At 37.1% G+C, this 70,707-nt stretch overlaps 7 protein-coding genes across 11 annotated transcripts in view; 6 read left to right on the forward strand and 1 right to left on the reverse strand.

Moving 5' to 3' along the window:
* Window positions 1-10,098, forward strand: part of LOC101882213 (uncharacterized) — an 11,304-nt gene extending 1,206 nt beyond the window's left edge. The window contains exons 2-11 of the mRNA XM_073907901.1: window positions 276-449; window positions 617-928; window positions 1,681-2,016; window positions 5,347-5,499; window positions 5,578-5,673; window positions 5,859-5,902; window positions 6,018-7,016; window positions 7,232-7,555; window positions 7,752-8,072; window positions 8,624-10,098. Coding sequence (XP_073764002.1) covers window positions 410-449; window positions 617-928; window positions 1,681-2,016; window positions 5,347-5,499; window positions 5,578-5,673; window positions 5,859-5,902; window positions 6,018-6,326 — 1,290 coding nt within the window. The 5' untranslated portion in view covers window positions 276-409 and the 3' untranslated portion in view covers window positions 6,327-7,016; window positions 7,232-7,555; window positions 7,752-8,072; window positions 8,624-10,098. The remainder of the gene's footprint in view (window positions 1-275; window positions 450-616; window positions 929-1,680; window positions 2,017-5,346; window positions 5,500-5,577; window positions 5,674-5,858; window positions 5,903-6,017; window positions 7,017-7,231; window positions 7,556-7,751; window positions 8,073-8,623) is intronic.
* Window positions 10,099-14,975: 4,877 nt separating this feature from the next.
* LOC141375269 (CMRF35-like molecule 5) lies at window positions 14,976-21,354 on the forward strand. 3 transcript variants are annotated; one of them, XM_073907961.1, is made up of 4 exons: window positions 14,976-15,471; window positions 15,640-15,966; window positions 17,789-18,106; window positions 18,655-21,354. In XM_073907961.1, the coding sequence occupies exons 1-4, from the start codon at window positions 15,432-15,434 to the stop codon at window positions 18,762-18,764; spliced, it is 795 nt and encodes a 264-aa protein (XP_073764062.1). In that variant the 5' UTR covers window positions 14,976-15,431; the 3' UTR covers window positions 18,765-21,354. The 3 variants fall into 3 exon arrangements, with proteins under 3 accessions (XP_073764062.1, XP_073764052.1, XP_073764071.1); XM_073907951.1 differs by having other exon boundaries at window positions 15,277-15,471; window positions 17,786-18,106; XM_073907970.1 differs by having other exon boundaries at window positions 15,325-15,471; window positions 17,789-17,986.
* A 1,048-nt stretch (window positions 21,355-22,402) lies between these two features.
* On the forward strand, window positions 22,403-28,933 carry LOC108179133 (uncharacterized). 2 transcript variants are annotated; one of them, XM_073908004.1, is made up of 7 exons: window positions 22,403-22,543; window positions 22,712-23,038; window positions 23,491-23,811; window positions 27,561-27,689; window positions 27,767-27,862; window positions 28,045-28,091; window positions 28,207-28,933. In XM_073908004.1, the coding sequence occupies exons 1-7, from the start codon at window positions 22,504-22,506 to the stop codon at window positions 28,525-28,527; spliced, it is 1,281 nt and encodes a 426-aa protein (XP_073764105.1). In that variant the 5' UTR covers window positions 22,403-22,503; the 3' UTR covers window positions 28,528-28,933. The 2 variants fall into 2 exon arrangements, with proteins under 2 accessions (XP_073764105.1, XP_017211426.3); XM_017355937.3 differs by having other exon boundaries at window positions 23,494-23,811.
* Window positions 28,927-45,013, forward strand: LOC141375272 (polymeric immunoglobulin receptor-like). The gene is made up of 6 exons (XM_073908005.1): window positions 28,927-29,142; window positions 43,094-43,369; window positions 43,459-43,773; window positions 43,862-44,167; window positions 44,245-44,520; window positions 44,703-45,013. Exons 2-6 carry the CDS (start codon window positions 43,120-43,122, stop codon window positions 44,858-44,860), a joined length of 1,305 nt encoding a protein of 434 aa, XP_073764106.1. The 5' UTR covers window positions 28,927-29,142; window positions 43,094-43,119; the 3' UTR covers window positions 44,861-45,013.
* si:dkey-1c7.3 lies at window positions 29,462-38,348 on the reverse strand. 2 transcript variants are annotated; one of them, XM_073908002.1, is made up of 5 exons: window positions 38,178-38,348; window positions 37,887-37,925; window positions 36,407-36,526; window positions 32,989-33,627; window positions 29,462-32,350 (listed from the first exon to the last, which is right to left on the reverse strand). In XM_073908002.1, exons 1-5 carry the CDS (start codon window positions 38,188-38,190, stop codon window positions 31,551-31,553), a joined length of 1,611 nt encoding a protein of 536 aa, XP_073764103.1. In that variant the 5' UTR covers window positions 38,191-38,348; the 3' UTR covers window positions 29,462-31,550. The 2 variants fall into 2 exon arrangements, with proteins under 2 accessions (XP_073764103.1, XP_002664794.6); XM_002664748.8 differs by lacking the exons at window positions 37,887-37,925; window positions 38,178-38,348 and having other exon boundaries at window positions 36,407-36,708.
* A 3,763-nt stretch (window positions 45,014-48,776) lies between the features above and the next one.
* On the forward strand, window positions 48,777-58,367 carry LOC141375282 (polymeric immunoglobulin receptor-like). Its single transcript, XM_073908012.1, has 7 exons — window positions 48,777-48,928; window positions 52,212-52,508; window positions 52,605-52,925; window positions 53,011-53,337; window positions 53,421-53,714; window positions 53,787-54,092; window positions 56,485-58,367. Exons 1-7 carry the CDS (start codon window positions 48,883-48,885, stop codon window positions 56,748-56,750), a joined length of 1,857 nt encoding a protein of 618 aa, XP_073764113.1. The 5' UTR covers window positions 48,777-48,882; the 3' UTR covers window positions 56,751-58,367.
* A 6,599-nt stretch (window positions 58,368-64,966) lies between these two features.
* The window catches only part of LOC141375283 (polymeric immunoglobulin receptor-like), an 8,253-nt gene continuing 2,512 nt past the window's right edge, over window positions 64,967-70,707 (forward strand). The window contains exons 1-3 of the mRNA XM_073908018.1: window positions 64,967-65,234; window positions 66,043-66,348; window positions 66,426-66,701. Coding sequence (XP_073764119.1) covers window positions 65,045-65,234; window positions 66,043-66,348; window positions 66,426-66,701 — 772 coding nt within the window. The 5' untranslated portion in view covers window positions 64,967-65,044. The remainder of the gene's footprint in view (window positions 65,235-66,042; window positions 66,349-66,425; window positions 66,702-70,707) is intronic.

The raw sequence follows: 70,707 nt of genomic DNA on the forward strand, positions 1-70,707 counted from the left end.
GAAAGTGCAATGCTTCTGTGGAAAACCTCTGTAAAATAAGGTATTCATGAGTTTATCTGCATGCATGGCTGTCAGTAGTGGATCTGGACCTCATGAACAGGTTTCTGCTTTGGGTCTCTTTTGATTTAATTGTGTTCACGGCTTTCAGACTTCATCATGGGCTCCTTCAAGGCTCTGGGAACTACAGTATTAACATGTACAGCTTTCATACCTCTGCCTGTATGAAGAAATAGTTACAGTTCCTCTTTTTCGGTCTCTCTTTTTGTCACTCTCAGAGGAAATGAGCATCTCTCTCTCATGTTCATCTCTTCATGTTCAACCCGGAAAGAAAGAATCAAAGCTGATCTGAACAGGAGAGTTTAAGGAGAGCTGAATCTACTAACAGAAGATCAGTGAATAAGAGAGAAAAATGAAGATCATCTGGACTTTCACTCTGCTCATGATTCCTGGTAAGAGTCTGATCAACTCCTGATCCAACAATCACATCACTGAAGAACAAAACACAGATTAAACTATGAACAAATGACTTTATAGTAAACTAATATGGTGAAAACACAATTGAAGATGAGTTTAAATTACTGTATTAGTGTTGTAATGAGACATTGTTTTGTTGTAGGTGTATTGAGCTCCATCAGTGTGACCGGATACTCAGGAGTCACCATCACATGCAAATATGATGAAGAATATGAGACAAATGAGAAATATTTTTGTAAAGGAAAGTGGTCAGAGTGCGAAGACCAAATCAGGACTGAAATGAAACATCACTGGATTAGGTCTGGAAGATTCTCTCTGTTTGATGACACAACAGCAGCAGTTTTCACTGTGACCATCAGAAATCTGAGAAAACAGGATTCTGGCATTTATCACTGTGGAATTAAAAGATTTGCATTTGATCATGGCACTAAAGTGAATCTGAAGGTCATAACAGGTGAGTAACTGAGAGCCTCAAACTGATGAAGATCCACAACATCACCAAACTCAACACAGACTAGAGTTGTTATAAATACCTCATAAAATGACAGCTCTAAATGCATATGAATATTGATATTTTTAATATAAAATAGTAATTTATTAATATGGACACTTGTGTAAAATCTTAAATTTATTAATGATGCCAAGACTAAACTGCAGATATGTGTTCACAAGTTATGAATGTACAAATCCTCTATACATTTAATGCTCCTGAGAGTCTTAGTGAAAGAATGACATGCGGAATTTGTCATTGGCTGCGTCCGAAACCGCTTACTACTCAGCAGGTACTGCATTTGAATTTAAAAGTACTACTCGGCCGTAAGAAAAGTGCGTTCTATACAGTATGAATCTGAGAATTATGATTGGAATTCTGACGTACTACATCCGCCATTTTGTCATGGTCACGTGACCTACTTGAGTCAGTTGCGTCGCCTCACTTCCATTCATGAATTCTCTCACTGAGCATCATGGGATAGCGCAGCGTGCATGGGATGCGCACTTCAGAATCTCGCCGGAAGTAGCAAGCCAACCTGGTAGTTCTCGCATACTGATTTTCGAATTCTATGAATTCAGACATACTACTCGGCGCGCATACTGATTTTAGCGAACTATATAGTATGGATGTATGCGGTTTCAGACGCAGCCATTGATTAAATCAAAAATGGCTTCAATTAGTTTATTCCTTATATATAAGTTTGTGTTCAACAGAGTTCGGGAATCAGGTCAACACTAATGTTGGGACAGTGAGAAGACATTCAGGAGAAAGCATCACTATAGACTACACATATGAGGAAAAACACAAGAGTCGTGAGAAATCTGTCTGTAAAATTGGAGAATATCTTTGTGAAACTCTAATTAGCATCAGCAGACCAGCAGAAAAGAAAGACAGTGGTCGATTCTCCATTCATGATGACAGATCTGCAGGTCTCTTACGTGTGTTTATCAGAGAGCTGAATGTCCAGGATTCTGGAGAATATAGGATTAAAGTCAGACACTCTGAAGACTACAGCTTCTTCTCTGAGTTTGAGCTGGTCATCACAGACGGTGAGCCGCTTTCAGTCATTCCTGCATTTGCACTTGAAGTGCTGAAGATCTGCTTTAACTGTTGATCTGAATCTCCAGCAGCTGCTTGTCATTGAAGATGTTCATATCTTTCTTCAGTCATAAAGACAATAAGGTTTTTCCTTTCTTCAATATAGTAGACTTCAATAGAGCTTACAAGTTTGAACCTGCAAAATGCAGTTTCAGTGTAGCTTCAAAGAGCGCTTAATCATTCTAGCCAAGAAACAAGAGTATTACCTGGGTAAATGATGGGTAGATATTCACACAAGGTCCAAACTATAACCTTCATCAATCAACTGAAGACAGAAATAAACATGTTGGATGACAATACATTCTGGAAGTGAAACAATCCTTTAATCATATCAGATCTCTGTGTGCTTCACAGTATATTATGCTGATTGATTGTGCAAAATTTAAGCAAAGAACTAAGCTATTCTTATATATTAACATGCAGGAATATCTTTAGAGTAGAAGTGTGCCGTGCTTTTGACACAGCAAAAACTAAGAGAAAGTGACCTCACCACTTCCTATTTTATTCTCGTATCTTCTTTCTTTAACTTCTCTGTTTGGCAGATGGCTATTCTTAATCAGGGATTTACAAATGTTTTTTTTTTTTGTTAAGCAAAAAAGTATTTAGTTACTTATTTGGCAATTTAAAGACACATTAGCATATTCACAACTCTCTGATATTAGTTTGTGTTCACATGCTGGTCAATAAATAAAATATTTTTTAAAGGATGTATTTTTATGGGCGGCGCAGTGGCGCAGTGGGTAGTGCTGTCGCCTCATAGCAAAAAAAGATTGCTGGTTTGAGCCTTGGCTGGGTCAGTTGGTATCTCTGTGTGGAGTTTGCATGTTCTCCCTCTGTTGGCGTGGGCTTCCCCCACAGTCCAAACACATGCGCTATAGGGGAATTGGGTAAGCTAAATTGTCAGTAGTGTATGTGTGTGAATGGGTGTTTCTAAGTGATGGGTTGCAGCTGGAAGGCTATTCGCTGTGTAAAACTTATGCTGGATATGTTGGCGGTTCGTTCCGCTTGTGGCAATCTCTGATTAATAAAGGGACTAAGCTGAAAAGAAAATGAATGAATGAATGAATTTTCATTTTTTATAATTTAAACCTTAGCTGCTATTCCATTGTGAACCACTAGGGGTCCCATTTGGGAAATACTGTTATAGATCAATGTTTTGGGTCTAGAGCAGTGTTTCCCCAGCCTGTTCCTGGAGGTACACCAACAGTACATATTTTGGATGTCTCCCTATTCTGACCCACAACTCCAGCTTTTGGAATGTTCTGATGAGTTGATGCAGGTGTGTTTGATAAGGGAGAGCTTGAAACTGTATGTAGGTATGCCTTCAGGTACAGGATTGAGAAACACTGGTGTAGATCAACAGTTTATGACATATCTAGTTGTAGTTTTGTTGAGCATGTCTACAGCAGTGTGAATAGAGGAACAGGACACATTGTGACAGATTTTGTGGTGATTTGAGGTTTCTGCAGTGTTTCAGCATCAGTGTGTTCATGTGCACACAGTGTTACTTAAGTTTACCAACAGTTTACCCAAAAATCTAGATTTTGTCATCATGTACTTACTTAGACTTTAGTTGAACACAAAGAAAAGATAATTTGAAGAATGCTGGATGCTTAAATCCAGAATTCCTCAAAAAAATATCTTCTTTTGTGTTCAACAGACGCAAGAAACCCAGAAAGATTCAAACCAACATGAGGCAGACTAAAGGATGAGCTCATTTTTATTTATGGGGTATTTTATATAGGTGGGAATCACATGATACAGTATTATTACAATACTTGAGTCAGGAGACAATGTCAACAAACTTGCCAAGTTAACCAAATCATTCTAGTCAACCCTTTTAATTACACTATAACATGAAAACTACTGTCTTGTAAAATTAATTCTTTTTTTTTTCAGCTTAGCTTCCCTTTATTAATCTGGGGTCACCACAGTGGAATGAACCGCCAACTTATACAGCACATGTTTCAAGCAGCGGATGCCCTTCCAGATGCAACCCATCACTGGCAAACACCCATACACTCTCAATCCCACACATACACTACGGACATTATAGCCTACCCAATTGACCTGTACCACATGTCTTTTGACTTGTCGGGGCAACCGAAGCACTCAGAGGAAACCCATGCCAACACAGGGAGAACATGCAAACTCCAGACAGAAAGGCCAACTGACCCAGCTGAGGCTGGAACCAGTGACCTTCTTGCTGTAAGGTGAACGTGCTACCTACGGTGCCACCACGTCGCCTATCTTGTAAAATAACCAGTAAAATAGTTTGTGCTGTCATCAGAGGTGTAGTAAGTGGTGTTGGGGGAGATGTGATAGAGTTAAGGGGCCCACAATTTAGAGGCCCAGCAATGGGTTTTGGTGTGGGGAGGGATGTGTGGCAAAGATTTATCCCCCAAGTAATTTATTTATTTGTTTTTAATTTTTTGTATTACAATTAGCGGTGGAGCCAGAGAGGCAATTGCAGATTAGGAAGGAAAGTGGAGACTAAATAGTTGAGTTTTTAGTGGTTTCTTGAAGACAGCGAGTGACTCTGCCGTTCTGATGCAGTTAGGGAGTTTATTCCACCAACTGGGCAGATTGAATGCGAGAGTTCGGGAAAGTGATTTCTTCCCTCTTTGGGATGGAACCACGAGGCGACGTTCATTCACAGAACGCAAGTTTCTGGAGGACACATACATCTGCAGGAGTGAGAGCAGATAAGAAGGAGCAAAGCCAGAAGTCACTTTGTAGGCAAACATCAGAGCTTTGAATTTGATGCGAGTAGCAATTGGCAGCCAGTGCAAACGGATGAGCAGCGGAGTGACATGTGCTCTTTTAGGTTCATTGAAGACCACTCATGCTGCTGCGTTCTGAAGCAGATGAAGAGGTTTGATAGAGTTAGCTGGGAGCCCGGCTAGTAGAGAGTTGCAGTAATCCAGTCTGGAGAGAACAAGAGCTTGAACAAGGAGTTGAGCTGCATGTTCAGATAGGAAGGGTCGGATCTTTCTGATGTTATAGAGTGCGAATCTGCACGATCGAGCAGTTCTAGAGATGTGGTCAGAGAAGTTTAGTTGGTCATCAATCGTTACTCCAAGGCTTTTCACCATTTTGGATGCAGTAATGGTTGCCCCATCCATCTGGATTGAAAAGTTATGATGTAGAGTCGGGTTGGCAGAAACTAATGAATTCAAACCAACAATTTTGCCTTCAACTGTATGTGCTTATTTACCGGTTCCTAAATCTCACAAGCACTTGTGACTTTCTTTTTTAATTATTCTGTGTTATTGTTTTAGATGCTCCAAAAACGACATCTTCATCACCATCATCATCATTATCATCATCCTCATCACCATCATCATCATCATACATTTCAACTTTACAAACTCCACTGAGCACAACTGTTTCAGAGAGGTCTATAGTCACATCACAATTCAACACCATAACAGGTATTCAAGTGCTGAATAAAATCATGCATCTGATATTTGGCTCAAAGTGGTTCTGATTATTAAATCTCCTGTTTCCAGACTCTTCTCTGATCATCCCTCTGGTTCTGGTTCTTCTGCTTCTGATCATCGCTGCTCTCTTATTACTGTTTCTCTATAAGAAGCACCAGACTAAAGGTAAACCTCCAGCTTCACTCCTACAGATGCAGAAACTCTCTGTTCACAGATTTTACAACTCAGATTAGATTATATCGCCACCTAAAGGCTGCGACAAGACATGAGGAACATGCAGATACTTCATTACACACAACAGATCAGTGTTGAAATGAGATATACTGTCATTAAAGACTTGTTTTCAGCAGGTGGTGACTCCACATCTCAGACTGCACATGGAAATACTGAAGCGGTGAGTTACTGTCACTGCAGGAAACCTTTATTTCTGATCATAATGAGAATTAAGTGTATTACTTTCCATCCTGAAGATCATCAGAGCTCTAAATCATGTCTCTGTTCCTCCTCAGGTTTCTAATATTGGTTGTGATTACAAGGAAATTAAAGACACTCACAAGCAATTACCCAGAAGCCCCTCTGAGTCTTCTAGCACTGTTTACGCCACTGCTCAGTTACCCACAAACCCCTCTGATTTCTGTATTTACTCCAACGTTCAGGAAGCCTCTGGTGACTCTCAGATCTGCATCTCGTCTGCTGAAGATGCGAATTACTCAGTGGTGAATTTCCACAAGAAATCAGACTGTCCTGACAGCATCAGTTTGAGGAATCATCAGGAGTGTTGTGAATATGCTGCTGTCAATCATCATCTCACTGCTTGAAGAGACTTGAATGAACTGAGGGATGCTATTTCACCTTGCCTCTGGCATTAGGTTTGGGTGTTTTGGGGTGTCTTAACTAATAGTGTAGTGTCTGATTCTTCAGATGACACTTATAATACTTATGTGGAACCTTTTGTATTGTTAGTTTCATGTAAAAAGTGCTAATATTAAAAGTTGTGGAACACTGAGCTGTATATTTAAGCAGAATATAAACTTTAAACAACACGCTTGACCACTTGCATTTCTTGCTGTTGACTTAGATCATGGGTGTCAAATTCAATTCCTGGAACTCACATTGTAAACATTTCCATTCTTATAGACTATTTTAACCCTTTGCAAATGTTTCAGCTGTTTGCCTTTCAGCCAGTTTCACATATTCAAACTATTTTTAAAAAGTCCACTTTACATAGTTTTACCCTGCTCTTTGCATTTGTGACCATCAGATGTCACTATCCCTTCTCTCTCTCTCTCTCTCTCTCTCTCTCTCTCTCTCTCTCTCTCTCTCTCCCTCTGAGGAAATGAGCATCTCTCCGTCACGCTCTTCTCTTCATGTTCAACCAGGAAAGAAAGAGTCAAAGCTGATCTGAACAGGAGAGTTTGAGGAGAGCTGAATCTACTAATAACAGAAGATCAGTGAATAAGAGAGAAGAATGAAGATCATCTGGACTTTCACTCTGCTCATGATTCCTGGTAAGAGTCTGATCACATCCTGATCCAACAATCACACCACTGAAGAAAATAATTATAAGGACCAAATGTGTTTAAGATGAACTAATATAGTGAAACTACCTTTAAACATAATAAAACTATTATGTTAATATTAAAAACGATTTAGTATAATATAACTATAATATTAAATAAAAAAAAAAACTATATTAGTGTCTTATTGAGATGTTGTTTTGTAGGTGTGTTGAGCTCCATCAGTGTGACAGGATATTTAGGAGGCGGAGTCACCATCACATGCAAATATGATGAACAATATAAGACAAATGCAAAGTATTTTTGTAAAGGAAAGGGGTTATCCTGCTTTGAGCTTATCAAGACTGACACTAAAAGTGAAAATAAATGGGTTCAGTCTGGAAGGTTCTCTCTGTATGACAACACAACAGCAGCAGTTTTCACTGTGACCATCAGAAATCTGACACGACAGATTTATGGGACTTATCACTGTGGAGTTGAAGTGTATGGAACTGATCCCATCATTAAAGTGAATCTGAAGCTTGTAACAGGTAAATAACTGAGAGCTTTAAACTTTGGACAAAAGTGTCTGCTAAATGACTAAATCATAATTAAGAATATTAATGATTCATCAGTGACCAATCAATTGTTTATAATGTTTTAAATCAATGTACAATACAGAGCTGATAGTGAAGGATTGACCGAATATGCATTCATTTAGTTTTAAATGTTAAAATCTGTGTTCAGCAGGTCCACAAATGGGGAAAGTGAGAGGATATTCAGGAAGAAACATCATTATAAAATACAGATATGACAAACAACACAAGAACTGTCAGAAATATGTCTGTAAAACTGGAGAAAATCATTGTTTATCTCTGATAAGCATTTATGGAGGAGCAGAATGGGAACACAGCGGCCGATTCTCCATTCGTGATAACAGATCTGCAGGTCTCCTACGTGTGTTTATCAGAGAACTTAATGTCCAGGATTCTGGAAGATACAGGATTATAGTCAGACACTCTGATTACTACAGCTTCTTCTCTGAGTTTGATCTGGTCGTCACAGACGGTGAGCCGCTTTCAGTCATTCCTGCATTTGTTGATGTGCTAGAAGTGCTGATGTTCTGCTTTAACTGTTGATCTGAATCTCCAATGTTATTCTAGTGTATGCATACTGTTAATTAAACATAATTAAATGTTTAATTATCCAGAGACTACAGTATATCGGCCTATATGTATAAGCTGCAGTCATGTGTGAATATAGTTTAAACTTTCTGTCATGATTTGGTTTTTATTTCAGCCTTGATGTGGTCACGTGGACAGAGCATTACAACAGTTTTTTAACTTCATTACTAGTGTGGTCATTGAACGCAGTAGAAATCCAGTATTTATATGGCTGTGATGTTTCTTCAGTTCAGAAGCAGCAGTTGAGGATGCTTTTAAAACCTCTACATTAATATTCACTGTGAAACCACAGGCTTCAGTTCTGGAAACTCACAGCTTAGTTTCTGAGCATTAGCAAACATGAATGTGTGAATGATGTCAAAACACTTATTTTTACCATAAGAAAAGAGGTCTGGTTCACTGTGTAAGATTATTGTTGTGCTATTTTGAATGCAGATGCTTCAGAAACAACTGCATCTTCATCACCAACATCACCATCATCATCATCATCTTCATCCTTGGCTGAATCTCCACTTCAGAGAATGTGTGTCAGGAAATAATTCATATTAAAGGAGTCTGAGATGTCCATGTGTTTAGGGCCCAAAACAGACACTGACCCAATAGAGCATTTACTGTTTATTAAAAGTACAATAGCTGGAATATCAAAGGTAAAGTTTCCAGCAGAACAGTGTTACAGTCATTGGCGTACCAACCAGACTCACTAGGGAGCATTCCAGCTATATATAGTCACCCGGACTACACATCCCATCATGCTTTGTGCCAATTCAGACTCTAATTACATGCTACAGCTGATTTCAATCTGCACACCAACATATGCACAGTAGCAGATCATTTACACTGATTACACTCACTATATAAATACCAGATCTGCTTTATCTGTCTATCCACAATGCTCTGCTGGCTTCATGTGGTCATCTGTTAAAGTGAAGACCAACTCTTGATTTTAATCCCCAGTATTATAGATGAATTTACTATGTTTGTTTGTTTTTTATTAAAATATTAAAAGAGTTTTAAAGTGGAAACAGTCTTTGATTGTTCTTCTTCTCATGGTGTTTCATGAACACTGGTTGGTTTTGTATTTGTGTGATGATCAGGATATTTTCAGCCAGCTCAAACCACAGAAACCAGGTGAAGGTTCAGGGTCTCAATTCTCCCTTCTCAGCTCAGAAAATAGACGTGTTCAGGAAGCCCACAGTGGGACAGAACAGAAAAGGCAGAGTAAAAGTTAAACATATTAATAACAGATTAAATAAAGTGCACACAGTTGAAACATACTTACTGTATAAAAACTCTGAAGGTACACTGGCTCACTCATTCTGGTCATGCCATAAAATCAGTTCATTTTGGCAAAGCATTTTTAATTTTATATCTGAAGTATACGGGATAAGTCTGTCACCAGATCCAAAATTGGGCATTTTCGGAGACACCTCAGAAATTGGAGATAAATATATATCACAGGCAGTATCTTTGTGTATGATATTAGCAAAGAAAATAATTTTACAAAATTGGAAGTCAGATTATGTGCCTGTTTTCGAAATTTGGGTTAGAAGCTTAAGTTTCGTGTTGCCCATGGAGGAAATGCGATATGGGATGACAAACAAACTAAACACATTTGTAAAAATCTGGAGCCCAATTATGTTCTATATCAGTAATGCTAACTTGTAACTCTTTATAAGTGAGATTGGTCTGGAGTAAGTCGAATTGTGGAGCCTATGCATTTCTCTGTAAATTATTTTTGTTTCATATTTAATTATATTTATTTCCTTATGCTTTCTGGATGATGTTGTATTATGTTGTGTCTGACTATTTGTATATTTTGAAATGGCCTTTGTAACCCCCCTTTATTTTTATTTATTTATTTTTTTTATGTAGTTTTTGTTTTGTTTATGTTGTTGATTATTTCCTATGCTAAAAACAATAAAAAGAGTAAATCAACATACTTACTGTAAATATTCCCAAAATATGACAAAGAATATGATAAAGGTTGAAAGTGAGTCCTATTTGAAATCCTAAAATATATTTCATATATGATATTTGATGTAGTTATATGTTTGACTAATGACTAAACAACTAATTTTAGACTAGATTTTACATGATCTAGAGAAGTGTTTCTCAACTGGTGGGTGGCGACCCAAAACTGGGTCGCGGGAACATTTTCAGTGGGTCGCGGAGTGTGTGGTCAAAAAAATAAAATAAAAAAAAAAAGTTTAATTTTTTACTTATTTTGCTTATACCGGACTTTTATTTTGAAATGTGTGCGCGACAACCCTACCATTTGACATGTGAAATTTCATTTAATTATTGCAACAAATATGTCGAAGCGCAAGTACGACCCTGAATATGTAAAGTATGGATATATATATTGACGACAAAAAAGACCTAAAGCCTAAGTGTCATATGTAGTGAGGTGCTCTCATAAGAGAGCATGGAACCTTCTATATTAAAACAACATTTAGAAACCAGACAACATATTTATTAAGAGATTATTATTAAGGGTATTTGTTGTTTTAACTTTGTAATATGTCTATAATTTGATCCATTTTGTCATATGACAGCAATAAAATAGTGTTCATTTGTAAGCCTTGGTAAATTTCCAGCCTGATCTCACGAGAAAACGTAAGTATTTTACGTTTTGCCAGTTTAGTGGCTAATTCGTACGAATTCATACGAATTCAGTCGTACGAAATGGTACGATTTTTAAAACGAGGCGTGGCACCTGACCCCACCCCTAACCCCAACCGTCATTGGGGGATAAGCAAATCGTACTAAATTGTACGAATTAGATCGTACGAATTCATAGGAATTAGCCACTAAATGAAAAAGTTACGAATTGCCATGAGATTGTGTTGTAAATTTCCTATGATGTATCTGTCACTACTTGTTTATATTAACAAATAAATACAAATTAAGTATAACTCCTAAAATTGTATTATAGTTCCTAAAAATTTGGGTCGCGGCTTGATGACCATGTAAAAATGTGAGTCCCATGGCCAAGCCAGTTGAGAACCCCTGATCTAGAGAAGCAATGCATGTTGTATTTGCTCATATGTTTTGCAGGTTTGTTTAACGTGTGGTCAGCTTGCTAAAGATAAACTGGCTGAGCTGTTTGCGGTTTGCTGATGCTCTTGCTATTCATCTTCCTATGGTCGACACAAAATGCGCTTGAGACACCTATAGCAAGTGTGATAAAAACAGGAAACGGTTTCTTTAGCAACGATGGACACTCACTTTACAACTCAAAGAGATGCTAAAATAATTAATAACATATAAAAGTATTTCTTAATATCACATTATTATCCAGAATGACTCAATAGTATCTGAATGCAGCCTTTATAATACAAGCTGAGACTGCTTCTCTCAGCGATGCAATGTCAGACACAATGCACTCAAGGAAGCTAGTGACATCACTGTGAGGGGTAGGGTTAGGGGTGGGGTTAGGTGAGCCCATTCAAAAGCATTGCATGCAGGTGGCCAGGTCTGCAGCCACACCCCTCTCCAATGACTTAACGCTTATGGGATCTTCTCTGATTGCCAAAACACATGTCAGTGTAACATTTTGTGTTAACTGCAGGATTTTTTAAGCTGTCTGTAAGATATTAGATATTCTTCTAGTTATTACATTTTTATTAATATTGATAATATAATATTTTATAAATATTAATTTTATTCTTTTAATCAGACGCTCTGGAGTTTGTGTTTGTGATTTCCTCTTCTTTCTGTTCATCATCACACTTCAAAACTGAAACCTCTTGCTCCATCTAGTGGACAATATAAATTTTCATTGAAATAAACTTAGTATGGTTTTATTTATTGCTAAAATTATAGATGGCTTTTACATTTTAATCATACTTCAACATTAAAGATAGCATTTTGAAAAATATTTTACATAAATATAATCCTTATTCTTTCACATACTGTAAGAACGGATGCAGCCATTGGAACCTAATACTAGTGTTCTCATTTACTTCCAGTAATTTTAACAGTGAACATCAGCATCGTATGCTGCTCATTGTTGCAAACTGGTATTTCTTTAACACATTGTTTTTATAATTGGTATGTATATTCTAAACAACACTTGTTTTAGAGCGAGTAGTTTATTTAGTAGTTTGTTTATTGCCATTTGTTATTCCTAGTTATTTACTGATAGACAAGCGGAAGTCCTAAAATAATCGGTTGAAAAAGTACTTACCTTCACATTGCAGAATACGGTCAACACATCACTCTGATTTCCATGATTCCTGTCTGGAATGTAAGAGTAAGCTTGGATGATTTAGCTATTATCAATGATTATATTTTATTATTTTAATTTTTAGTAATCACAAAGCCTCAATTTCATTAGTATGTTTTCATGATCAAAGTCAGGGATATAAAAGTGAGGATGCAGATTTTGACTCAGCTCAGTTTGTTGTTAAGCTGTCATCAGTGGTGCTGAAGTCTGATTGGCAGCTGCTGTCCATGGTGCTGAATCTTTTAAAGTGACAGGAGCACTAAATCATGCAGAGTACAGCTGATGGAGGACTGACATCAAGTACCACAGACACTGTAGACTGAACACCGATGCTCAGATTAGAAAACAGTTGAGTTTTTAATTAACAGACACTTGTAGGAGAGCCCATGAGCCACCCGGACTCCAATACCCATAACTCTTTGCACAGCTTACTCAAACCAGATTTCTCTTGTGGATTTATCATTATTATTGTTGTTTGCCTGTTTTAATCTTTATGTTTCGATCATCTTTATTTCAAGAGTTCACACATAGATATTGCTTGATTCTATTAGCAGGTTTGGCATGCTGTCCCAGGAGAGAACCATGAGCTGGCTGATAATTGAGCCCAGGGCTCCTGCCTGGTCAGTAAGCATGTAAGGGGGTCCAAGATCAGATCTTGAGAGCTCCCCTTGGTAAAAGGAGGAAAAGGAGGAGATGGAGTGGAAGGGGGGATTTTTCCAAAACAAAGATAAGGCAGTAGGGTAAAATCAGACAATTTATAGTAGGATTGAATGGATGTCTATGGGAAGAAAAGTGTAGTTTGACCACAGCGTTGGTGTGTAAGAATTCACTCATAATGAATTGCATTTGGATCCTCAGGTTTAATCAAATGTAAACCATGTATTTAATTTAATCAGTAAAGTTTTATCGAATGTATCCTTAGCAACATCATTACAACTGGAGCTGCGTCCCAAATGGCACACTATGCACTTATGCACTATTCACGTACAAACTCAATAGCATAGTATATGTATGTAGTGGCGTCCCAAATAGAACACTATCTTACTAAGCGGAAGTTTCCCTGATGATGTGTGACGGTTGCTAAATTAGTGAAATAAATGACCAAACTATCAAATAATACCTGCCATGAGTATAACCACATTCACCATTAGGAGGCGCTATAATCACTCTCGTAGGAGAATTTTGCTTCTGTCAAAATAAATAAAGTAATTCAACACGAGCGCCTGATAGCTCCGCCCCTTCCTATACATGTGCAAAGCAGTGGCTGTTGAGTGCATGAAGTGTCCATCGTTCATTGCACCGGCTGAATGAGTGCATCATCCGGGTAATTAAAGTGCACTTATTATTTTTTGATTTTTCAGTTTGTGGTACACTATTTATACTACAAAATGATGTGGAATAGTGCATAAGTGTGCGATTTGGGACGCACCTACAGTCACATAACATGCTTTCAACACTGCTGCTGTTTCCTATTGCCCAGTCAGTCCTGTCCCAAACTGCTCCAAAAAGTGTTGTGAAAACTTTAGATTGATCTATAATCCATGTATTATCTCAAAGGTTTAATGAATATTTATTTATGAACAAGGTGTATTTATGTCCTACAGCAATCTTGTGACAAAGTACAATTTAAAAGGAAAAGACAATTTTTGGAAATGCCTCCAAATACGAAACTGTGTCTCCACAAAAATCCAACGCACAGATGGAAATCATATCCTAGACTTTTTAACACTGCCTCATCTCCAACAAAAGGCCTCTGTTTTCTACAGGATGACCAATCACGTGCTCGGCAATGACTGCATACACCTAAAGACAATTTGGGAAAAGGACCTCCAGAATGCTATAGGGGATGAGGAATGGAAAAGTATTTTGTCAAACACTGGTAAATACGTAACAGAAGCGAGAGGACAATTTACTCTGTATAAAATTGTGCACAGGTTTTACTTCACACCTGTCCGACTCAATAGAATGGGTTTGGCAAATAATAAAGTTTGTTGGAAATGCCAAAAAGAGAGAGGCACATTTATTCATTGCATTTGGGACTGTTCACTAGAGCCTTTTTGGCACCAAACCCTAAATATTTTGAGTAAATGACTTGGAACATTAATATCACTGTCACCAAGGTTATGCTTACTGGGAGATAGGGAACAGATGCCAAATACTACAAAAGGAGAGTTCATGAGGGGATCTCAGTGACAGCTAGAGTCTTCTTAAAATGCTGGAAAACTCCCAAAATTCCAGAGTTAAAAGAGTGGGCCAATATAATGACTAAAACAGCCTCGTATGAACGTTTACTTTACAAATGACATAATAAGGACAAAGCAAGGGTCCCTGTATGTATCCCAGTATGGGAAGGCTTTTGGTCTTATGTGACAATGCCTTGTAATACAATGTAAAACTACTCACCAGGTTTTCCTAATAATATTGTACTTCTGTCCTAGTAACCACTGTATTCATTCTGGCTTTACATGTAGTAGGCCACAAGTGATCATTTGTAATATTTGTTTGTATTAATTTTTCATGAACCAGAAGAAAACAATAAAAAGTTGAATATAAAAAAAAATATTTATTTACTCATTTTTTTACTGTTTAAATAAACGATAGTAGACATTTAATTTCAGAGATAATTTTAGTCAAAGTTAAAGGAGGTCATTAATAACATGGCAGAAATGTTCATCTTAATGTAATCATTGATCAGTTAAAGGTTAGTGTGAGTGCTTCTATGGCGGGGGTGGGGGTGGGGGGGGGGATTCATGGCTATTTAACTCTGACCTCCTAAACTCTTTTTAACACCTACGTCAGATCTGTCTGGGTCTGTTTAGAGAGCCTGTCTAAAAAATTACTTTCACTTCCTCTTTTTCACTCTCTCTCTCTCTCTTAGAGGAAATGAGCATCTCTCTGTCATGTTCATCTCTTCATGTTCAACCAGGAAGGAAAGAGTCAAAGCTGATCTGAAGACGAGAGTTTGAGGACAGCTGAATCTACTAATGACAGAAGATCAGTGAATAAGAGAGAAGAATGAAGATCATCTGGACTTTCACTCTGCTCATGATTCCTGGTAAGAGTCTGATCACATCCTGATCCAACAATCACACCACTGATAAACCAAACATGGGTTAAATATTATGACCAGACTTATTTATCATCAACTGATATGGTGAAACGACCTTGAAAAACACATTGAAATGATTATATTAGTGTTGTTATAGATGTTGGTTTGTTGTAGGTGTGGTGAGCTCCATGAGTGTGATCGGATATTCAGGAGGCGGAGTCATGATCACATGCAAATATGACAAAGGATTTGAGACATATCCAAAGTATTTTTGTAAAGAACAGTGGATATCACCATGCTCTGAGCTCATCAGGACTGAGATTAATAGTGAAGAGAAATGGGTTCAGTCTGGAAGATTCTCTCTGATTGATAACAAAACAGCATCAGGTTTAACTGTGACCATCAGAGATCTGACAGAACAGGATTCTGGGACTTATTACTGTGGAGTTGAAATATATGGACTTGATCCCGGCACTAAAGTGAATCTAGAGGTCATAACAGGTAAGTAAATGAGAACTTCAAACTCATGAAGATCCACAACATCACCAAACTCAACACTGACTGACATTACTGTACACTTATTCAATCATAAAACTTTAGATCACGTCCCACAATTTGGATTATTAGTAAAACAAACTTTTTGCATACAGTTTTATGATAATAGTGTATCTGTACTGTATTCATGTGTACGTTAGGGGGAGCAAAATTAAAGAGCCCATATTAAACATGAAATAGGGTCATATCTTTGTTGTAAGGGTCTCTAACAACAGTCTAATATGCATGCAAGGTCAAAAAACACTTTCATGGTCTTATAATCTGCATTTATTTTTACCTAATTATCCCAGCGACTCCTGTATGAATCGTCCAGTGATTCATTTGTTCCCAAACCCCTCCTTACCGCGAAGCTAATCTGCGCTGATTGGACCGATGACAGTCTGCTGCGATTGGTTGACTCAGCCAGACTTTCAGCCAGAGACAGAGTGAATAGCCATCAGCTAATCAACAAAATAGAAGTAGTCACAGTTTATACACGCTCGATAGTGTAGGCGTGGAGTTTAGCTGCCAGTGGATGAATGTAAATACAGACGGTGGACTTGAAAATTCAGACGACTGACTATTTTATTGAGCAAAAACTCCCAAGAACTGGCGAGGAGATCTCCTAGCTTGTCACATTCTGCTCTTTTCACAGACACACACACACACACACACACACACACACACACACACATATTGCCCTCGTCCTCGCGCACGCATCCACACACACACACATGCACACACATATATATATTGCCCTCATTCTTGCGCACGCGTCCACACACACACACACACACACACACACACACACACATATGAACCTAATCCGGACGATAACGTGCACGCACGCACCCACACACACACACACATTACACTCCTCCACGGGAACGTAAACAAAGCAGCACGCGTCGCGTTTTTAACCTGGCTTTGCACGTGATATGAGAATATAGCCAGTTAACCTGGACAGTACACGCGGTTACAAGTAACAAATCACAGTTAAATACATTTGCAAGCTAGAGTAAACAAGGCAACAACTTTAATCACACGTACTTACACTTGAGAAATGGAGGAACAAACCGATGCATGTCCTGACATGTCCAGCCTTTACTGATCCTTCCTTTAACAAACGAAGTATTATTTGTAGCATGTAGTTTCCAGAAGTTTCCAACTGTACAGAGGTTTCATCTTTGGGTAGAGACTCGATAATATCCATCTGCAGTCTGACTTCAATCGACCGGCATGTTTGTGTGTGTGTGTGGGTTTCTGCGTCAGAGGGCGGGACCGCAGGTTTCAAATCTCCCGGGTTTGCGCGTGCACGTGAATAACTTGGTTTCTTAGTACGTCATGGCGAAACACCTAATGACTCGGTATCAAGGCGACTCGTTTGAAGCACTATGAGTCGACTCTTTTATAAATTAATCAACAGTTTTAAACACTGTACACTAACAGATTTAAGCCTTAGCTGGATACTTCACTTCACTTAGAGCTGTGTTACACACTACATGGAGGGGCATTTTCAAAAACCCATAATATGGGCTCTTTAACGTTTGGAGAAACAAGGGAGTAAATAAAACTTTATTTTCCATCGACTAATGTTGTATTTACCCTGTAACACACTGTACAACGTTTTTGCAGGATGGCCAGGATTAATCAATGTTCGATCAGTTGTTGATTACACTTTAAATGGATAAACTGTACGATATTGACATTGTTAATGTGCTTGGTTTTGAGGCACATTGACCAGATCTGTGTTCATTGAGTTTTTAATGTTAAAATCTGTGTTCAGCAGGTCCACGAATCGGGACAGTGAGAGGATATTCAGGAGGACATGTCATTATAAACTACAGCTATGCAATACAACACAAGAACAGTCAGAAACACGTCTGTAAAACTGGAGAAAATCTTTGTTTATCTCTGATAAGCATTAGTGGAGGAGCAGAATGGGAACACAGCGGCCGATTCTCCATTCATGATAACAGATCTGCAGGTCTCTTACGTGTGTTTATCAGAGAGCTGAATGTCCAGGATTCTGGAGAATATAGGATTATAGTCAGAGCTTCTGAAGACTACAGCTTCTTCTCTGAGTTTGATCTGGTCATCACAGACGGTGAGCCGCTTTCAGTCATTCCTGCATTTGTTGATGTGCTAGAAGTGCTGAAGATCTGCTTTAACTGTTGATCTGAATCTCCAGCAGCTGCTTGCTGTCAGAAGAGCATCAGTCTATCAAAAAATGTCACACTTGTCTTTTAGATCACTAGAACCTTATAGGTAGGTGGGTTTGATAAGGGTTGGAGCTAAACTTTGCAGGGCACCGTCAATCCAGTATCAAGGTTGCCTATTCCTGGGCAAGAGACTGCAGTATATTGGCCTATATGTATGAGCTCCAGTCATGTGTGAATATAGTTTAAACTTTCTGTCATCGTTTGGTTTCTCTACAGTGTTCAATTTCAGCGAGTTGTTTCTTCAGTTCAGAAGCTGCAGCAACTCAACATTAATAATCACTGTGAAACCACAGGCTTAAGTTTTGGAAACTCACAGCTTAGTTTTCCGAGCATTAGCAGACATGAATGTGTGAATGATGTCAAAAGCGCTTATTTTTACTATAAGAGGTCTAGTTCTCTGTGTAAGATTATTCTTGTGCTATTTTATATACAGATGCTTCAGAAACTACTTCTTCATCATCACCACCACCACCACCACCATCATCATCATCATCATCATCATTGGTGGAATCTCCACTGCAGAGAATGTGTGCTAGACACTGATGCATATTAAAGGAGTTTGAGATGTCCATGTGTTTAGAGCCCTAAACAGACACTGACCCTTATGTGAATGGAGCATTTAAAGTATATTAAACAGACGATGGCTGGAATATCAGAGGAAAAGTTTTCTGCTGATCAGTGTTATGGTCATCAGCTGGAATACCAACCTTACACAGCTAAATGTACACTCCACCAGCCATTCACATGGACTACACATCCCATCATGCTTTGCGCTGACTCAGACTCTGACTACCTGCTACAGCTGATATCAATCTGGACACCAACACATGCACAGTTGCAGTTGCATTTACACTGATATCACTCACTATATAACAACCATACGCCATTCACATACTGTACACACCATTGCTCAGTCTTCTTCTACAGTTTAGTGTGTTATTACTAGTATCCTCCCTGTTTCTGGAGTTCTGTGTATTTATCTTGGACTATTTTTGTGTTTTATTGGTGGTGGGCAGAGCAAGGCTTTAATTTCCATTCTTTTACGCTACAACGTAATAACATAATGACAATCCTCCCATGTTGGGACTCAAGATATCAAAAATAAATAGTCAGAAATCATAATTTCAGTCAAATGAAACATCACCATGATCTGAAAAAATTCTAACAATAAGTTTTGCGAACCAAATGAAGTTTAATTCACTTACTATTTAAATTCCGTGACCATTGTTCGTTCCGAAATAAACTTGTGTTTCACCAGATCTTCTCATTTAAGCCCTCAGTTTAGCCACGCTGCAGCTGAAACACTGAAATAGTCAAAGGAAATGTGTCGAGGCTTTGAAACATTTCATAACGCATTTCTACAGTCACGCTTAGTGGTCAATTTAGGGTGAAACAACTTCAACAAAGTAACAGTTAAACAAATCGAGCAATTAAAATCCAAGTTGTATAATGCAGATATCAAGTGATTTAGTGAAGCGGTTAGTGTTGCTCACTGGCATGCAGACACCGTATGTCGGGTTTGAATTCAGGGGGAAACAACTACAGTCATTTAAAGTCTGGGTTTCTATTGCTCTGCTCTTATAATGTGTTTAGTTTTAACATTAGTCCTAAAATGAACATTATTAAAAGACATGGGCCCAGTTTCACAAACAGGGCTTAGATTAAGCCAGGACTAGGCCTTAGTTAAATTAGGCTATATAAGCCACATTTATAAAAATGGCCTCAGAAAAATATACTACTGGTGTGCACCTGGTGATAAAATACGACACTGACATATTTTAAGACATCTCACCGCAAGTTATTTTGAGTTCATACAGCTCAAACATGCAATTTAATCTTGACTAGCCTTAAACCTTGTTTGTGAAACCGGGGGATGAAGTCACAATTTTTGAATTGATGTGCAATCTGGGGTTTGAACTCCGCAGCACAGTTGCACGATATACTGCCACACAATCCACTATGCTATGTGTAAGTTAGTTTAGTAACTGTATTTTGATGGTCCATTTGAGTATTAGTAGACTGTCTGCTTAATATCTGCTGATTCTGCTCCTTCAACAGACATTTAACTGACTATAAGAAACTTTACAAGAACATGTCAACTAACGCTAACCCCAACCCTAACAGTCTACTTTTAATGTAATGAGAATTAGTTGGCATGTAGACGCAATGTAACTTATATTTAACAAGCGGATCATCAAAGCAAAGTGTGACCTTTATTTGTTTATGTTTGACCCTGTCAATCAAACGCAGATGCTTTATATCACTTTAGTCACGTGACCTGGATGTTTTAAAACTCTTCAGAGCAGCATATTAAAACATCTACACTTGGGGATCTTAACATCATGTTGAAACATCAGTTAGCCTATAAATTTTATTGAGTGTTTTTTGCCTGCCCTGACCGTCGCCTGCTTATTGGATTAGCTCTTTTATTGCTGTTTGCTCCTGTTTAACCTTGCTTGTATGTCTTGGAGGGCCGGTGTCCTGCAGTTAATTGTTCTAACACTAATCAAACACACCTGAACATGCGATTTAGTTGCTTCAAGCTCACTAGAAATCTATTGGCAGGTGTTTGATTGGGGTTGGAGCAACACTCTGCAGGAGACCGGACCTCCAGGACCAAGATTGCCCTGCCTAATACTCCATTGATCATTCAATCATCATAAAGATGCGGTCACACTATAGTTTGAGCATGCAAACTTCTGTTGTATGGTGCTGCAAAAGTGGGCGGGATTAAACAATATGATTAGACATTTTAAAAAACAAGCAATTGTTTTACATCTGTCTAGAGAGGTCATATTTTGATCTATGATTGGTCTCATGCAGTCACATGATGCAATTTCGCAGGTCAGAGTTCACCAAGCTTGACCTTTCCAATGCAGCGAACTGCAAAACTTGCTGCACGAGCTCGCGTTTCCGATCTGACGCATTCGCGTGCGTATGAATAAAAGCCTGTGGTGAGGAAAGTCCAGTGTGACCGCAGCATGTTGTTCTGACTGATGCCTGTTGTTGTTGTTTTGCTTTCCATGACTTGTCAGTTTTGCATTTAAGACTTTTCTGTACAGGTCCTTTGAAACTTGGTTGTGAAATTTAAATGTGAAAAAGCAAATTATGAATAAAAACCTCTTAAAAACTCTCTAGCGTTCAGGTTTAATCAAAGGTAAACCATGTATTTAATTTAAGCAGTAAAGTTTTATCGAATGTATCCTTAGCAACATCATTACAACTGGAGCTGCGTCCCAAATGGCACACTATGCACTTATGCACTATTCACGTACACACTCAGCAGCATAGTATATGTATGTAGTGGCGTCCCAAATGAAACACTATCTTACTAAGCGGAAGTTTCCCTGATGATGTGTGATGGTTGCTAAATTAATGAAATAAATGACCAAACTATCAAATAATACCTGCCATGAGTATAATCACATTCACCATCAGGAGGCGCTATAATCACTCTCGTAGGAGAATTTTGCTTCTGTCAAAATAAATAAAGTAATTCAACACGAGCGCCTGATAGCTCCGCCCCTTCCGCTATGTGTGCAAAGCAGTGGCTGTTGAGTGCATGAAGTGTCCATCGTCCATTTCACCGGCTGAATGAGTGCAGCATCCGGGTAATTAAAGTGCACTTATTATTTTTAGAGTTTTCAGTTTGTGGTACACTATTTATACTACAAAATGGCGTGGAATAGTGCATAAGTGTGCGATTTGGGACGCACCTACAGTCACAAAACATGCTTTCAACAATGCTGTTGTTTCCTATTGCCCAGTCAGTCCTGTCCCAAACTGCTCCAAAAAGTGTTGTGAAAACTTTAGATTAATCTATAATCCATGTATTATCTCAAAGGTTTAATAAATATTTATTTATTTGCTCATTTTTTTACTGCTAAAATAGACGATAGTAGACATTCAATTTCAGAGATAATTTTAGTCAAAGTTAAAGGAGGTCATTAATAACATGGCAGAAAAATTCATCTTAATGTATTGTGTGAGTGCTTCTATGGCGGGGGTGGGGGGGATTCATGGCTATTTAACTCTGACCTCCTAAACTCTTTCACACCTACGTCAGATCTGTCTGGGTCTGTTTAGAGAGCCTGTCTAAAAAAATACTTGCACTTCCTCTTTTTCAGTCTCTCTCTCTCTCTTAGAGGAAATGAGCATCTCTCTCTCATTTTCATCTCTTCATATTCAACCAGGAAGGAAAGAGTCAAAGCTGATCTGAACAGGAGAGTTTGAGGAGAGCCGAATCTACTAATGACAGAAGATCAGTGAATAAGAGAGAAGAATGAAGATCATCTGGACTTTCACTCTGCTCATGATTCCTGGTAAGAGTCTGAACACATCCTGATCCAACAATCACATCACTGATAAACCAAACATGGGTTAAATATTATGACCAGACTTATTTATCATCAACTGATATGGTGAAACGACCTTGAAAAACACATTGAAATGATTATATTAGTGTTGTTATAGATGTTGGTTTGTTGTAGGTGTGGTGAGCTCCATGAGTGTCATCGGATATTCAGGAGGCGGAGTCATGATCACATGCAAATATGACAGAGGATTTGAGACATATCCAAAGTATTTTTGTAAAGAACAGTGGATATCACCATGCTCTGAGCTCATCAGGACTGAGATTAATAGTGAAGAGAAATGGGTTCAGTCTAGAAGATTCTCTCTGATTGATAACACAACAGCAGCATTTTTAACTGTGACCATCAGAGATCTGACAGAACAGGATTCTGGGACTTATTACTGTGGGGTTGAAACATATGGACCTGATCTCGGCACTAAAGTGAATCTAGAGGTCATAACAGGTGAGCAACTGAGAGCCTCAAACTCATGAAGATCCACAACATCACCAAACTCAACACTGACTGACATTACTGTACACATATTTAATCATAAAACTTTAGATCCCGTCCCACAATTTGGATTATTAGTAAAGCAAACTTATTGCATACAGTTTTATAATAATAGTGTATCTATACTGTATTCATGTGTACATTAGGGGGAGCAAGATTAAAAGTTTGGATAAACAAGGGGGTAAATAAAACTTTATTTTCCATCCACTAATGTTGTATTTACCCTGTAACACAGTGTACAACGTTTTTGCAGGATGGCCAGGATTAATCAATGTTCGATCAGTTGTTGATTACACTTTAAATTGATAAACTGTACAATATTGCCATTGTTAATGTGCTTGGTTTTAAGGCACATTGACCAGATCTGTGTTCATTGAGTTTTAAATGTCAAAATCTGTGTTCAGCAGGTCCACGAATCGGGACAGTGAGAGGATATTCAGGAGGACATGTCATTATAAACTCCAGCTATGAGATACAACACAAGAACAGTCAGAAACACGTCTGTAAAACTGGAGAAAATCATTGTTTATCTCTGATCAACATTAATGCAGCAGCAGAATGGAAAGACAGCGGTCGATTCTCCATTCATGATGACAGATCTGCAGATCTCTTGCGTGTGTTTATCAGAGAGCTGAATGTCCAGGATTCTGGAGAATATAGGATTATAGTCAGAGAATCTGAAGACTACAGCTTCTTCTCTGAGTTTGAGCTGGTCGTCACAGACGGTGAGCCGCTTTCAGTCATTCCTGCATTTGTTGATGTGCTAGATGTGCTGAAGATCTGGTTGTGATGTGTACAAATATGGATGTTGGTTCTTAAAGGAAAACCTCATAATAATGTGATTGCGTTTAGTTTTGTGTTCTTGTGGCTCAGTTGTAACTCTTTCATGAGCTGATACTGGGCCGCAACTCTCTGCATTATATGCAGTCAAATACTTTGATCATATCTGATATCTGTGTTTGTTTTACAGTAGTGTGTTGCTTAACTGTGGAATGTTTATACACTGTAAAAGTTAAAGGTTCCTGGAGGCACCTTTTGGGGTTTTTCAGCTTGCCACACTGGCCCTCTTTAGGGCCTCTAGGGACACTATCAAAAGGGGTGGTTCCCTAAGGAACTTCAAGGGTTCCTGGAAAAAACCCTCTTATTAAAAATGACCAGGAACCATTTTATAAGTTTACAGATTTTACAGTAACTTTTTTGGGAATTTGAGTTCCTCTAACTCAACGATCGCCTCACAGCAAGAAGTTTGCTAGTTCGAGTCCCGGATGGGTCAGTTGGCATTTCTGTGTGGAGTTTGCATATTCTCCCCGTGTTTCGTGGGTTTCCTCCAGGTGCTCCATTTTCCCCCACAGTCTAAAGACATGCGCTATACAGTGTGAAATGAATAAGCTAAATTAGCTATAGTGTATGTGTGGGAATGCAAGAGTGTATGGGTTATCCCATGATTGGGTTATGGCTGTAGGGGCATCCGCTGCGTAAAAGATGTGCTGGATAAGTTTAGCTGTGGCAACCTCTGATTATTAAAGAGACTAAGCTGAAAAAGAAAATGATTTTCAAAGTGCTCCGAGGTCTCAATGTAAAGTAACAGCGACTCCAGAACCTCAGTATTAGAAAGACGTGCTTGAAGGGTCCCAATTACACCAAAAGGATCCGGCAAGTACTACAAAGACTGACAGTGGTTTCGCCAGGAATCTCTTTATGAGAGAAAGAGTTTTAAAGCACTTAAAATATATTTTGAAGTTCCTTGGGTACTCAACAGCAGGCACGTGCACACATAGGGCTCAACCTGTGTAGTGCACATGTCCTTTTTAGTCATGGATAGAAAGTGCCCTTCCAAAATTATCAAAAGTGCCCCCATGACGCAACACACCCTCCGTCCCGCCCTTCAGTAGGCTTGCGACAACACCGCTCTTGAGTAGGCGCGCTCAAACCCTACACCCCCTACCCCCCGCTTTACACGCGCGACAACACAGCTGATCAGAACGCGCATGACAGCACCGGTCGTCAGTACGCGCGCGACAACAACAACAAGAACTGGCCCCATCCTCTACCCCCTAAACCCCCCCCCCCCGCTCTTCGAATAATTGATCATGCACGTGCCCTTGGGATGGTCTCTGCACGGGCCTGCTCAACAGAGTATTTGAAGCACCTTTACCTTTTACCTTGTATAGATTAATATGCAGGGTTATTTCTAGCACGCCAGTGTGTTTGACAAAGCAAAAAATATAAAAAAAACAAGGCAGTGTCCCCACAACTGCCTTTAAACTTGCATATCCTCTTTTGTTTAACTTGTTTGTACAGATGAATGTTTTAATTCTCTTAATAAAGGATTTGTTTTTTTTATGCAAATTAGTATGTGGTCTCTTTGTCCTGGAGGGCCGGTGTCCCGCATAGTTAAGCTCCAACTTTCTTCAACACACCTACCTGTATGTTTCTAGTACACCTAGAAACAGCCTGACTAGTTGGTCCAGGTGTGTTTTATGGGGGTTGGAGCTAAAAAAAATCCAGGACACCAGCCCTACAGGACCGAGTTTGGATACCCCTAAACTAGATCAACAGCGTATAAAGGATATGGATGTAGTTTTGTTGGTCTACAGCAGTGTTTGAATGCAGACACTGAATGTCTGCGCATATTCTGAGAGTGTGTGGGATCATTTGTAATTTCTGTAGTGTTTAGTGTTGCATCATTTGTGTGTTCATGTGCACGCAGTGTTTCTTAAAAAAATTCACCCCAAAAATATTCTTTATTGAATACTTTTCAATTGTCCAAACCTATTTGTGTTTCGTTTTCAGTTGAACAAAAAATAAATAAATGATATATACAGTTAAAGTCAGAGTTAATAGCCCCCTTTGTAGTTTTTTTTTTTTCTTTTTTAAATATTTCTCAAATGATGTTTAACAGAGCAAGGGAATTTACACAGTATGTCTGATAATATTATTTATTCTGGAGAAAGTCTTATTTGTTTTATTTCGGCTAGAATAAGAGCAGTTTTTAATTGTTTAAAACAAAAAAAAATAACATTTTAAGGTAAATATTATTAGCCCCCTTAAGCTATATTTGTTTTTGATAGTCTTCAGAACAAACCATCGTTATACAATAACTTGCCTAATTACCCTAATCTGCCTAGTTAACCTAATTAACCTAGTTAAGCCTTTAAATGTCACTTTAAGCTGTATAGAAGTGTCTTGAAGAATATCTAGTCTAATATTATTTACTGTCATCATGACAAAGATCAAATAAATCAGTTATTAGAGATGAGTTATTAAAACTATTATGATTAGAAATGTGATGGAGAAATCTGCTCTCTGTTGTTGGAATATCAAGCCAACTCCATGCGTGTTCAATAAGAAAAGGTCTGAAGAGGGTTTTCTTCAATGCCAAAAATATTAGTAATTTATTAGATACAACTGAATAATTTGATGACAGAGCTCTGGGTTACGTTACCCCAATGCTATACAAGAATTACATTCAAGAAGTTCACAACTAACATACATTTCCTGACTCCAGCATATATACACAACTGATATTAACAGGTGGAGTTTTGGTTTAACGTCACTTATCAGTCGTTCTGCAGTCCCTTGGCTCTTTGTAACCCCTAGACATACTTCCTCTTTCTGCAACGCTTCTCTGCATACCAGAACTGAACAATTACTTGCATCTTTAATATATTTCACAACTTCTACAAAGATCATGCTCCGTGTGACATGTCCAGACAGCAGTCTGGAACAAACCTAAATTCATTCTTATTCTGCTTTTTCACTTGTCAGCAGTTCTTCTAAAAAGTATGCAGCACAGTAAAAAAGAGGAAGTGTGTCTGGTCAATATGTAATGTAATACAAAAGAGAAAGGTTGATTAATCTGTTGTTAGTCCAAACATTTTCTAATAAAAGATAAAGACACAAAAGTAATAAAAATAAATTCTTTTTTCCCCACAATTTCCCCCTTTTCTGCTCCTCTCGAGAGCAGACAACAACAAAAACAGATAATCAAATCCCCACACCGTAAAACACAAATTGGGGGAAAAGTAAACAGGGGGAAAATAATTTAGGGGGGCTAATAAATCTGACTAAAAGACTTCAACTGTATATATATATATATATATATATATATATATATATATATATATATATATATATATATATATATATATATATATATATATATATATATACATATGAAGACTTGCTTGTTGATGATAATAGACCATTTTTGCCGTTTTGGTACTCTGAACACACTCTCGCTGATTTACACAGCCTGTAAGTTAGAGTTTCTCTCACAAAATCAATGATGAGCAGAACCAGACTAGACTAATTCAGCATGCATTGTTTTAGCAGGGTATGATTCGCAGTTTGAATACGTAATATTTAGCATCATATTAGGTACGTTAAGGTAAATGCTCCTGTGTGTGTTTGTGTGGCGAAAAAACAAAATATTTTTTAGTAAAACTACTGTTTTTTTGTGTATTTGTTTTAGATGTTCCAAACATTACATCATCATCATCATCATTACCATCATCATCATACATTTCAACATTACAAACTCCACTGAGCACAACTGTTTCAGAAAATTCTACCCTCACATCACAGTTCAACACCATAACAGGTACTCATGTGCTGAATAAATCATGCATCTGATATTTGGCTCAAAGTGGTTCTGATTCTTAAATCTCCTGTTTCCAGAATCTTCTCTGATCATCCCTCTGGTTCTGGTTCTTCTGCTTCTGATCATCGCTGCTCTCTTATTACTGTTTCTCTATAAGAAGCACCAAACTAAAGGTAAACCTCCTGCTTCTCTCCTACAGATGCAGAAACTCTCTGTTCACAGAGTTTACAACTCAGATTAGATTATATCGCCATCTAAAGGCTGCGACAAGACATGAGGAACATGCAGATACTTCATTACACACAACAGATCAGTGTTGAAATGAGATATACTGTCATTAAAGACTTGTTTTCAGCAGGTGGTGACTCCACATCTCAGACTGCACATGGAAATACTGAAGCGGTGAGTTACTGTCACTGCAGGAAACCTTTATTTCTGATCATAATGAGAATTAAGTGTATTACTTTCCATCCTGAAGATCATCACAGCTCTAAATCATGTCTCTGTTCCTCCTCAGGTTTCTAATATTGGTTGTGATTATGAGGAGATTAAAGACACTCACAAGCAATTACCCAGAAGCCCCTCTGAGTCTTCTAGCGCTGTTTACGCCACTGCTCAATTACCCACAAACCCCTCTGATTCCTGTATTTACTCAACAGTTCAGGAAGCCTCTGGTGACTCTCAGATCTGCATCTCATCTGCTGAAGATATGAATTACTCTGTGGTGAATTTCCACAAGACACCAGACTGTCCTGACAGTGTCAGTTTGAGGAATCATCAGGAGTGTTGTGAATATTACAGTGAATGTGCTGCTGTCAATCCTCATCTCACTGCTTGAAGAGACTCAGCAGAGAGTGTGAATTAATTTTAACCCACAGTGTGATGCTTCAGTGATGCTCCATTGCTGTATATTTCAACTTTCAGACTGTTTGAATTTAGTCATGGAAGTTTCTGTTAGTTTGATTTGAGGAGATGGAATGGAGAATCTGAATTATCATTTTTTTTTGTGTGTGTGTGTGTGTGTGTGTGTGTGTGTGTGTGTGTGTGTGTGTGTGTGTGTGTGTGTGTGTGATGCATCAGTGATGCTTATTAACAGTTTATTTTAAACTAACTTTATTAATATTTATCATTATAGCATTTACTAACTTATCAATGTAATATTTTGTAATGTCCACCAGAGGGTGATGTTTGTGTGAGAGAGAGTCTTGAGTAAAAGAGCACATGAGCATCTGTGTTTGGAAAACGCGTCCCCAGAGCCTGTCTGCTTTCAGTTTGAATCTGTGATTCTTGATGAAGAGTTTTACTTCATCATTTATTGGATTTCAGTACATTGATAAAAGACTATCTTCTCGCTATGGATGAGAAATGCCACAGGTCTGCATCAAACATGAGTGGAGTTCCCAGATTGCAGTGGGATCCTGTGCTTCAGGATAAACGCACACAAGATAAACAAGTACTGTGCTCTTTATTCTTCTTTTAAGTGCTGGCTACTTGTGCTTAAGCTTCTAATGAGTGTGACTGTTTTCAGCAATAGAGAACATGGAATTGAGGCCCGAGAAATGAGTTTTTAATTGATAAGTGAAGAGGTTTGAATCTGGAGCTATGATGCATTGATCTTTTGTTGTACTGTTTGAATTTAATCCTTTGAACTGTCTTGGTCTTGGAACTTCAATTAATTTTTGGAACTTTTGGGCTGTTTTAATACAATCATTGGTTACAAATGAGTCTTGGGAAGTTTGCACTGTTTGAATTTAAGTAATGATTGCTTGATTGTTTAAAACAAGTACATTTTATTGAACTTATTTTTATGTAACCATACATTAGGCTGGTTGTAATTCTTGTAAAACTTTTACTTAAAGGATGGTTTTCCAAAATCGAAATGATTGCTGTTAATTTGCCCGTCTTCTGCTCATCAATGCTGTACGTGACTTTGCATTTAAACAAGACCTTATGGCTCGATTCCACTGACTGGTACAGTACGGTACGGTTCGGGTCGGTACAGGTCACCTTTATCAGGCTTACGTTTCCACCACCAAGGGTACCCTTTTGGTGGGCATGGTGTATGACAAAGTTTCAGCCGACGTCATTTTCGCTCGAAAATGTCTACAATAAAGCTGCACAGGTCGTTCACATATCAAATGAAAAGCACTTCTCACAAAACAGATGCTTTATACACATACTTGTGTATAAATGTTCATTACCAGCTTTTCTATAAACAGGAGTTGATTATAACTGCAGATCAATGACGGTGCAAAATAGCCTACTGTAACGTCTGTAATTATATTAGATAAATAAATGAACATATATGAACACATACAGACCCTTATAGTCTCCGATATGTTACCAACTACAGAAGAACTACACAAAGCAGACATTTCGTCGTTAATTAAGTTAAAAAAAACACAAAGTATAGCCTACAGTCAGTGAAAACCTCTCATCTGTGTCTGTAATCTTCAGCAGCACATGAAGCCTCTGTTAGACAGTCACTCCATCATTCCCAGTTCATATTAGTCCAAAAGGTGTTAATAAAGATTAAAACAAGGCTTCGCCTTTATTTCCGCGCTCCACTCTCGCGTTTGTCCTTTTCTTTCTGAATGTGTCACTCTCGTTTGTCAGCTTCTCACAGGATCAGGTTTCCAAAAGTTTGTCAATAATCAAGTGCATGTTATTATTATCAGATCAAGAAGTTTGTTATTTCAGATAGAGATGCGCGGCGAAAGCAAGAAAGAAAGCGAAACCACTCGGGGTTCAGACTGGCTTGTAAAAAACTAAGCCGCACAGGGTAAATCCGCTCTTCTCCGTGGCTTTGTGGCTGTTTATCATGACGACGACAGGGTTTGTTTGCAGGATCGACCATGGCTGCAAATGTATTTATAATTCCGCTGTAATCTCTCGCTGTGTATTTCAAACATGGCGGGTCCTTTGTTTACATTCTGGCTTGTTGCGTCTACGAATGACGTATCTCTGTAAACCAATAGCGTTCAGCTGCGCGTGTAGCTCTACCTGTTGGGACCCTTTCTGCAGTTTGGGACCCTTTTGAAAGGGTCCCGAAAAAGTGGTATGGTACGGTTTGGTTCGGTACGCCTTTTGACAGTGGAAACGGCCATAAAAGCGTACCAAACCGTACCGTACCGTACCACTCAGTGGAAACAGGCCATTAGTTACAGTGAGCACTGAAGATTGCACTGTGCTGAAATGTCAGCTGGATCTCATTTGATTTAACTCATTTGTATTTTTCAGCTTGTAAAGTAAGTTTGTGAATGCTTTCTTGGTCTATATTGGATTCAGTTTGCGGCTAGCCATTCTTTTTTTATACAATTTATAATTTATGTGTGCGTGGAGCTCTTTTAATGATTTATCATGCAGCTGAATTACACTGATGCATGCTAAACAAATAGTGAGAGAAAACACCACATCCCGAATAACCTCCCACAACTTCTTCCGTCCTCATATTTTACAGGAAAGCCTAAATGCTTTCATGCATGTGATTTGAATAAGGCGATCTTTCTGCAATCGTTAAAAATGTAGGATTAATCTACAAGTAAAAAAAAAAAAATGTATAAATCCGAGGGTCACGTGTTTTGAACAGTGGCTTGTGATCTGTACATAACGAATCGACCATGATCTATTACACCCATGATCCATTAGCCCTGGCACAAAGTATATAGGTGTTCAGTGAAGTGTAGTAAGTGTATGTGTTGTTCTTGGGTGGTTAGCATCATCTCTTCACATCAAGAATGAATTGGATTGAATTGAATTGGATCAGGAATGAAGCAGAACTCTGCGGGAAGGTAGATCTCCAGGAACAGGTAGATCTCCCTCCTTTAAACAAGAAGCACCCCTGGTTTAAAAGTATCCAGATCATTTTTTGATCAGTTTTTTCCCCAAGTACAGTCCAGCTGCTCCAGCTATGAACAGTCCCCCTCCGGCCAACATTATCGCCGGGGCTAGCACTAGCTCTGTCACACCCAGCACCACACCTCCGGTCACCATCGCCGCTGCTCCCACCGGCCCCACTCCCAATGCTACTTTATGCAGAGTTTCCTTGACTTTCTCCAAATACACATCTCTCTCTATTATTTTCTGAAACCTCTCATTCGTGTAGTACTGCCATCTGTTTCCCTCTGCCGTTTTCTCGATCTTCTCCAGTAGTGCGCTTACCTGAGTGCAGTTGTCAGAGTCTTGATTGTTAAACAAGTGATATCTGCTACTAAAACTCTCTGCAAACGCATGAAAATCAGGACTGTCTTCATTGTTTTTGTTGATCAATTTCTCCAAATCCCCATGAGTGAACAGTACGATGGAGTAATGTGCAGCATCTTCTCCGATGTTCTCCTGAAGCCAGTTCATGATGTTTTTCTCTTCCTCTATGAATCTTGAATTGACTTTGATGACCAGCAGGAACACGTGAGGACCTGGAGCTGACATGACGACCAACTTCTGGATTTCTTTTTTCGTCGTCTTCTGAGACGCATCAGTCAGTCCCGGAGTGTCGATTATGGTGATGCTCTTTCCACACACGTGCGCTTCATGGAGCTCACTGGTTTCTGTGTTTGGGGGATTTTTCCACTCAAAACACTCCTTGTTTACGATGGTTTCCAGAACACTGGTCTTTCCTGATCCAGTTTTACCCAGCAGTACGATCCTTGGCTTTCCAGACCCTACAATTAAAATGTAAAAACAAATCAAAGATGGTTTTAATTCAGATGTTAAAGTACAATGCCTGACAGAAATCTTGTCGTGAATCCCAGTTGTAAGAGCAACCAATATTAACTTGACTTCTAGTTGATCATTTAAAGTATCAGAAGGTTTTCTGGTGAATCATCTGTTGGTCTGCATCTCAAACAATCACAAATACTGTAGAAGACCTCCTGGAACCCACGTGGAGCCAAGATTCTCACATAAATCAGTCAAGTTTGGTGAAGGAGAATGTTTTGAGAGTAGTATGTCTCAAAGCTTGCAAACTCTTCTCAAAAGAATGTCTTTTTTCTAGACAAAACACTACATATTTTTAGAACGTATATAGGTAGGCAAATTGGGAGAGACACTGCTCACTGCAGAGCCAATCGAGCAGAGCAAAGCTCCAGCGAGGGAGAGCTTGAGCTCTTGCTCCTCCTCCTAGAAGGTGTTTTAATGTGTACACCCACCCCTTACCCCCAACCCTCAGTGACATCACTCGAAGAAGAAGTGCAAGAAAGCAGGAGCAAGAGTTCAAGCTCCCCCTCGCTGGAGCTCAGCTCTGCCCAAATGGCTCTGCAGTGAGCACCACTTGAATCGGGATGCAACAAAACTCACTTACAAAACTGTCCTCTGTTGAGTATTTTTCTCTGCGCTTCCTGAAACATCTCATCTGTATAGTATTGACCTCCATTTTCCTCCACCAACTTCTCAATCTTCTCCATCAGTTTGTTGACCTGTGTTCGATCACTGGTATCTTCATTATGGAATGCGTGAACTCTGCCTCCACACTCGTCAACTAGAGCCTGGAGTTCATCACTTTCCCTAATATAAGCAGCTAATGTTTTCCTCTTGAGCTGATCGGCATGAGTGAACAGAACGATAGTGTGACGAGGAGCTTTTTCTCCAAAGTTCTCCTGAATCCACTTCACCGCGCTCTTCTCTTCATCTGTGAATCTCACGCCCAGTCTGGCCACCAGCAGAAACACATGTGGACCCGGGAGACACTTATAGACGCACTTCACGATTTCGTCCTTCATCTTCTGTTTGCTCATCGTCGTATCGAACAGACCCGGAGTGTCGACGACTGAGATGATCCGCTCCCCAATCTTCAGCTTTCCACTCTCGCAGGTTTTAGTCACTGAAACTGCTGAAAAGTCTGCCTTAAAATATTTGTTATCCAGTATAGTGTTTCCTGTTGAGCTCTTTCCAGATCCTGTTTTACCCAGAAGAATGATTCGCAGATCAGGTGAAGTTGATCCTGTGAGATTAATTGAACAGAGAATGTAAATGAAGTTATCTTAAAGGGGAAAATCTACTTGTTTAGGAAAAAGGCTCATTTTAATACTCTCCCAGAGTTATTTCCATACATACATACATGAGCAATCTTATAAAAAGCATTTTTTTATTTGCCTATAAAGATGTCACAGTATGTCCTCTAACATTTTTTTTCTTCTGAAGAAAGTCTTTGTTTTATTTTGGCTAGAATAAAAGCAGTTTAATTTTTTTGAAAGCCATTTAGTATCCATATTGTTAGCCCCCTAAAGCAATATTAGTTTTGGATTGTCACCAGAACAAACCAGTTAAACAATCATTTGCCTAATTACCCTGTTTTAGGTTTTAAATGTCACTTTAAGCTGTATAGAAGTGTCTTGAAGAATATCTAGTCTAATATTATTTACTGTCGTCATGGCAAAGATAAAATGAATCTGTTATTAGAGATGAGTTATTAAAACTATTATGATTAGAAATGTGGGCGAGGCAGGGGCGCAGTAGTTAGTGCTGTCGCCTCATAGCAAGAAGGATGCTGGGTTGCTGGTTCGAACCTCGGGTCAGTCGGCGTTTCTGTGTGGAGTTTGCATGTTCTCCCTGCCTTTGCGTGGGTTTGCTCCGGGTGCTCCGGTTTCCCCCACAGTCCAAACACATGCGGTGCAGGTGAATTGGGTAGGCTAAATTGTCCGTAGTATATGAGTGTGTGTGAATGTGTGTTTGGGTGTTTCCCAGAGATGGGTTGCGACTGGAAGGGCATCCGCTGCGTAAAAACTAGCTGGATAAGTTGGCGGTTCATTCTGCTGTGGCGACCCCAGATTAATAAATGGACTAAGCTGACAAAAAATTGTATGAATGATTAGAAATGTGTTGAAAAAAATCTTTCTGTTAAACAGAAATTGGGGGAAATATACATATATATAAATTTATATATAAATATTATTTGTGCTTCTAGGGGAGCTAACAATTATGACTTCAACTGTAAATAACTGTCCATGTAAAAATGCAAAACACATTGTAATGCACTGTCAATGGATTGCCGAACCAACAAGTGGCGATAAAAGCTTTTTTTTTTTTTTTTTTTTTTTTTTTTTTTTTTTTTTTTTTTGCTCAATTGACCCGTAAATGTGTAATTAAGTACTTTCAGAAGTAAGTTACATACAATGTGGAAGCAAACACACAGAGGCAAATTACCACCATGTTGTAATTCACCTTTATTCTGTCTACCTAATTGGTGTGAACCAAAGACTATAGAATACACATGACATGTCACTCGTATAGTTTTAAAATAGGGAAAAGTGTAACAGTCAATATGGCAAATGAAACCCCGCATACTAGTACAGGAGCCAAATGTTGAGCACGATATACTGACGTTCATCCGGGCAGAAACTCAAACCAGAAGTGTGCACTTTTACTTTGGTAGTCAACAAACATGGTGGGTTCTCAGCGAATACTTGCTTGACAGACATGAGAACTATATCCACTTAAAGCTCGAAATCTCTACTTTTAAATGACTCAACTATACTTGAAAACAACATTTTTTTGGTTTTATAATCTGTATGGAAAAAAACGTGAGGTGCAGTCCATCCTGTCAAACACACATCATGTGACAGCAACTACTGAAATGATCTTCAAAGAGTCGCTGTCATTCTGGAGGAGATTCTCCATCAAGACTGAGTTGTGAATTACTTCAGAAGAGCAGCGCGATCAGACAATCATTATCCAGAGGATGATCGTGTGTAGAACTGCCATAAATGAGGTTGGTGTCGTGATCTCGTTCCCTTTGAGTGCGCATACACATTAGCCCTGGCAACCTGAAAATATGCAGACTATTGTTTGATTCTGATGTTTATAAACTAAACTTATGAGACCGATGTTGGTTAGTTTTATTTGTGCTTCTAAATGTGAAATGTAATTGTAAGCTTGACAAACAGTTTTGGAGAATCGGATGTTTTCCCTTTCAGACAGAATGCCAGAGCATACTGCCCGAGAGGCGTTTCAAAGACAGACACTGAGTGAAATGACTTGCCTTGAAGGGACTTTTGTGTGAACCAAGTCAGATTGGCCAATCAGAAAAAAAGGAAAACAGTGTACACTGATGTCATGAGGCCAAAACTTTTGTTTTAGTGGTCACACCAACCGCAAAACTGTTTCCATAAAGATTATTTTCAGATAATGCAGCGTTTGTGTGGATGAAGGGCTAATCTGTGTAAATATTGTTTTTGCTCATTTAAAAATATCTGTGTTCATGTGGTTTGGGCCTTAAATAGTTGGGTTTTATCATTTGTTATCCAGTCAGATTATCTCCGCTTCTGGCAGGAACACTGTTAGCCTAGCTTAGCATAGACCATTTAATTGGATTAGACTCTTAGCATCTTTCATATAAATTACCAAAGAGTTTAGTTAATTTTCCTTTTTAAAGCTTGCCTCTTCTCTACTTACATTTTATCTTGTACAAAGACTGACGTATACAGTAGAATTGTATTTTATATATTATCAGAATGAGAGTAAAGTGCCTCGCCATTTGGGCCTAGAAATTGTCAACTTTTCATTTTTTGTACAAAATGAAGCTCACGATGAAAGAAACTTTTTTGAGCAAGATGCTAATGGTCTAGTCCGATTCAATGATATATGGTAAACATGGTATAATTGTTTAACTCTAGGGGAGCTGTAAAATGAGCCTATTTGCAAAAAAAAAAAAAAAAAAAGTATAGTGTTTCTTTAATGAATCAATGAGTCAATTAGTTTGCGGGATAATTTAAAATCTGTACTTGTGGTGTCTTCCTCTGTCGTTTTCTCTGTCCCCCCATGAGCCTCAGCATTCCGGTGTATGTGAGAGAGTTTCAGCGATGTTTGTTTAATTTGCTTAAGTGCAGCAGATGGTTTTCTCTCTGAAATCAAAGTCATTTGGCATGTTAGGAACAAATCAGAACTTTTTAAAATGATATCGAGCATTTCAAATAAAACTTTGATACACATTGGGCCAATTATTTTCATAAAGGCACAAAAGATGTTTTCACTTGTGTGAGATTTTAGTCAGATATCTGTATGTGCAGCCATACTGGCGATGATCGAATGTAAAAAAAGAAAAAAAAAAAGAAAAAAAAAGAAGCATAGATTGCATAGTTAATGTACTTAATACACCGTTCTGCATATATATGCTTTGTAAAAACCATGGAAAAAAATAAAAATGAATGAATAAATAACAAATAATTGTGGTTTTTATTCCACTGGATTGACTGCGATGGCTAAATTGACTGTTTGATTAGATTACACGAGCTGGAATCACTGGTCAGATGTGCCACAATAGCACACTGAGGACACCTGCTGGTTATAAGGCAAAAAAACAGATTGCTATTGTTTGCTGGTGTGAACACAAATATAATCATCATTATATTTACATTTAAATTTATCATCCCTAGTGTGAACGACTCTTTAGAAAGCTGTAAATGTGTAATATTTTGACATAATTCATTAGACTCTTCTGCCTGCATTGTTGTAACTTTTGGCAGTCTTTAGTACTGCAACTGATTGTATTCTAGTCTGACTGACTATTTCAGCCTAAAATATGACAATATTGAGTTTTTAATTGAGCGGTAATTAGAAAAATAGCCATGTTATTCATATTTAGTTTATTGGTATTGTTTATGTTCTGCTCTTAAATATGGCTGACTAATGACAGCTATTAAAAACACACTATATATGATATGTACCTTTAGGGTACAATATGGATAAATTGTGCTCTTGTATGTATCTCTAAGGTACTTAAATAGACCTTCTGAATAGCTAGTTATCACATTGACATCTTTTATACCTTTATTTATTTACACATGTTGGGTTTTCGTGTTTTATGAGGACTCTCTTTAGACTTAGTGTTTTAAAAATTCTAATATGAGCCCTTGTTTTCATGTGCGTACACGTCTGCAGAGGAATGTGTCTGTTTTTTTTTTTTTTTTTTTTTATCTGAAATAGAAATAGAAACTTTTTGTTTACAGTCTTTAATTCCTACAGGAAAAGCCAGTTTGAAAGCTTCTGTTACACAACTGGGGATAAAAATTTTATGCATCAAGTTTTTTTATTTTTATTTTGCTACTGCAGATTATTATTATTTTTATTAATTTTTGCATCATTAAAACGTAATTAAGTGAATCCAGCCACTTAAATCACAGCAGAAATAAAAAAGACTCTTTCACAGCCAGATACTGTAGATGTGTATATAGAAATGGTTGGAAACACTCAGTTCTGTCTTACCTGCTGGATGAATGCCATCTTCTTTTGAAATTAGACGTTCTACAAGAAAACAGATGTGATATTTTATAGATACTATAAATTAAATACATTAAAATACAGCTTATTTATAGATTTTACTGTAAACATGTGTCAACATGCTTTTATCCCAACCTTAACTTATTGAACTAAGTGTATCATGGTCCAGCTTAATTCTTTAATTTTTGTTTCATTAAAGTTAAAATGACTCGTGTTAATTTGATAACTTTAATATTTAATGTAAACTTTAGTGTGTAAAGATGCAGATGTACTCACCTTTTTCACTCATCTTGCTTCTGCTTGGTTTATCGGAAATAACTAGTTTCTTATCATCATGCACACAGGCTTTGTGAAGCAGAAAAACAGTTTCGCTCAAGCTGGAATGATGACTTTATATGCTGTGTGTGTGGTGCGTGCGTGCGTGCGTGCGTGTGTGTGTGTGTGTGTGTACACAGATGGCTCAACCAATTAAAATTTTACATGAAGAAAAAAAATTTTTTCAACATGATATCTGCTGCTAAGGCATGATAACAGATGCTGTGTTAAATGAGATGTTATGACTATTTCCATATTATTTCCACTAATTTATGGTGACAATAAAACTATTTCTTGCAGGAAAGTGCATAAATTGTTTAGTTTCATTTTCACTTCATTAAAAATGCAAAGATTATTCTCAAACAGACACAATATACTGGGTGATAATATAGTAGTGCTGCATTATTTTTTGAGGAATAACCAGCCTGATCTCACGAGAAAACGTAAGTATTTTACGTTTTGCCAGTTTAGTGGCTAATTCGTATGAATTCGTACGAGTTCAGTCGTACGAAATGGTACGATTTTAAAAAGGAGGCGTGGCACCTGACCCAACCCCTAACCCCAACCGTCATTGGGGGATAAGCAAATCGTACTAAATTGTATGAATTAGATCGTACGAATTCATACGAATTAGCCACTAAATGAAAAAGTTACGAATTGCTGTGAGATTGTGTTGGAATAACTGAATGAATGATGATAATAATGATGGTAATAGTAAATTAATGATGATTGCAACTTTGCAATTGTTTTTTGATACAGTAGTTTTTTTTTTTTTTTTTTCAAAATCTGTATAGTTTTCCCTTCGCTGAAGAAGGGATAATGTACATCCAGACGGTGGTTATCTCAAAATATCAGCTGTTTTATAATACTGAAGGGTTTATTCAATGCATCTTTATTTCTATAGTTATTCTACAATGTAGAGTGTTAAAGCAGCTTAACATAAAAGTTCTAATGAATGTCCTTTCAGTTTTTTAGAGTTCAGTTCAGTGTGGTTCACTGCTTAGAGTCCAAACACTGAAGAGCAAATCCATCGATGCGCAGCTCTACAAGTCCCAAACCAAGCAAGCCAGTGGTGACAGCGGCGAGGAACAAACTTCACCAATTGACCAAAGTGAAGGGGAAAAAACCCCAGAGAGAAACCAGGCTCAGTTTATTATTTATTTATTGTTTTTTTATTCTGATAGCAATCGGCGGGATGTACTTTATCCTGATTATTACATGGCTGCTGGCCGCAAAATCAGACTTTTAGACACTAGATATTGATTAATTGACTTGCAATATGGCACCAAACAATCATATATGTGAAGACATAAGTAAAATCAGGTCTAGTTATAATAAAATTTAATTATACAATGAATAAATGTGAAATTTTCAGCTTCCTGTTTTGTTATTGTTGGTTTTTTTTTCATTCTTATCAACATGCACGAACACGCCAGGAGACAGATGCAAGATTTTTTTTTATCTGTTATAAATCTAAAAAAGGCAAGCCAACCAGTGCAGTCTATTCTCTTTACATATTTAGATAAAACTTGTATTGCTGTTTTCCTTTTATCAGCGTTGTTGTGCATTAAAAAAGATAGATTTTTCTGTGACAGTGAATAATGTCAGTGCTGGGCTGGCAGAAGGAAAAGCTTTATTTATAGAGCACTAGTTTAACAACCATAGTTGATCCAAAGTGCTTTAAAATAAAAAAGAGAGAAATTAAAATTAAAAAGGAGGAATAATAAAAAAAAAATAAAGCACAGAAAGGCACAGTTATTTTAGAGGAACAGGTCTTATTTTGAAGCAAAGTCATTGTGTGGTGTGTTTGTCTGCTGTTTTGACTTGAACAGAGACTTCATGCAGGTCTAGACAAGACTGCTCAAATCTTTCTGCTCTGCAAAACAAACGCAGTGCTTTAAATGTGGTTTACTTCCTTCTGAAAGAAAAAAACAAGAATAAGGAATGCATTATTCTTTCTCTTTTATCATGCTCTCTCACTGGTCCTTTCACACCTTTTATAAAGACTTTTTTCAGCAAAAACTTTACATTTTTTACTTTTACTTTAAAGTAAATACAGAATTAATTGGTAATTTCTATACAAATTTGGGTGCAGTGGCAAAGCAAACTTGGGTTATATTTGTAGTAGTAGTAGTAGTAGTTGTAATAATAATAATAATAATAATAATAATAATAATACAAATAAATCAGCAGACAGGTTTGTTCATAAATTACCTACAGTATATACAGGTTGAAATACCTATTAGTATGTTTGTATATTTTATGTTAAAGTATAGAATAATCTTTAGGAGTTTTCTCATGATCAGATGTCATGGATCTTGACTATTGCTGAACATTTACAGTAAATCAAGCAAAAAGAAGTACATTTCTACTTGTGCTGGGTTATACAAATGCTGGGTTATGTCAACCTTAGTTTGAGTTGAGTATAAGTAAACTAACCATTTGGTTAAAATTAGGCTGTATACTGAAATTGGATTATACACAACTTGGTTTGAGGCGGTTCATTCTGCTGTGATGACCCCAAATTAATAAAGGGACAAAGCGATCAGGAAAATGAATGAATGAACTTGGTTTGAAATAACCCAGCCTTTTTTAGTGTAACCAAGTAATTTTTAACTTCTAAAGCTGCATCACAAAAGAACCCACATGCGCTAATAATAGTATTATTTAAACAGCAGCTATGGAAATGAAGTGTATGCTGAATTATTAATACACAGTCACTCTAAGTTTCTGACCTGATTTAACCTCAGAGAGTTTTGGGTGGTGTTTTTAATCTAACTGTTGAACTGGAAATTCAGCATTAGTTGAATGCAATTTGGACTCTTGGCTGAGTTTCACTTTACTTGAACTTTTATTGACTTCATCTCCTGTTTCATCTGGAACTTCTGTTTGTGTGATTTATTTACAGTATTTATTTATTTTTCTGGTTAAAGCAGACAACAAGTGCTGTTAAGAGCATGTCAAATCAAGACGAACTGATGAGAATGAAGTGTGTGATTGTCTGAAGTCCGTGTGTGGGAAAAACACAACTTCTGATAAGTTATAGTTTATGCCTTTCTATCAGCTGGAACCAGTCTGGCCATTCTCCTCTGACCTCTGGCCTCATCAACAAGGCATTTGCGCCCACAGAACTGCCCCTCACTGGATATTTCCTCTTTGTCGGAGCATTCTCTGTAAACCCTAGAGATGGTTGTGCGTGAAAATCCCAGTAGATCAGCAGTTTCTGAAATACTCAGACCAGCCCATCTGACACCAACAACCATGCCATGTTCAAAGTCTCTTAAATCCTCTTTCTTATCTATGCTGATGCTCGCTTTGAACTGCAGCAGTTGCATTGAGTTGCTGCCAGGTGATTGGCTGATTAGAAATGTCCATTAGCGAGCAGTTGGACAGATGTACCTAATAAAGTGGCCTTGCTGTGAGGTGATCATTCTATCAACTGTGCCACTATGTTGTATCTGATTATGGCATGGTGTCCAGGAGAAAACCCTGAGCTTGAAAATACTTTGTATTTCACCACCTGGTCGTTTAGCATCAGGGCCGGAGTGGGACTCATTTTCAGCCCTGGAGTTTCAAGCCAGACCGGCCCACCTCAGTTCACGACTGATTCCAATTCAGTTACTAATGGCACTATCACGTCTTTTTCAAGAAAACTGCTGCTTTAGAAATTCAAATGTTCAACAGCCCTAACAGTATTTTATGTCTTAACAATAAAATCGAAAAAAAAAAAAAAAAAGATTTTTCATGGGAGATTCGATCACAGGTCTATACCATTGAAATGTAATGTGCTTACCACTGGACCACATTGACGCTATTACAGTGAGAGTAAAAAATAATTAATGAGTTGCGACCCTTAGGACACAGCACTACTTTCTTTTGATGGCTCAATCTTTTTCTCCTATTTTTAGATTTCTGATCAAGTTATGTCAGATTTATTAATGTAGTGAATCATTTGATTTTCATTGAGCAGGTGTTTTATTCATTTTATTCGAATTCTTATATTCACTAAGGTGCCGCTGTTTGGGGCGATAGTTGCATTACATCATCATCATTAACGTTAGTTAACCTGCAGGCTGCATTTTTCTCACGGGGCTGCGAGAAAATAAATAATAAGAGCGGCACTACGGTAAAATAATGATTAAAAAGAGTAAAGCTATGGTCAAAAAAAATAAATAGAAGAAAAAAGTGTGACTGCTGAGAGTGCAAGCAGCTAGGGACACCGGCCCTCGCGGCCAAAAAACAGACCGGCCCACCGGGAATTCTCCCGGTCCTCCCGATTAGCCAATCCGGGCCAGTTTAGCATAGAAGGGGTTCCAAGATAGGTCTTCAGAGCTCCCAGGGGTATAGGAGAAAAGGGGTGGATGGGGGATTCTTCAAAAATGAAGATAAGGGAAGTAAGAAAACGGGCTTGAATTCCTTTAGTTGGTTTATCGAGGACTGTTGATGTGATACCAGCCGTGTTCAATCATAGCATGTGGTCCTCTAATTTACTTTGTAAAGCTTCGCATAGGTTTAGTATGTGGTATAAGTATGTGAATGTGGATGCAGCAAAGGTGAATATGACCTCAGTGATGAGATAAATGCTCAGTTAACAGTCGTCCTCTAGTGGAATATTTAAACAATGCAGTTGTGGTGAAATTGAGTGTGAGTTAGTCTTTATATAGTGCAGATTCAGTGTTTGTCCAGTAGGTGTCGTTGTGTAAGTGAGCAAAGTCTGAAGGATGAGGAAGTCCCTAAAGCAGACTGATGTAGAGACAGAGATACACACACACATCATTCAGCATCAACAACACACTCAACTCAAGTCACAATGAAGATCCTCCTCATCTTTATCTTGACTTTACAGCTGATCTCAGGTCAGAACTCTTCTCTTTCAGCCACTGGATACTCTGGAGGAAGCCTGATGCTGGACTCTGGGAAACTCTGGATCAGTGACTCTGCTAAATATCTGGCCAAATTACCAAACTGGAGGACAATAATCAATGAAACTAAACATGAGAGATGGATTAATGAAGGAAGATTCACTCTGTTCCGAAACAATAATGGAAACCTCATGATCTTCATCAGAGATCTGCACACAGATGATGCTGGAGAATACTGGCTCGGTGCTCTTTATAATTGGGGTGCAGATCTGACGTTACATGTGGAAGAAGGTCAGTGATCTAATAATATACAAACATTTCTGAATAGAAAATTAATGATGATTTTAAAGCCTTAATTAAAGTCATTTTGTTATATACAGACTCATGTTGTGCGTCAAAAAGAGTGATCATGACTGTCGGAGAAACTGGCAGCTTCAGCTGTGATTATTCTCATAATCATATTAATGATCCCAAGATCATATTCAAAGAGGAACAGCACTCCATTAAGATGATTTACAGCACACTGAATAAGAAAGACAGATTCAATATATCTGATGACGGACTGAGAAACTCATTCAGTGTGAGCATTACTGCCGTGACAGCAGATGATGGAGGAGTTTACTTATGTGGAGTTTGGGTCAACAAACACTCGTACAGTTACTACATTATTAATACTGTACATCTGCAGATTATGAGTGAGTACAATAAACATTGTGTGTGATTACTTCTGTGAGGAACCTGAGAAGTTGCATTATGTACCGTTTCCTTGTTCTTCATCTGCAGTGTCTCCAGTAGTGAGACGTGAAGGAGAATCTGCTCAGATCTTCTGCCCTTATGATTCAATCTATCAATCAAAGTCAAAGTCTCTCTGTAAGGGGAAGTGCTCCACTAGAGACACACGTCCTCTGGATGAGACTGTGAGAGAAGAGAAAGAGAGACTGACTCTGCATGAAGACGTCACAGCAAGCGTCTTCACCGGGACCATCACTGGACTGACAGCAGAGGATGCTGGGAAATACTGGTGCGCAGTGACATTAGACAGAGAGCTGAATTATCTTTACACTCATCTGATGGTCATCATCAAGCAGGGTGAGGAAGCTTCACACGTCTGAATGTGGAAAACTAGGCCTGTCCACTGATGTTCTTGTGTTTCTGCTCATTTCCAGAGCTGAGCTTGACTAAGTATGAAGGAGACGACGTGTCCATCCAGTGCAGACATCATGATGGAGATCAGAAAAGCTTCTGCAGAGCACATGAAGCCTCCGCGTGTGTGAAGGATGGAGATTCACTGGAGACCATCAGAGATGCTCGATTCTCTATCAGTGATGAAGCGTCTGCTGGAGTCTTTACTGTCAACATCACTGATCTGAGAGCAGACGACTCTGGGGTGTACTGGTGTGGAGCTCATGCTGTTACTAAAGTGCATCTAAACATCAAACAAGGTAAAATATCCTCATTTAGTTTATTTGGTTTAGCCTCGGTGCTAAGCACTCTGCCAACTTAACCTGAAAGTTTTTGCTAAATCTTTATATTGGATAGAAGAAAAGCTGAAAACAAATCTGGAAAAGTGTTCAAGTGATCTGTTGGTTTGTCTTTAAGTCTGTGTTTGTGTGTGTTCTTTCAGACTTTTCCATAATCATCATCATCATCATTATTATTGTGTGTGTGATTGTGCTGCTGATCAGTGGATTCACTCTAACTAAACGTAAATCAAGAGGCAAGAGACGAAGTGATGCTCCATTAAGGTCAATCTACTGCACAGTTACCCACAATCCCCTCTGATACACACTCAATACTGCAGCTACCGCACCAGAAACAGAACAATTCCTTCATTTTGAACAAATCTTTAATGTGACTCAAGAGCAATGAGTCTTCTCTGTAGTTTGTGATTTGTTCATTCCCTCGTGTGCACATTTGTGAAAGTGGAGAACATCATAACTTTTCAATCCAGATGGACGGGGCAACCATTACTGCATCAATAATGGTGAAAAGCCTTGGAGTAACGATTGATGACCAACTAAACTTCTCTGACCACATCTCTAGAACTGCTCGATCTTGCAGATTCACACTCTACAACATCAGAAAGATCCGACTCTTCCTATCTGAACATGCAGCTCAACTCCTTGTTCAAGCTCTTGTTCTCTCCAGACTGGACTATTGCAACTCTTTACTAGCCGGGCTTCAGTTAACTCTATCAAGCCTCTTCAGCTGCTTCAGAACGCAGCAGCACGAGTGGTCTTTAATGAACCTAAAAGAGCACATGTCACTCCGCTGCTCATCCGTTTGCACTGGCTGCCAGTTGCTGCTCGCATCAAATTCAAAGCTCTGATGTTTGCATAAAAAGCGACTTCTGGCTTTGCTTCTTATCTGCTCTCACTTCTGCAGATGTATGTGCCCTCCAGAAACTTGCGTTCTGTGAATATATATATATATATATATGTATATGTATGTATGTATATGTATGTATGTATGTATATATATATATATATATATATATATATATATATATATATATATATATATATATATATATATATATATATATATATATATATATATATATACACATACAAAAAATGACAGTCTCATCACACAAACACCACTGGTAAATAAAACAAAAATACAATCTCATTTTAAACAATGACTAAATAGTCTGATTAGTGGAATCTTCAAAATAGCTCAGAGGTTGATGCAAGCAAAAATAAACATTTATGCATTATTTGCAGGAATCAGATCTTACACTCTTGTTATCTGTGTGTATATACAAAACTGTTGTGTAATTATATATATGTATTTATATATATATATATATATATATATATATATATATATATATATATATATAATTTTTCTGTCACCCGAGGGTCACAGTTTACTTTGACTATGAAGGTAAATTAGACATGTTCAGGAAACCCACACTGAGACCACATCAGACCCAGCAGACAGAAAGCAGATCTGCTCATAGGAAATATATACGTGTAGCAGTTTCCTCTCAAGAAAATGAAATTAACCCCAAATTGAGTCCCTCTCATTCATTCATTTTGTTTTACAGATATGCTGGTATTTTGAAAATGCTATAAGTCTTGTACTTTCTGTAGTTTAAAGATTTTTTTGTGAATGTGTCAGTGTTTTGTGTTTGCAGGGTATGTTTGACAGTGTCCTGTGTGATAAAGATCAACAGCATGAGTTGCTCTTCAACTTGTGGTTTGCTTTTGCCCCATGTGTGTTCATTTCTTCCACCTATGCTTAAAAACAGGAAACAGTTTTTTTGGTCACTCAGACTTTCAACTTTAAGATCAACTGTGATGTATTTAATATCTTATCTTTTATTACAAAAGATCCAAGATCATCTGAAGTATTTATTAGAAAGAAGCAAGTATGATTTCGGTAACAGCTTACTTTTAAAACCTTCAACGTTCTGCCATTCTCAAGTCACCAACATGATTCAACTGAACTTCCTTCTTTGACCATATTTGGGTAACAGATTCCGGGGGAACACACTTCAGACTGAAGCCTGAAGCTCCACCTAGTGGCAGATATAAGCAAGTACAGATGCCTTATTAGTTTTACTAGAGATTGTTTGTGTATTTGTATTTTATGGTCGTTATTGAAGTGATAATCTCATGCTTAATTCTGTTTAAATTGTTTGTCACACTAGAGTACACAACTCCTTATATCTTTAAAGAGCCCCTATTTTGCATTAAAAACTCATAATTTAGTTTTAGGGGTCTCCAACAACATGCTGATCTGTGTGCAAGGTCAAAAACACTTTCATTGTCTGCATTTGCATTTATTTAACCTGATTATCCCAGCAACTCCCATATGAATCGTTCAGTGATTCATTTGTTCCCGAACCCCTCCTTAGCATGAAGCTGATCTGCGCTGATTAGACCGATGACAGTCTGTTGTGATTGGTCTGGTGTGATTGGTCACCACGGCTACAGTATGAAGTAGCAGAAAGTATGTGAAAGCCCAATGCAGGAATGCCTTAACCCTTGCAGTTAAAGGCCAGCATATACTCTACTCTTAACCTTAACCCCAACTAATAACTGTGACACACAATCAATATTAATACACACAGCGGCAAAAGCTGAACAATTTTGAAAACTGACCGCGCCACATGTGTGAGGAACTGCTGATAGTGGTCATAGCCAAGGCAAACAGCAGAGTTCAGAAACACAGGTAAATCAGTAAAGGAAGAAGCATGCATCACATTTTCAACGTGGTTTTGGACGTGATATGTGAACAGCCCCATACAGACTTACCTTGAGAGATACAGTACAAGCACTGATCTATACTCTATACATGATTACAAGCCGCACGGGGTGATTACAACTTATAACACACAATTAAACACAGATTTAGCGGACTACACAAATTGAGACAACAATTTTAATGACATTTAGATGTTCTGATCCGGAGGAAGAAGAAACTGGCCCATATGAACTGTAAAAGTAACTGACAAAGTTCGTCAAAGTCTGACAAAGTCCCATACATAATAGTCTCTGCTGCTACTTCAATAGCAAACAGCCACCGAATCCCACGATGCAGCTGAATCTCCATCTGTCAGTGATCCCCTACGCCTCTGCTAGTGTCTGAAGAGCATTCACATTTTACTTGTACTGGAAGTACATATTTGGTACTGTACTGTTTCGACATCGATCAAGCAAAAGATCTGAACCCAACTCAATTCATTAATTTGCATCTGAGTCAACTATTTTGCTAAAGAATCAATAGTTTTAAACATGCTGCACTTACAGATTTAAACCTCAGCTGGATGTTTTTATGCACTTAGAGCTGTGTTACACACTGCATGTAGATCATTTTCAAGAACCCATAATATGGGGCTCTTATAATAACGATAGAGTAATTCCAGAGGAATGGACATTTCATTTCACATTTGATAACAGCAGGGACCATTTTAATAAAACCAGCATTTTCATATCGATGTTCTTTTAAGAATAATAAAAGGATGATGATCTAAAGTCTCCACATTTCCCTTTTTGTGTTTGTACAGTTCATCAGTGGTGTTTAAGTCTGATCTGTGGCTGCTGACCATGGTGCTGATTCTACAACTCTCAGGCTTGAAATCTCATTAATTCAGGTGTGAAAGAAACATGCACATGCTCAGATTAACAAACATTTGGATTCTTTAAACATCAGATTTAATATATATATATATATATATATATATATATATATATATATATATATATATATATATATATATATATATATATATATATTATAATATATATAAAACGTTTGTTGCAAGAAGGTCACTGGTTTGAGTCCTGGTTGGACCAGTTGGCATTTCCTTGTGGAGTTTGCATATTCTCCCTGTGTTGGCGTGGGTTTCCTTCGGGTGCTCCGGTTTCCCCCACAGTCCAAACACATGCACTACAAGGGAGTTCATGAACTAAATTGGCCGTAGTGTATGAGTGTGTGTAAATGCGAGTGTGTATGGGTGTTTCCCTGTACTGGATTGCAGATGGAAGGGCATCCGATGTGTAAAACATATGCTGGAAAAGTTGGCGGTTCATTCGGCTGTGGTGACCCTTGATAAATAAGGGACAAAGTCAAAGGAAAATGAATGAATGAAGTTTGTCCTCTAGGTGTCGCCCATGATCAGTCAGTGTTTGTCCTTTAGGTGTCGCTGTGTGTGTTAGTAAAGCCAGTAAAGCTGCTCATTACTGAAAAAGAACTGGAGAAAGAGGAAGTCATTAAAGCAGACTGATGTAGAGACAGAGAGATCCACACACAAACATCATTCAGCATCAACAACATACTCAACTCAAGTCACAATGAAGATCATCCTCCGTATCTTCTTGACTTTACATCTGATCTCAGGTCAGAGCTTTTCTCTTTCAGTCACTGCAATAGGTCTAGGGATTAAGATGATTTGTGACCAGTTATAAAGCGGATTTATACCTGAGAAATAACCCCTTCGTTGGTGTATATGGTATTTTGGGATTAGTCAGTATTTAGTCAAGATGCAACTAATGGAATGTCTAAAATTTGAGGGTTAAAAACAGCTAAAAAAAAATACTAACAAAAATGTCTTTAATGTTGACCAAAATTCATTCTAAAATTGCATGTTGCTAACCAAAATCTGCTTTTGGATAGATTTATGAAAATAAATGTATACAATTTCTGCATGGAACATAATCTCTACTCTTATAGCGCTGGAATTTTAGAATTTTAACCTGATGCCGTCTGGAGGCACCGCTCCAAAAATTTGGAATTGTCTCCCAAATGAAGTGAAAGAATCCCCCAGCATAAGTGTTTTTAATTAGCGTTTTAAGACCCACCTTTTTAAAATGCATATGAATGTAACAGTTTGTGAAGTGTGTGCATTTTATCTATATTGTGCAGGTGTATTTATGTGTGTGTGTGTGTGTGTGTGTGCGTGCGTGCGTGCGTGCGTGCGTGCGTGCGTGTGTGTGTGTATATATATATATATATATATATATATATATATATATATATATATATATATATATATATATATATATATAAATATATGTAATTACTATTGTGTGTGTGATTGTGTAGATGTATGCATAAATGCGTGTACATTTTTTTAATTTGGTTTACTTTACAATGCTTGTTTGTTGTTTGTGAAGCACTTTGAGTTGCATGTATGTAGGAAAAGTGCCATACAAATAAAATGTATTATTATGATTATTACTATTATTATTACTTAATGTTACATTTTTTGGTATAATAGAAAAATGGATTATTTTGACACATACTGGACAACCTATATGCCTATATCCCAAAAATGTTTACTATGCAACTTAAGACAGTAATGATCCAGGGTCGCATGTTATCATATATTGAAAATGTCAACATTATTGGGGGTTTGATATAGTTTGCAAGTAAATGAATGTAGATTATACTTAACTGTATATTAAAATGCCCACACTGTAAAAAAACGAATTTTACAAAAAATATCTCTAATTTTTTACAGTATTTTTTTGTCATTTTAAATTATAGGCAAAATTTCATAAAATTACAATCTCTCTAAATTAACAGTTTGACTTTCATTTTAGGTACTTTATAATTAAAGACAAATTGCTGACATTTTTAGTTTTTTTTATACAGGGAAATTACAGTATTGTTTATACAGTATGTTTTCTGTTATTTTAAATTATATTCAAAAGTCCATAAAAAATTACAAACAATATCTGTAACTTAATAGCTTGACTGTTATTTTATGTAATATATAATTAATGACAAATTACAGCAATTTTTCTGTTTTATATAATAAAATTGCCGTATTATTTGCACACAGTTTTTACCAGTTTATTTTGAAGAACATTTAAAATTACGTAAATTAAAGTAATAAATTGTAATTACTTGCTCTGTAAAAAAAATTAAAAATCGTGAAAAAAAGGTCAAATGACCGGCAGCTGCGCCTGCCAAACAAAAGCCATAGAATTACGGTTAAAAAAAAATGTTGAAATAAAGTGCAAAAAAAAAAAAAATCCACAGATATTTTCATTAAAATGTTTACAGAAAAGCACTGTTATTTTACAGACTTTCCCCAGATTATTACGATCAAATTTATTCAATAAATAAAATAGACAAAATTCGCTCACATGCATCTGTTCCAGATTCCGCTGATTGTGCGAGCGCGCACGCACACACACACACACACACACACACACAGTCGAAGGATCGTTATGAACTGATTACATGGACTTTAAAAGCAGCACAGTCGCACGCACCAATTGTTTAGTCTTGTTATACTGTTACTGTGAACATTATGACGCGTTTCTCTTCTTTTGCTTTGTTTGTTAATTGTTTGCGTGGTTTGCTGCCGGGACTGACCATTTGCCTGTTATTTGACCCTGACTCTGGATTCCCTGCATACATTTGTTTGCCCCTGTGTTGACTGTTGCTTGCCTGACCATCTCTGTCTAATAAACCTGAATTTGAATCTGCACTCCTTTGTCAGCGTCTCCTTCACGTTATAGTTCCGTTTCATTTAAGATTTGAATCTGAATCATTCCACATAACTTAATAACATAAATAACATTCAATAAAATGTAACGACTAGTTTTTAATTTGTGAGAATTGTAATCAGTTGTATCGTTTGTTGTGACTTTTTTGATCCAAAATAAAACTGTTAAATTACGATCATGAGCATGTCTTGGCATGTTATTATTAAATGTGTTTATTCGTAATGATTTAAGGAAAATTCTTTTAAATAACATTGTTTTCTCTTGAACTTTGTGTGCATTCACTTTATTGATGGTGTTTGATCATAATAATCTCGGAAAAGTCTGTAAAATAACACTGTTCCTCTGTAAAACTCTTAGTGTGTAACTTTATTGAACGGATTTGATCGTAATAATCTGGGAAAAGTCTATATCAGTGTTTTTTTGTAAACATTTTAATGAATATATCTGTACATTTATTATTTTTGCACTTATTTTCAATAAAGATTTTTTTTCCTGATTTTATGTTTTTTGTTTGGCAGCCGTAGCTGCCAGTCATTTGACATTTTTTAACGATTTTTTTTACAGTGTAGTAGTAACACTTAACCTTATTTTGTGATCAATGCATGTGGTCAAGAATGTCGGCTGTATATTTTAATAAAGTATTTAAATTAATTTTAATTTAAATTAATTGTTGTCTAGTTCAAATGAACAAAATGACATTCAGGAATGGGTAATCAATTTATAATGCACATATTTAAACAAAAACGGTCTCATGTGTGAAGTTAGAAGCAAAACAAGCTAAATAATTTACTGTCAAAAGGAAAAACAAGAATATCTTACCCCTTTGCCAGATTACTTTGCTTATTTTAAGGAAAAAGGTATCTTAATTTGATGTAATATTACTTAAATATAAATATTTAATATTTCTTATATTTTGCTTGTCTAGAAAAGGCTTTTTTCCCCAATTTGGACTAGAAACAAGACAATAAATATACAAAGCATTTTTCCAGTGAAGCATAATCTGACAGATAGGATAAAATTTAAGGACAATGGCAGTATCTCATGACAGATGCAGTATATAATCTGATATAAAAAATACTTTAAAAGCAATTATTGATAAATATTTTTAACAGCCCTGCAGTGATAATGATGTTTTCTGATCGCACTATCAATCTGATCCACAGCTGCATTGGGGGATTTTGATGTCACTGGATATTCTGGACGAAGCCTGATGCTGAATTCTGGGAGACTTTGGCACAAAAACTATGCTAAATACATGCACAAATTACCAGAGTGGAAAACATTAATGTATTACAAAATACATGAGAAATGGATTAATGAAGGAAGATTCACTCTGTTTGAAAACAGCGATGGAAACCTGATGATCTTCATCAGAGATCTGCACACAGATGATGCTGGAGTCTACCGCATTGGTGTGTATGATGACTGGCGTATTTCTTTGACTCTGAATGTGGATGAAGGTCAGTGATTTTAAATCTAAATCTTTATGTGGTAATGATGATGATTTCAAAACCTTTACATGTGCAAAATACATTTCTTTATTTTGCAATTGACAGAATACTGTGCATGTAATGTGTCCAAGAGAGTGATGGTGCATAGCGGAGAAAGTGGGAGTTTCAGCTGTGAATATTCTCATAATCATATTAATGATGAAAAAGTTGTATTTAAAGAAGGAAGAGACTCCATTGAGATGATTTACAGCACACTGAATAAGAAAGAAAGATTCAGTATATCTGATGACAGACAGAGAAAGCTCTTCAATGTGAGCATTACTGCAGTGACAACAGATGATGGAGGAGTTTACTTATGTGGAGTTTGGGTCAACAAACACTCGTACAGTTACTACATTATTAATACTGTACATCTGTATGTTATTAGTAAGTATAAGGAATACAAATAATTAGCCAAAGTGTTCATATGTCACTCTCCTGTTTTACAAATGAAGATTATTAATGTTGACAGGTTCATGTTGTGGATCGTCCAAAACACTAGTTGTGAAGAGTAGAGAAGCTGCTGCTTTCACCTGCGAATATTCATTGAATCAAACTTCTGGTGGAAAGACCATATTCAAAACAGATAATGACATCTTCGATGAGGTGATCTCCACAACTTACACATGGGATAGGAAAGAGAGAGTGAGTATTTCTGATGACAGACAGAGAAAGCTCTTGAGTGTGAGCATTACTGCAGTGACAGCAGATGATGGAGGAGTTTACTTATGTGGAGTTTGGGTCAAAGACAACTCCTACAGTTACTACATTACTAATACTGTACATCTGCAGATTATAAGTGAGTAAAGCAAACTTAATTAAATTAAAACTTTAAGCTTTTCTGAAATCTGCATGTGATTTGATGATGTTTGTGATTGACAGCTGAAGTGGGCGTGTCTACAGTGATTGGCTACTCAGGAGCTGCTCTGATGATCAAGTGTGAACATCCTCAACACAAAACCAACAACAAATACATCTGTAAAGAATCATCAGCTGGATGTTCAGGAGAATGGAGGAAGAATGGAGATGTTTCTGTAGATGAGGACAGCAGAGCAGGAGTCTTGATGGTGTTTTTTAGAGAGCTGAAAGCTGCAGATGCAGGAACATACAGGTGTGGAGTGAAGGACTCTGAATATACTGAGAGATTCACTCAACTTCAGCTCAAAGTCAGACACGGTGAGGAAACAACAGATACTTTAATTTGCATGTTTGGACAATCTGTTCTGACTTTTATGTCTTGGTTTATAGATGAAAAATATCCAAAAGTTGTGAATAAAACTGCATATCCTGGAGAAGTGAGTATCATCTGTCAGATCCCAGAGGTGCAGAAAAATAACTATTTCTGCAAAGAGCATGATCATAAGAGCTGCCAGATAATGAGAGCATCTGAAGAGCCACAACTGACTCATGAAGAGCCAGTCGGAAATGAAGAGAGGGTTTTTAGAGTGAGCATCAGAGATGCTGGAGTTTACTGGTGTGGAGCAGAAACCAGAGACACACATCTGACCTTCATCTCCCTGACCACTAAAATCCAGCTCAGCGTCATTGATAATGGTAACAGAAATCAAAAAATTATATACTACAGCAAATAACTGCATGTTTCAAACATAGCTAACAGACTGCTGCTTTAACTACCTTGTGACTACAATATTAATTTGAAAAATTAAAACTGGGTTGATTAATTGGGTTAATTAGGTTGATTAAAAAAAAAACGATCAGTTTGCTGAAGATTGAATAAGGTGCTGCTCTTCAACTTGTGGTTTTCTAGTTATTTTGGTCAAACCAAGATGCACTTCAGCCAACTGTAGGTGTAAAGAAAAACAGGAAATGGGTTTTCAGTAAGGGCACGTAACCTGCTTACAACTTTCCATCATAAAATGAGACAAAACAATGACAAATCTTGAACTGTTTGTAGTGTAGTTTCCTGCAATGTTTTCGCAGTTATGTATTAGAGCCAGGTGAAACCTTCAACTATTAATAGCAAAAGTTTTATTATGTACATAAATAAAAGAAGCAAGCAAGAAGTAAATAAAGAGTAAATAACTTGCGTTCCCTACTGTAAACGATCAATAATGGCTACAAATAATATTTTTAAAGTGTATTAAATTTTACTGAGGTCATCAGAAATATTTACAATATAGGACAGAATACTTGGGGCAACACGGTGGCTCAATGATTAGCACTGTGACCTCAAAGCAAGAAGGTCGCTGGTTCAAGTTCCGGCCGGGTCATTTCTGTGTAAAGTTTGCATATTCTCCCCGTGTTGGCACGGGTTTCCTCCGTGTGCTCCGGTTTCCCCCACATTCCAAACCCATGCGCTATAGGGGGATTGATCAACTAAATTCATCAATTACTCCAGGGGTGTCCAAACTCGGTCCTGGATGGCCGGTGTCTTGCAAAGTTTAGTTCCAACCCCAATCAGTCACACCTGGTCTAGCTAATCAAGCTCTTAGGCTTGTTAAAAACATTCTTGCAGGTGTGTTGAAGCAAGTGGAGCTAAAATCTGCATGACACCGACCTTCCAGGACCGAGTTTGGACTACCCCAACACAATCTCACGTCAATTCGTAACTTTTTCATTTAGTGGCTAATCCGTATGAATTCGTACAATCTAATTCGTACAATTTAGTACGATTTGCTTATCCCCCAATGACGGTTGGGGTTAGGGGTGGGGTCAGGTGCCATGCCTCCTTTTTAAAATCGTGCCATTTCGTACAACTGAACTCGTACGAATTCATACGAATTAGCCACTAAACTGGCAAAACGTAAAATACTTATGTTTTCTCGTGAGATCAGGCTGACTACCCTGGACTAAGCCAAAGGAAAGGACAGAATACTGTTAACATGTCAAAAATAAAAAATAAATAAATTGAAAGACATTTCAACTGCATAATTGGCATAATATTTATTAAAAATTGCATTACAGAATAGCATTAGCATTGGAAATGTATCCCATGGAGGGTTATATATTTATTTAACCTGTTAATAATTTACATTTAAATGAATGCTGTGGCAATTATGCAATTTAAATGTTTGTATACAACTCAATAGTTTGGGATAATAATAATTATTATTGTTATTATTGTTATTACTTACTGTAAATATGTCAGATGACCTAAATAAAGCTGAATAGACTTTTAAAAATACACTGACTGTATTTACTGCTGTCAAACTGATTACACCAATCACTGTATGACAATTTATACTATCCTATTTAATAAATTGTCATACAGTGATCCGTATAATCAGTATGCCAGGAGTAAATACAGTCAATGTTAAAAGTTCTGTGAAAATTAAGATAATTTTTTTTTATGTTATTCTCAGTCTTTTGGTTTTAAGGTTAGCTATATGCTAGTGCGCTCCAAAATTTAAAACAAATATGAACATGTAAAACTTGTAGTTCGTTACTCCCGCCTACATTAATCAAACTATTTTCATATCACCTCCTATTACACTTTCTCATCAAATCTTGACCAATCAAATGCTCTGTAGCATCTGACATACCCCGCCTCCTTCAAGATGCTTCTCATTTGATGTTCTTGACCTCAACCCCTCTATCTGGCAAAGCTTAGATAAAACAAAATGCTATTGGCTGTTTTTTGAATGAGGAGGAGCTACACTATGTCCCGCCCACTCTTCATGATCTTGTTTACTACATCAATTCCCTGCAAGTGTTTGGACTGTGGGATAAACCGGAGCACCCGAATGAAATCAACACAGGGAGAACATGCAAACTCCACACAGGAACACCAACTGAACCAGCCAAGGCTCGCAACCTTCTTGCTGTGAGATCACAATGCTAACCACGGAGCCACCATGCTACCCTAACCTGAAAGTGTTCATATATCTTTATATTAGATAGAAGATTAGCTGAAAATGAGTCGGGAAAAGTGTTCGAGTAATCTGTTGGTTTGTCTTTAACTCCGTGTCTGTGTGTTTTCTTTCAGGCTTCTCCAGGATCATCATCATTATTGGTGTGTGTGCCATTGTGCTGCTGATCAGTGGAATCACTCTGACTGTGTGTAAATTAAGACACAAGAGACGAGGTGATGCTACATTTCCCCCACAATTACCCACAACCCCCTCTGATGGGCTTCTGTATGCATCCGTCAGTTTCCAGAAGCATGAAGAGTCTCCCAGTAAACCTTCAGTCTCCTTTAGGACAGACAAGAGTCACTGTACTTATGCCACGGTCAGTCACTCATCAAACTAGACTAATTCACTCACAACAAGCCACATCAGCGTTTTATTTTTGATCATTTTATTGGTTAGTCTATATAGGAGAGATATAAGTGCATAATCCACAAAGTATGTGCAAGGAAGAGGTTATATCTCTTCCTTTCCTCCGGGAGGAGCTCTGTGTTGTGTTAGGGAGATGGGCTGTAGTTTGGCCTCAGTTGTGTTTCCTTGTGGGAAAGGTAAGGAGGATTGATCCAGCTCAATTTTGTGCGAGTTACAAAATGAAGAGAGGAGTCCATTAAAGGGAAAGCTGCTCTGTTTGGCTTAACCACGGTCATGGTGTCCTTCTAATTTATCCTATCACACACACACAATGCAGAGACATTTTGGGGAAGCACACCAACGAAAAGGGTTACATATGTGTTCGCTTTGATTGGGGTCAGTGTGTTAAACATTTCCACTGCTGCGAGTTGCTACTTTCACATGCTTTCCCCTGCTGACATGTGGTCATGATGAAGACAGATACTAAACAATTGATGCTTTTAGAAAAAAAAAAACTGTCACTGTAAAAAAAATATCTGTAAATAAGCAGTTTTTATATACTGTGATCAGCATAATTGAGTAAACCTCATGTTGAAAATGAATATTTTCTCCATTTCTCAGTAAATATAGGTCATGTATTTTGGTGCATTTGAACAAAACAGATTTATTAAACAGATATATTTATGAAAATGATATTTTAGACACAAACATATTGAGAAATTGAAAGAGAATACAATTAAATTCGAGCTACATATTGCAGAACATAAATTACCACAAAATTTCACCTACATTTTTCCTTTTCTTTTTTTCTTTTTTTTGCTTCTCTTGATTTTTCCTCTTTTTTTTTTTTATAAATTTGTATTTAATATTTTTCTATAACATATACATTTGGCTGTACTCGTTTTTGGATGGTTATTGTAAGCTATTTTGTTAGATTAGCTCCAGATTTGGCTTCAGTAGTGACTAATCTAATGTATATGCACACATGTAATATTGTAGAGCTTCCTGTTAAACATATGAATTTAAAAGAGAGATTTGTGAGAGGTGTACTTATATATGCTGAGCACTGTATTTTTATTTTTTCCTATATCTTTATGCATATAAATTGCATTATGTGATCTTTTTTTCTGCTAACTGCTAACCTTGAAAAGCTGTGAAAAGTTATGAACATTTGTAATAGTGTAAAGTGCTATAATGTCTGGGTTGTTGTACATTACGCTACAAAAACCTTGCTAGTACATTGTCTGTTATTTTACACATTTATTTCTCTAGATAATGTCTGACCAACATCCTAAAATGCATTTCACAACCATTATTAAATGAAAAACACTTGTTAATCACAAATACAGTGTATTTACAGTTAGCAAACTCTTAAGCACGTGAAGCTTTGGAGTTATTATTTGTTTTCTTTCAGAGGTCTTAAAATGTTGTTTTTTTTAACATTAATTATCTTTGATTTAGCTTCGTAAATTCAAGCGGTGCTACTTACTGTACTGTCTCTTTTTAATGGGAAGTTTTCTTTAAATAAATGCTTAATGCAATAATTTGCTTATTTCACTTTTATGATTGTATATGGTTGTTTAGATTTTAAATAAACAATACAAACTGGAAATCATTAGTGTGGTTTTATTTAGGTTCTTGATTATTCTAATATATATATATATATATATATATATATATATATATATATATATATATATATATATATATATATATATATATATATATATATATATATTTATTTATTTATTTATTTTTTAATTATGTATACTTGTATTTTATTGAATGTTTGATCTATCTTTTGCTGTAGCGCATTGGGTTTTAGAGAAGCACATTATAAATAAAATTAGTATTATTATTATTAGCATTAGTATTAGTATTATTATTAGTATTATTATTATTTCTTTTTTGTGTTCAGAGATGATGTTAGTTATAATCAGTAAGTTTGTTTTTTCTCCATTAAACTGAAAAAAAAAAAGATTTCTGCAAAAATTGTTGCAAGCTATTTATATGGATTGAATTTAAACAAACTGAAATGTTCAACTGAGTTGAGTTTGTTTGTTTAAATTCAGCCCAAAATAAATGATTTACAACTACTTTAAGTAAATACAAGGAATCATCTCTGAATTTTTTTTCAGTGTATGTTCGAATGTATGGGCGATGCAGTGGCGCAGTAAGTAGTGCTGTCGCCTCACACCAAGAAGGTCGCTGAGTCGCTGGTTTTTAACCTTGGCTCAGTTGGCATTTCTGTGTGGAGTTTGCATGTTCTCCCTGCCTTCGCGTGGGTTTCCTCCGGGTGCTCCGGTTTCCCCCACAGTGCAAAGACATGCAGTACAGGTGAATTGGGTAGGCTAAATTGTCCATTGTGTATGAGTGTGTGTGAATGTGTGTGTGGATGTTTCCCAGAGATGGGTTGCAGCTGGAAGGGCATCCGCTGCGTAAAAACTTGCTGGATAAGTTGGCGGTTCATTCCGCTGTGGCGACCCCAGTTTAATAAAGGGACTAAGCCGACAAGAAAATGAATGAATAAATGAATATTCGAATGTTAAATAGTCATAAATAAAAACTTTCTACAAAATGCTTAACACAGAGACTGTTCCAGAAAAACTTATATTCCAGATATATTCCTTATGTTCCAGAGAAATTTATATTCTAATGACTAATGATCATAGAAAACAGTAAGTCTTTTGTTGTTATTTGTATAACAAGGCGGTTTTTGTCTCAAAATTTCTCACAAACACTGAAGGTGTTTTTTGTTTGTGTGAACAGACTGTATTTTTCCGTTCAGCTCAAAGCCACAGAATGCATAAGGTTCACACTCGCACACTAGTTTAACTGTGAACATTAAAGACTTCAGGAAACCCACAGTGAGTCTGATGATGAACATTGATTATGAGCTGAAGACAAAACCAACAGCTGTGCATTATAGGTCATAAATCTGCAGCATTTTCTGAAAGTGAAAAACGTAGAATTTACATGGGCGGACCGCCCATATCTATTAACGGCCGCCCAAATATATTTGCAGATCATTCGCTATCGATTAACTAGTGGAAAATCTTATCTTCTCCTCACCTATCAACACTCCCACACACAATCTCACACACTCTGCAGACCCACAGAGACGTGCCTTTTGGCCACTAAAAAAAGTGGCTGTATTTCTAAATATCCTAAAATGTCAGGGAGTTTCGCTTTTGTTTTTAAGCCTATATTTTTGCTTGGCTAACTAACTGCGATCGCACAGCGGCGAGAGCCAGAGAAGCATTAAATACTAAATTCTTTAATAAACCACTTAGAAAAAAAAAAACTTGTCATCGGAGAGGATGAAATGACATTAGCATGTTTTTATTCTTTTGTTCTGTCATTTATCATTTGCTGTATATTCTATTATTTTATGTAAATGTATTATTACATGCATATTCATATCTAAAATGCTTTAGCAATACTGTACAAAATGTCATGAAAGTGTGTGTGTGTGAGAGAGAGAGAGAGATCAGCTTTGAGTGCACATGGCTCCTAAATAGCATGAATGTAAGACCAATAGTTGATTTTGTTTTTATTTTAACAGCCTTGAAAAAAACAGTTGTCATAATGAATAGAAAAAAAAGTAAAAAAATCACACATTTCATTTTTGTTTCTCACATGTTGTTGACCATTTATGTGATGGTAAAAGGTTGTTTCAATCCATCGCAAGTATATTTCAAACATGTGAGAACCACTGAACTCGTCTTTACATTTCTAATGTAATCAAAAATAGTGTTATTTTCAAACAGAGAATATACCAGTAGCAAGTCAAATAATAATTAGTGTTAATAAATTTAACAAAGGAAAAATTTTAAATGGTCTTGCTGCGGTATTTTGAGGGAGACTGTCAGAATGAAAGACTCTTAGAAATTTTGGTGGAGCTTATTTATTTAATTTATTCATTCTATTAGGGGGGATACATTTTTTATTGAGGTTTGAGGGAAAAAATGCTGCTTTAATCTGATTTTTTATTTTATTTTAGTTTATAGTAGATTAAACAGATTTGCTTTTAAATATCTCAATGTTTTTCTGTTTGTTTGTTTGTTTATTTGTTTGTTTGTTTTTGCATTAAAACTGGTCAGTTTGCTGAACATTGAATAGGGTGCTGTTCTTCAGCTTGTGGTTTTCTAGTTATTTTGGTCAAACCGAGATGCACTTCAGCCAACTGCAGGTGTAAAAAAAAAAAAAAAACAGGAAATGGGTTTTCAGTAACCTACTTACAACTTTCCATCATAAAATAATGTAAAATCTTAAAATAGTCTAATCTTAGTGTAATCTGCGTCAGTTTTTCAGTTATAGTGGAGCCAGGCTGAAGCCTTAGATTATTAATATCTATAATTTTATTAATTAAATTATTGCTATGTAAATAAATGAATAATTTTATTTTTTAATTATTTTTTAAGTATTACAATATATATTTTTTAATATTAAATGAATATTTTTTATTATTAAAAGGATAAACACCATTGCTTTCCTTTAATTGCTTTATTTATTTTTTATTTACTGTTTTTTATTCAGACTCTGAACTTATTGTTGTGTATAAGTAATGTAAAATGTAAACACATTTTTATTTTCAGTTTTTAAGGTTGCTTCCAGAGAATCCGACTAATATCAGTGGTTCTGATTGTCTCATTAATAATGTTTCTTATTAAAACTATTATTATAATAATAATTTATGTAATATTAATAATAAATACGTAGTATAATTATTACAACTCTTTTTTAGACTGCATATTTGAATGTTTGATGATTGTTCAAGTTGTATATGATTTATAGTTTTTCTGTATTGAATCCGTGTGATTTATTGGCTGTGTTATTTTTGCTATTGTCGTAGAGTTTGGGGTGTTAGAAAAGTGCATTACAATAAAATGTATTATTAAGATACTGTACATCTACAGGTAAACATAATCCAAAGTGAAGCTCCTGGCTCCATCTAGTGACAAAATTTAAAAATACATCATAACACATTTATATTTATCTGAACATTACATTTCATGGATCATCCAAATTAGTTGTATGTACTAATATTGTATAATAGCTGATTGGGTAAGTAACATGTATTGCCTTGAGTTCTAGTTTTGATGATTGGTAAACTGCACTGATTTCCTTTATTTCTTCATAAACAATGAGGCAATCAGGAAGAGTAAAACTTTGATTAAAATGTGATCATTACAGAGTCATTGTTCATAGAGATGTTTTTATTGCTAAAGTCAGAGATGAAGGGAAATTAACAATAATTAAAAATAAAATCAAGCTCATTATGGATGGTGACATTTATCTGACAGCTGCTGTCCATGGTGCTGAATCCACGTCATACTGTGTTATATTATATTATGTATAGTTTTCTGTATTTAGAATGGAAAAATGTGTTTAAATTTACTACTAATACACATTATCAGAGAAAAAAAATGTAAATTATTTGCAGTATGTGTGGTTTCTAGATCAGTGGTTTCCAACTTCAGTAGCCACATTTAGTTTATCTCTTTGATTTGACTTACAATGTTCAGTTCATGAACCTCAAACATCATGAAGATCTGGACCTGCTGTGTTAAACAAGCAAAAGACATTGAAATAGTGCTGGGGGAAGTCTAAAAGGGATACAGCTGTGGATACTCACATTACTATAACATAATTTTATGACACTGTACAACAATAATTCATATTTTTAAATTACTGGGATGGTTGTGGTAGGGGTATGCATTAATAAAATACAATTTAATAGGTAATTTATAAAAATCATGAATAAAACTCTGTATGATTGCTTTTTACGTAACTGTGGTGGTTGGATTTAGAGTTGGGGTAGGGTAATTTAATAAATAATATGAATAATTCGCACTAACTTCTGACCGCAGTTGTGTCCCTTCTAGCAACAACCATAGTGTTGTGTAGTGTGTTTAAGGCCTGGAGTTGGGAAACACTGATTTAAATAATCTTACATGTGAATTTACATCTTCAGTTTACAGGCGCCATCTAGTGGAAGATTTAAACAACGCAGATCAGATTAAATTGAGTGTGATTATTCTTTTAAGTGTTTGTCCTGTAGGTGTCGCTGTGTGTGCGAATAGGTAAAGCTAGTAAAGCTGCTCATTACTGATAAAGATCTGAAGAAAGAGGAAGTCACTAAAGCAGACTGATGTAGAGACAGAGAGATCCACACACACACACACATTCACACACATCATTCAGAATCAACAACACACTCAAATGTCACAATGAAGATCCTCCTCATTTTCTTCTTCTTGAATTTACAGCTGATCTCAGATCAGAGCTTTTCTCTTTCAGTCACTGGATACTCTGGAGGAAGCCTGATGCTGGATTCTGGACGCTCTTCATCAAGTAACAGTCTGTATCTGTTAAAACACACCCACGGAGGATGGGGTTTAATAATACTAGAGAACAGCAGGCAGGATCTGTGGGTCAGTGACGGAAAGTTCACTCTGTACTTGAACAAAAACAGAAATATGCTCTTCATCAGAGATTTGACGCCGCAGGACTCTGGAAGATACACGATTCGGCTTTCGGCTGTTGAGGTTATGGAAATACACTTGAAGGTGATTGAAGGTGAGTCATTTTGGCCTATTACATTTATACAATTAAAAAATAATACAGTAGGGCAGTGTTTCTCAACCACGTTACTGGAGGACCACCAGCTCTGCACATGTTCCATCTCTCCTTAACCAAACTACTGATTCAGATCATCATTAGCAGAGACTGAAAGACCTGAAATAGGTGTGACAGACAAAGGAGACATCCAAAACATGCAGTGCTGGTGGTCCTCCAGGAACGTGGTTGAGAAACACTGCAGTATCAAGCAATATCTCAAGTATATATAAAGTAGGTTTCCATTTTACAAATGAGACCAAAACAGGATTGGGACAGTAGCTATATTTTCATCCACCTATTTTTATGTGCATTTTAGATTTTTGGACCAAGATGTTCTTAAAATTTGAAAATGTGCATAAATAACTTATGCACATAACTGAGTAGGATAAACTTTTATTCAATAAGAAAAGATGCACATAAACTACGATGGAAACACTTCGACTGAACAAATTCCAGTATGTGCTTTAAAAATGTCATGTGATTGTGTAAGAGATCATGAGACAATGAAAATGTGTGTGAATGTATAAACCAGCAGGCTGAGCACACTGTAACACCTAAAATTTTGATAATGAAAATGCCATAAACGTTTCAGTATTAATGCTATTATATTCATAATGATATCCAGAACTGTCAAGAGCGATTGTACTCCGCATCTCACATTCAAACGCCACCACATGTTCACTGCATGTCGGCATTTGTCTTCTAAGATGCAAAAAATGTATTAAATAAGGAAAAGACTCGCGCAGCTTCCCCAACTGCAGTAAAGTCTCTTTTTACCTTAGAAATACTTTAGATTAATCAGGATGTGTTGATTTTGTTCCCTTTGACTCATTGGAAGGAAATGCTGCTTTATTTGAATGTCTTTTTTTTACATATTCCAGTTTGGCGCATAAAGTTAATTCACATTTTTGGTTAGAAACATACCTCATGATTCTATTTTACAGGATTTTGTGATCTAGTTTTACTACTAATATTGATATGTGCAATTGAAGGTCAGCAAAAAAAAAAAAAAAAAAAAAAAAAAAATATATATATATATATATATATATACATATATATATATATATATATATATATATATATATATATATATATATATATATATATATATAWATATATATATATATATATATATATATATATATATATATATATATATATATATATATATATATATATATATATATAAGGCAGTGGGGTTACATATGGTCAAATAATTTTCCATAGAGTTATAAACATGCTATGACAACATACTGTACGTGTTTGTGTTACTTTTACATTTTCAACTTCATTTTTAAGTAAGGTCAAATTTATTTAGTTTATTTTTGTTTGAGTATAATGTAATTGTGTCAAAATATGTACATGTATTATATAATGGCGACATGTTTTGCAAAAAGATGGAATCAACACAAGTATATGAACAGACTAAAAATATTATTTTGAAAATGTTCAGCTCTAAAACCTTTTCAACATTCCCAAAAGTACATTTCAGTAACATGTTGTCTTATGCTGTATGTACTGTGAATGACAGATTCATGCTGTAAACGGTTGAAGAGACAAGAGGTGGATCTGCGACGGACTGGCAACTTCATCTGTGAATTTTCACATAATCATATTAATGATGAAAAGCTAGTATTCAAAGAAGGAAAAAACTCCATTGATATGATTCTTAACAGCACGTGGAGAATGAGCACCAGGTTCGGTTTGATTAATATGATAGATAAACAACATTTTAAAGTAAGAATTAATGCTGTGACACCAGATGATGGAGGAGTTTATTTATGTGGAGTTTGGGTCAACAAACACTCGTACAGTTACTACATTATTAATACTGTACATCTGTACTTAACTAGTAAGTAAAACAAACTCAAATGTTATTTTAAAGTTTCTGAAATCTGTGTGTGATTTGATGATGTCTGTGATTGACAGCTAAAGTGGGCGTGTCTACAGTGATTGGCTACTCAGGAGCTGCTCTGATGATCAAGTGTGAACATCCTCAACACAAAACCAAGACCAGATACATCTGTAAAGAATCATCAGCTGAATGTTCAGAAGAATGGAGGAAGAATGGAGATGTTTCTGTAGATGTGGACAGCAGAGCAGGAGTCTTGATGGTGTTTTTTAGAGAGCTGAAAGCTGCAGATGCAGGAACATACAGGTGTGGAGTGAAGGACTCTGAACATACTGAGAGATTCACTCAACTTCAGCTCAAAGTCAGACACGGTGAGGAAACAGCAGATACTTTAACTTGAAAATATAAAGTATCTATTCTGACAATCTTTTAACTTTATTTAAAGATGCAAAATATCCAAAAGTCATGAATGAATCTGTTCATCTTGGTGGAGAAGTGAAGATCAGCTGTCAGATGCCAAAAAAATTAAAAGTATGATTCTGCAAAGAGGAGTATAATAAGTGCTCCCAGATCAGGAGAGCATCTAAAGAGCCACAAATGACTCCTGGAGAGAGAGTTTACAATGTGAGTGTCAGAGATGCTGGAGTTTACTGGTGTGGAGCAGAAACCAGAGACACACATCTGACCTTCATCTCCCTGACCACTAAAATCCAGCTCAGCGTCATCAGTGAGTCCATTCAGATGATTCTGGAGTGAATACAGTCTGTTCACCATCATCTGTGTGTTAAATGTGTGTGTTTGTGTGCAGTGTCTCCAGTCGTGAGACGTGAAGGAGAATCTGCTCAGATCTTCTGCCCTTATGATTCAATCTATCAATCAAAGTCAAAGTCTCTCTGTAAGGGGAAGTGCTCCACTAGAGACACACGTCCTCTGGATGAGACTGTGAGAGAAGAGAAAGAGAGACTGACTCTGCATGAAGACGTCACAGCAAGCGTCTTCACCGGGACCATCACTGGACTGACAGCAGAGGATGCTGGGAAATACTGGTGCGCAGTGACATTAGACAGAGAGCTGAATTATCTTTACACTCATCTGATGGTCATCATCAAGCAGGGTGAGGAAGCTTCACACGTCTGAATGTGGAAAACTAGGCCTGTCCACTGATGTTCTTGTGTTTCTGCTCATTTCCAGAGCTGAGCTTGACTAAGTATGAAGGAGACGACGTGTCCATCCAGTGCAGACATCATGATGGAGATCAGAAAAGCTTCTGCAGAGCACATGAAGCCTCCGCGTGTGTGAAGGATGGAGATTCACTGGAGACCATCAGAGATGCTCGATTCTCTATCAGTGATGAAGCGTCTGCTGGAGTCTTTAATGTCAACATCACTGATCTGAGAGCAGACGACTCTGGGGTGTACTGGTGTGGAGCTCATGCTGTCACTAAAGTCAACCTCAGGGTTAAAAAGGGTAAGAAAAGAGCACACTACAGCTAATCTAATTGTACCTTTGTTCATATTGTTTCTATCTTTTGTCTTGTCTCTAAACCTAGTTCTGGAGGGCTGCACCCTGAGTTTAGATTTAACCACAACACCTGATTCAGTTATTCTGGTTTATTTGAAAACAACAAGGTATCTGCGTTGGAGAAGGGTTAGAACTAAACTCTGCAGGAATGCAGCCCTTCAGTAACTGAGCTGGACACCTCAGACACTTCCTCTAGCTTCTGGCAGAATCCCAAGGCATTCCCAGACAAGTTCTTGTCCTTTTGGTCATAACTGAAGCTCATGACTATAAGCGAGATTAGAAATGTAGATTGATTATTAAATCAAGAGCTTTGCCTCCCTGCTCAGCACCTTCATCACAGGAGAGCGGTATATCGATTTACCGATTAGTAAGTCACAGACAGCCCTGGCTTTCCTTTCCTGAATCTGAGATTGTCTTCTACCATGTTATCTCCAAACTAATCCCGTGCCTGAGTTTTCCATTCTGACTCAATGTCTCTAGCCTCCTTCAAGAGTTGAAAATCTGCCTCTCACATTGTTCGACCAGATAGCCACGATTTGTTTGGGTCAGTCCAGCTTCCTCCTTTGCCATCAGTTGGCAGCTCTGCCCGTTCTTTACTGAAGTGTCTAATACATACAGCTGTAAGTCAGATGATCATAAATGAAAGCTTGGTACTCCACACTACGTTTTTTGGGCTGCGAGCACAAACTAACTCCAGGAACAGACCTGTCCATCACTCAAAGACACAAGAGGGTGACTATCTTGCTCCATGGGGAGAAATTCAGCACATGGTGGCTGAGCTGGGGAAATAAGCAAGCCCAAACCAACTCACTGCCTCTAATCGTGGACTAGTTCCAGAGGCCGGACATAGAGGTGAGACCTACTATCTCTTGTTGGTACCATTCAACTTCCTGCACAAGCTCAGGCTCCTTCCCCCGGTGATGAGACATTCCATGTCGCAGAGCCAGTTTCCATGAGAAATGTTTGTTGTCATTGCTCTGGCCTTTAACCACCGGCCAATGCACAACACACCAAGGGTCCGTTCTTCGTACATGGATTACTCAGTTAGCTGGATTTGGATATTGACGATTTGACACGATCCAGGATCGTTTCGTTCTTCAAAGCTGATCCGAGAGTTGTTGTCATAGCAACAGTTCCTGATCGGGAGCAGGTTCAATTCATATTAGATCGGCTCAGTTCAAGCAAATATAATACAAAAAGTATGTACCGAATTCTGATATTTACTTACAGTAGTAGTTATATACACTTGGGAAAAGAGTAAATATTTTTTAAACTATATATATATATATATATAAAGTTATAGTTATTAATAAAATAAATAAAGTTATACATATTAATAAAACATGCAATCTGCACTCTCGAAATGAAAGTACAAAGACTGCCACCTGGTGGTGCACAGAGAAAACTTATTGATATGAACTTTTTAGATCGCTTAGTACAAATTGTGTATAATAAACAGGCAGAATATGTGACTTTTTTAAAGCAATAATACATTTATGCAGTCATGAACATGTTTTGATAGTTAATATGCCGGTGATTTGATGCTTCACAAAAGTTGCAGACGCCTTTACCAATATCAAAATGCTTTTGTAAACAACCAGTTATTCTTTACACCGATTAAAAAAAACAGCTACTATTATTAAACAAATCTTTTCTAAATGTAGAACTAAATACACTGATATGCATTGAAATACATGATGAATACTCTTGACACATGAAAGTGTAAAGCCTGCAGCTCACAACAAATGTGGAAGGTTATTGCGTGTCATATTCAACAAGCCGTTTACTGCTAATTTGATGTAATTTTGCTCACATGGAAAATTGAATATTAATCAGATGATGTCATTACGCTGCTGTGCCGTCAGCCAATCGTTGCATTGCTGATCATGATTTCGAGGATCGATAGATCTGTCCTTCACAACACACACTGCATGATCTCAGATCAGTTTATCCAGACATTCTAATCTGATTCGCGAAGTTGTTTGAAGAACCAAATTAGCGAGAGATCAGTTATCAAGATTAAAAGATCCAGGATCTGCCAAATCATCTTAGATCATTTAAGTGAGGTACGAAGAACGGACCCCAGGGGCCTCATGTACAAAGACTTGCGTTGAATTCATACTAAAACATTGCGTATGGACAAAGCTGTAAATGTGTGTACGCAGTAAAAAAAAAAATCTGATATATGAAACACTGCATATGCAGAATCCTATGCACATTCTCTTTGTACGTCTGAATAAACGTGAAACTGAGCGCACGTGCACGAGCACAAAACCCCTCCCTGCCTCCTCCCCATATGAATATGCTAATGACTCCACTTTGGCAAAAACAAATGAAAAAGCAATGGCAAAAGCAAGCAAGAAGAGAAACCTCACAGAATGTGAATTGGAGGTGCTCCTGTCTGAGGTAGACTAGAGAAAAACTGTGTTATTTGCAGGTTTGTCCTCGGGAATTAATAACAAACAAATAAAATAGAGTGAGAGAGATTAGCTGACGCGGTTAACACAGTGGGGTCTGAACATCGCACTGAGAGTGAATTAAAAAAGAAATGGTCCGATGTAAAGGCGCAGGTTAAGACAAGAACAGTGGTGCACCGTCAAAGTGTGGACAGAACAGGCAGGGGAACAGTGGATGCTGAACGAACACCCTTTGAGGAGAGAGTTGCCTCAATTGCAATCAGAGTTGAATTGAATTTTACAACTTTTACATTAAAAGATATTTAAAAAATATTATAAAATAAATAAAGTGCTAACTCCAAAACCAGAGTCTTGTGCAATAAGCAGGATGTTTTTTTTCTGAACATTTTGGCACTGGTTTTTATTGTACAATTCCATATGATTGAATTGTTTAATTCATTCATATGTTTTTTTTTTTTTTTTAATCGGGTAAAAGCCTTGTGCAACATAAAGAGCCCATATTCATGCATATCTGACCTATGTTTGGCTCAAACCATAACAGCAGCAATTAATTTAATTGGTTTAAAACCGAATGTCTATTGAATGTCAAACTAAGTTTACCGCGGTTCAACAGCATGATATGGAAACCTTAAATACCTGCTAGACATGCGGATGATCCCGCCCCATACAGCTGCCATTGCACGGCTCAAAGATGCTTTGTAGTGTGCAATTTAACACAACTGCCTCTAGGAGTCGTCAATGGAAATAAAACAAACACACAAGAAATGCACGTACGCCAGGCATGAAGTTGACGTGGACCAACATACATTCTCACGTTCATTTCATCGTTAGTAAATCCAAACGTGAGCGTGAAACCTGGCATACGCAAAGGTTTTGTGCGTACCCAGCATTGATACATGAGGCCCCTGGACGTTTTTGTTTTGGGAGTTTGGGAGACCCAACCATAGACATTTGGCTTTAGCAATACAATAAGGACAGACTTCAGCTTGGCAATATATCTAAAATAGAAAAAAAAAAAAGTATTACTGATCATTTTAGTCACAATTATTCTATAAAACGGATATACAAACCTTAAGTTTTAAAACAGATGCTTATGTTAGAAATAATTAGCATAAAAGAATAGAAGACTAAACATTAACATCATGAAATTTGGTAATTAAGTAAATGTCCTGTATTTCTGTTTGTCTTTTATTATTGCTGTTTGTGTGTTGATTTTATTTTTGTTTTTTTGTTTTTTTTTTAGATTTTTCTCTGATCATCATTATCATCATTGATGTGTGTTTGTTTGTGCTGCTGATCTGTGGATGCTGTACTCTGATTGTGTGTAAAATAAGACACAAGAGAACAGGTTGGACCATTTATATCATGAAGTATTTAATCAGTTTGAGTCTCTAAACTACAGTAAATCTCTCTTTATCAGATGCTGTGTTTGTCAGAGTTTCTCTCTCTCTCTCTGTCTCTCTCTCTCTCTCTCTCTCTGATTAATTCATTTTGTTTTGTTTAATTAGAGAAAAACTCGACATCAAACAAGAGAG

This window comes from Danio rerio, chromosome 1, assembly GCF_049306965.1.
Source record: "Danio rerio strain Tuebingen ecotype United States chromosome 1, GRCz12tu, whole genome shotgun sequence".
NCBI lineage: Eukaryota > Metazoa > Chordata > Actinopteri > Cypriniformes > Danionidae > Danio > Danio rerio.

Excerpts from the sequence above, each read along its gene's own strand:
- LOC141375269 (XM_073907951.1), top strand. The coding sequence starts at position 15,432 with ATGAAGATCATCTGGACTTTCACTCTGCTCATGATTCCTG. Across the intron at positions 15,967-17,785 it reads GAATCTAGAGGTCATAACAG|CAGGTCCACGAATCGGGACA; the intron begins GTAAGTAAATGA and ends ATCTGTGTTCAG. Across the intron at positions 18,107-18,654 it reads TGATCTGGTCATCACAGACG|ATGCTTCAGAAACTACTTCT; the intron begins GTGAGCCGCTTT and ends TTTTATATACAG.
- LOC141375272 (XM_073908005.1), top strand. The coding sequence starts at position 43,120 with ATGCTGGACTCTGGGAAACTCTGGATCAGTGACTCTGCTAAATATCTG. Across the intron at positions 43,370-43,458 it reads GACGTTACATGTGGAAGAAG|ACTCATGTTGTGCGTCAAAA; the intron begins GTCAGTGATCTA and ends TGTTATATACAG. Across the intron at positions 43,774-43,861 it reads TGTACATCTGCAGATTATGA|TGTCTCCAGTAGTGAGACGT; the intron begins GTGAGTACAATA and ends CTTCATCTGCAG.
- LOC108179133 (XM_073908004.1), top strand. The coding sequence starts at position 22,504 with ATGAAGATCATCTGGACTTTCACTCTGCTCATGATTCCTG. Across the intron at positions 23,812-27,560 it reads TGAGCTGGTCGTCACAGACG|ATGTTCCAAACATTACATCA; the intron begins GTGAGCCGCTTT and ends TATTTGTTTTAG. Across the intron at positions 27,690-27,766 it reads ACAGTTCAACACCATAACAG|AATCTTCTCTGATCATCCCT; the intron begins GTACTCATGTGC and ends TCCTGTTTCCAG.
- si:dkey-1c7.3 (XM_002664748.8), bottom strand. The coding sequence starts at position 36,632 with ATGAAAATAATTGGCCCAATGTGTATCAAAGTTTTATTTGAAATGCTC. Across the intron at positions 33,628-36,406 it reads GACAGAGGAAGACACCACAA|GATCAACTTCACCTGATCTG; the intron begins GTACAGATTTTA and ends TTAATCTCACAG. Across the intron at positions 32,351-32,988 it reads ACTCAACAGAGGACAGTTTT|GGTCTGGAAAGCCAAGGATC; the intron begins GTAAGTGAGTTT and ends TTTTAATTGTAG.
- LOC141375282 (XM_073908012.1), top strand. The coding sequence starts at position 48,883 with ATGAAGATCATCCTCCGTATCTTCTTGACTTTACATCTGATCTCAG. Across the intron at positions 53,338-53,420 it reads TGTACATCTGCAGATTATAA|CTGAAGTGGGCGTGTCTACA; the intron begins GTGAGTAAAGCA and ends TGTGATTGACAG. Across the intron at positions 54,093-56,484 it reads GCTCAGCGTCATTGATAATG|GCTTCTCCAGGATCATCATC; the intron begins GTAACAGAAATC and ends GTTTTCTTTCAG.